The sequence below is a fragment of the Magnolia sinica genome, chromosome 8 (assembly GCF_029962835.1).
Source record: "Magnolia sinica isolate HGM2019 chromosome 8, MsV1, whole genome shotgun sequence".
Taxonomy (NCBI): Eukaryota; Viridiplantae; Streptophyta; class Magnoliopsida; order Magnoliales; family Magnoliaceae; genus Magnolia; species Magnolia sinica.
Window position 1 is genome coordinate 46744629 of NC_080580.1, and position 72089 is coordinate 46816717.

At 40.5% G+C, this 72089-nt stretch overlaps 2 protein-coding genes across 2 annotated transcripts; one reads left to right on the top strand and one right to left on the bottom strand.

The window, feature by feature from the left end:
- The first annotated feature begins 4397 nt into the window (after positions 1–4397).
- LOC131253287 (protein SMAX1-LIKE 7-like) lies at positions 4398–19059 on the top strand. The gene is made up of 3 exons (XM_058254236.1): positions 4398–5973; positions 15925–16174; positions 16812–19059. Exons 1-3 carry the CDS (start codon positions 4751–4753, stop codon positions 18867–18869), a joined length of 3531 nt encoding a protein of 1176 aa, XP_058110219.1. The 5' UTR covers positions 4398–4750; the 3' UTR covers positions 18870–19059.
- A 2617-nt stretch (positions 19060–21676) lies between these two features.
- LOC131253288 (uncharacterized) lies at positions 21677–47903 on the bottom strand. The gene is made up of 3 exons (XM_058254237.1): positions 47549–47903; positions 46999–47426; positions 21677–22374 (listed from the first exon to the last, which is right to left on the bottom strand). Exons 1-3 carry the CDS (start codon positions 47711–47713, stop codon positions 21936–21938), a joined length of 1032 nt encoding a protein of 343 aa, XP_058110220.1. The 5' UTR covers positions 47714–47903; the 3' UTR covers positions 21677–21935.
- Between the last annotated feature and the right edge of the window lie 24186 nt (positions 47904–72089).

The following is a 72089-nucleotide window of genomic DNA, read 5'->3' on the forward strand; positions in this document are numbered from 1 at the left end:
AAACAAAGTATCAATTATTTTAATTAAATAAAATTGTACTTTATTTTATAGATGAAGGGGAGGATGTTCCCGTTAAAAGTCACCATTTTGTCGTCTATACAACGTTAAAAAGTGATGAAAATCCTCTAAATATTTTCTAAATTATCATTGAATAATAACAAATCCCAAGTAGAGTTGTCATTTGTTTCGACAAAAAACGAAATGTATTTCGATAGGGGAATTATCATTCAATAATAATAAAGAAAGAATGAGAGAACAATCATCACAAAGTATTTCATTTATATCCTCGTGTTTCCCTTGATTCTAAAACAAAGTACAATGAACCAACACAACGACATGAAAGAGAAGTAATCCAATGGCAATTTCGGTAGCATTTTGGTGTGTTTTGCATCCATCCAAGTGACAGAGGGGTTGTGCGGGTCCAAAATCCTTGCCTCAAGCCGACATTCGATGAATATATATATATATTGGAGGTCGGACCATGAAAGAATCCACAAAACTGCAAAGAATAGAGTTATGGGGACACTTGTTGTGCCCATATACAGTGTACCTTGTTGTGCAGGTCCACACAACTCATCTTCAATTGCACGGGTCTACACAACTCATATTGACTAATCATCTTGAGTTCACGGGTCCACACAACTCATCTTTCCAATACCTGTTCCTTCTCTCGCTCTCTTTTTGCTCCTGACACCTCTTTGAAACTTTCGATCCTCCAAATGAGAGGGGGATGGGGTATTATAGGCTTTCCCACATGTAAAGCCTCAAATTATGTGTCATGGGCCCCTTTCCGGGCAACAGACCTAATAAACCCGCGCAATAGGTCTATTTGCGTATTAAACCCATGTAACAGGGTCGTTATTACGCGGGTTCGTGCAACAAGGTCGTTCTACATGCAACTGCACTTTGGAGGCCATTCTTCGCCCAACTTCACTCGGGGATGTCTATTCTGCATAACTGCACTCTAAGAGGTCTATTCTGCACAACAAAGACTAGGAAGCCTATTTTTGCATCATTTTTTGTGCACCAACAGTGCTAGATTCCCAATAGAACTAATGTCGACTTATTATTGAGGCGCAACAAGTGCCCTTTTGGTAAACATATTTATCAGATGGTTAATGCTATCATATTCATTAAATAGTTCATGCTATTAGCATGGCTAACCATCCACCTATGAAGGCTTTCGTCTAAACCCGTGAATGTTCAGTTTGAAGACATGATAATTCTATGATATGCTGAATTCCTCTTTGAACTTCCATTATCCTTGCTGACATAATCTCGAGAGGTTCAATCTAATTACAGTCCCAATGTTGTTGTGCAACTATCAGATGTGATTCCACATCAACCTGATATTTCTCCTCATTATAAGGTTGATTCATGGGCAAAGGTTACCCCCTTAGTATCTCTTGATTCTTGATCTCACGAATTAAGTTCTTATTTACACGCTCAAAACAACTGAAAATCAAAGGTAGTGGTGAATTTCATACATTTTGCATTGAAACAAGGATAGGAACAGGTGGTGTATTTCACCGTGGAGGAAGAGCCTATGGCACTGACTATGCCAGGTATTGGTGCTACATTTCCAACAAAACTAGTGTTGACTTGTTGTTGAGGCACAACAGGTGCCCTTTTGGCAAACATATTCATCAGACGGATAATGTTATCATATTCATTAAACAGTTCATGTTATCAGCATGGCTAACTATCCACCTATTAAAGGCTTCCGTCTAAACTTGTGAATTTTCAGTTTTAACACATGATAATTTTGCGATGTGTTGAATTCCTTTTTGAACTTCCACTATCCTTTCTGACATAATCTCGAGAGGTTCAACTCAATATATCGATGCCCTATCTAGGTTTGGCGGTGGTGGAGTAGGCACCGAATTGGGTGTTAGATTCATTTACTCAAGTACCTAATATACCTATAACTCTTCCTTTTAAGCAGCAATAGTTGGTTCGTTAGCTACAATAGTATTAGTAGATATAGAAGTATTACGACCACTCCTTCGGTTCGTGATTTCACATGATAAATGCATGAATAAGTATATCAAAGTCCCATTGAGCGTACCAAAAATCGTTGGCACTCAATTTGTTTTCTGTCACATGTAGTGTGTGAGAGCATACCAAAATCAATATATCAACTCGATTAAAACTGATCAACTTTGACCCCAAGTATCGAAATAAGCAGATACGTTCAATATGAACGTATATGACTAGATTCTAAGAAGATCGGTCGCTTACTCAGCCACTTACAACATTTTTATAATGATCAGGCGATGATTGGAGGGTGGGGTTCTTCCTCTGAAGATGGGTTGTGCTTTGCCTTCTACAAGAAAGGACTTTTCAGAATATCAATGCAATCAAACAAAAGGAAAAAACTCATAATCGGTTACTAAGAGCCATTGTTCGAATTATCTCCAATATTATCATTATCTCTAGCTTGGCGATACCGATAACACTAGTAGCGATACCGATAACACCGGAAGTATTAGAAATTTCAAGTATAAACAATGTATTGCTAAGTATAGCCAACGTACCAATATTGCCAATATTTTCAATTGTGTAAATTTCAAGTGTTGCTTGTATTGCCAATGTATCGATATTACCAATATTTTCGACCATGTAAATTCTAAGTAACACTTGTATGACAAGTGAATCAACGATATTTTAATAATATCGCCAACCTAGAGAGATATCACAAATATATATATATATATATATATATATCAAAATTTTTTCCTTTCCAATTTTTGATGATCTCTTGGTAAAATATTGTGAGTTGTTGATATTTTGCAATATCGATGGGTGTTTAGATGGATTGTTGGATGGTTAGTTGGGATGAATGAGATGGTTAAATTGTTTCTTATAACAACACATACTTTTAAGCCCCCATTAAACGACAAGTAATTGTGTATACATTCTTTTATAAAATATGCAAATATATGTATTTTAACATTTCATGAAGTTTCAATGAAAATTCTATTGTTTTTCCATTTTTCGCTGCATTTTCAATTATCATCAATATTATTGACGATATCAATATTGTTTCCGTATCCCTCTCTAGCGAAACTTGTAGTGATATCAATACTTTGAACACTGCCCACAGCCTTCATTCAAGCATTTCTTCTCTTCAATTCAGCAGTTATGACAACTAAAGAATCACCATTTAGATCATTCTTCTATGCATGTTCCTCTTTTAACCATTCTTCTTCTTTCGACTGAGCTTCATTCTACCTTTTCGATCACATTTTGCCTCTCGGTTGCACTTCAAGCTTTTACTTAGTTCAATTGCAATAACTTATTAATTAGGCCTCATCCTCAAATGATGTGTAACATCAAATCAATGCCAGTTATAATTCCGTAAAAGTTGTATTATATCTTTTTTTTAAAAAAAATAATTCATGAAGATATACATGTATCCTTTGTATAATGTCAAATGTCATTATCTTATTGACTCTATTTGGATCGGTCAAAAATAATGTATAATATATATTGTCAAATTTAATATATCTACTTATTTTGACGCTGGGGAGCAAAGTTCGGGTACGCCTGCACACACCGAAAGTAAATAGGAAACCAACCGAGTGCAAACAAATGAAGACAGGGTTGAGTTCAATTTTCATACTGTGGTAGTCCCCTTGCCTTTTTACACATTAAATGATGGAAGATGACAATCTTTCCATGCAGGATACGTTGCAGCGTGTGATGTGCGAGCAAAGTGTGTCACTAAGTAGAGACCAAGCATGGTTAGTTCATATCCTAGAATTCACTCCACTGGGAAACAAAAACAGTAATGGGGAAACCGGGGAGAAAGCAATGGATAGAATTTTCTAATACTTTTTTGTTTTTTTAAGACAAAAGATGCGGTATTTTTAAAACAGAAGCTATACGACCAACTGCCGTTTATAGGTGCATCCAGGCGATCCATCACAATGCATTGCGTACTGATGATATAAGGCACTATCAGTATTAGGGTTCTCCGTTATCTGCAGTATCAGCTCCGTGATAAAAGAGCAGCACCATGTTGACAAGTGTTCTCTTGCACATCACGGATTATTCACGGCTCTTCAGAAATGGTGGCGACCTGTCTTCCTCGCCTATGGTGGCAATGGTGTGCTGCTGTTCTGCAGATGGATTGCATATGGACACGTAATTGGGATTATCAGGATTGATTACATGCCGGCGTTATTTTCGATCTGTACCGCCGCAATTTATGAAGGTTTTGGTAGCTGTGCATTACCAGCCAACGCTTGATATCCATCCACGTGGGCCCACGAGTACACTCTGAATTGTCACTCACCTTGCTACATGAAAGTCGTCTTTGATCAATGTACACTCGTGTAATCCCACGCCACGAGTAGGATTGCTCCACTAACCAAACCATTCAACCCACCAGCCCAAGTGGCAGTAGTAAAAAGAAGAAGGAAAAAAAAAAAAGACCACCACAGCACAAGAATATATCCCCTCCACAACCCAAATATATTCAGTGGTGATGATGTGTGTGGACCCCACACACAGCTTCTCCACCCATCTGCACTCCACCCTCTCCAGAGTTCAGAGAAACTCTCTCTCCAATCCTTGTTAAATAATTATTAGTAGAGAAGGAAAAAAAAAAAGAAAAAAAAGAAAAAAAAAACAACCCAATCTCAAAAGTCCAAATCCCCTATCCTTCTCTTCTCAATTTTTTAATTCCGAAAAGAAAAGCGGCAAAGGAAGAAAAGATAATAATAATAAAAAAGGGAAAGGCAGTATGCCAACGCCGGTCAGCGCAGCGCGGCAATGCCTGACCGGCGATGCAGCTCGCGCCCTTGACGACGCCGTCTCCGTAGCTCGACGCCGCTGCCACGCCCAGACAACCTCTCTACACGCAATCTCAGCACTCCTTGCTCTCCCTTCTTCCTCCCTCCGAGACGCCTGCGCCCGCTCTCGCACCTCCTCCTTTTCACCTCGCCTCCAATTCCGCGCCCTTGATCTCTCCTTCTCCGTCGCCCTCGATCGCCTTCCTTCTTCTCCTTCCATTTCAGATGGTGGCTCTTCTGTCGATCCTCCCATCTCCAATTCCCTCATGGCCGCCATCAAACGCTCCCAGGCCAACCAGCGCCGTAACCCCGAGACCTTCTTCCTTCACCACCAGCATCAGCAGCTTCTTCCTCCATCCCCTTCTTCCTCAACTTCTTCCAATTCCTCCTCCTCTTCTTCCGTCCTCTCCGTCAAAGTCGACCTCCAGCCTCTCATTCTATCCATCCTCGATGACCCCATCGTTAGCCGTGTCTTCGCCGATGCTGGTTTCCGCAGCTGCGATATCAAGCTCGCCATTGTCCGCCCCCTCCCTCCCCTCCGTGCCCCTCGCCCCCGTTGCCCTCCTCTCTTCCTCTGTAATTTCACTGACATGGACCCCACCCGACGCTTCCCCACCTTCAATTTTCCCTTTTCCAGTCTCTCCACCTTTGGCTTCTCCGACTTTGACGACAATTGTCGCCGGGTTGGTGAAGTTCTCGCTCGTAGCAAGGGCAGAAACCCATTGCTTGTTGGAGTCTGCGCACGGGACGCGGTCCACAACTTTGCTGATTGCATCCAGAGGGGAGGAGAGGCTGCAGTTATCCCCAAAGAAATAGCTGGTTTGAAGTTTGTTTGCATTGAGAAGGAGGTGGCGGCTGAGGGGGCGCTGCCAGGGTCAAAGCTTGATGAGTTGGGTCAATTGGTGGAGCGGTCCGTGGGGCCTGGTGTTATTATTAGTGTTGGAGATTTGAACAGCTTGCTCACAGATGCAGCAGGCCGGGTGGTCTCTGGGTTGACGAAGTTGTTGGAGCTTCATCGGGAGCGGTTATGGTTGATGGGTGCTGCTGCGAATTACGAGACATATATGAAGTTCTTGACGCGGTATCCTTCTGTAGAGAAGGATTGGGATCTGCAGCTTCTTCCCATCACTTCTCTCACACCTACAGTGGGAGGACTCTACCCCAGACCCCACAGGTGGGAGGTCTCCATCTTGGTTTTGAATATCTCATTAGAAATTTTAGAGTAATCGATGCTCTTTTATCACATGAATAGATATGTTCTATCTATGCTCTGGATTTGGGTAATTGTTTTCCCTCCTCTTTGTGGTACCTCAGGTTCAATGGCAAAAGAAATTTGGTGTTAGTCGTTTTGAGGAAATCGTTATAGACGTGTTTTCATTTGGTGTTTGATCATCACTTTGATTCAAGGCCAATAAATGTCCATGTTTTAACATAATGGTGTTCAGGTTCGTTCATTCAAAGTGATGTGTTAAAATCCTAGTTTAGATAAGCTTACGGAAAGCTGGGGTTTAAGAAAATCTCTTTATTAACATAGTTGTGTTTTCTTAGAGCTCTTATTTATTACAACGTACTTTTTTGGAATATAGACTTCTTCTCCTAAGAGTGCTCTATTTTAGAGTAGCTTTATTATTATTATTATTATTTATTTATTTATTTATTCATTCTTTCAAGAAAGCAGTGTTTTGGGCTTTTTTCTCAAACAGTGAGCAGATTAGCGTTGCTTTCATAGAGGATTTTATGCAAATTTCCATTGCTGATGGATCTGGTCATTTTTAACTTGAAATGCCATGACACTGCACTGGAAATCCTACAGTTTGCGAACCAAGGATTCATGAAACACTAAGGATGGACCCCCCAAAAAAAAAACAAAAAACAAAAAACATTACATCCCATTTTGGATGAAGTTTTGGTTAGGCCGAATACTCTGCTTGCCATACTTACTATGGGCTACTTCTAGCTTCTATAGTGGCCCTTCCGCTTTGATGCAGTTGTAGTTTGTACTGGTACTGAATGAACATATCAAACAAAGGTGAACAAAATAAGCCCTTCTCCGGCCTGGGAAAAGCAGCAAACTCTATCAGGTAGGTCTTTTGCTCACCTTTAGATACAAACACTATCCCGTTCTCTGTAAGTACCAATACGCAATGGGGTTCCCTTTTTTTGTGAGTGAATGCATAGATAATTGTTCGTCAGAATTTGCCGTTATTCATTCTGTCTTCCTCCATGAACCTTCCAATCTGGTAATATCATCTATCTTATTAAAATCTGAAATGAAGGTTGTATTAATGAAAAATGTCGATTTAGAGAGTTCCTTTCTGAATCAAAATGCTCATTTCAGGTCTTAGCTTGTCTTAGTTTCTCAATCATCGAAGCCTTTAGCAGGGGAGAAATTTTCAGGCATAATTGTCAAGAGGAACCTTGAAGCTAGACCATTGAAGACACTGGATACCCTTTTCGAACACTAAGTTCTTCAAAATTTTGACTGGGTTGAGTACCTTCCAACTTCAGCAATGATCCCAGAGAGGGTCATGGTCTAAAGATAAGTAAAGAAGGCATGCATTCAAAAGGTCAGAGTACAGTAAGTTGTGGCAAAAGCATGTTGTGGTTTTTGGATTGATGAATCACCTTCCTTATCTTCTCCAACTAGGAGGAAGTTGATTTAGAGCAGGGGCTGATCATGGGGCATGCAGCTGGCCAAAAGTTCACCAACAAATCTGCATGTTTAAGTAGAAAGGGGAGAGCAGTGATATTGTTCCCTTCATTTTTGGCCCATTCTAAGGTACTAACCATCAAGCAGCATCTTAACAAACTGAAATGGTCCCCTTTCGTAGTCAATCAACTTCCTTTTTAGATGGGTCCAAATCAGATGTCCAAGATCATATGATTTGGACAAGTATCGAGCAAGTTATGTGGGCTTTGATGTCATCATAAAGATCCCAATAAAAGCCCTATTGTGCTGAACATGTGGGCCTGTGTGTCTGTGGGCTTTAAGTTGCTTTTGTGTAGAAGAAGTTGGAAGTTAGCATGGATTAGGATTTGTTAATCAAAGTCTAGCCAAAGTTATTAAGTGTGGTTGGTGTAAGGATTTTTATTTTTTTTCAGGTGAATTTTAGTTGGCTTCTAGTTATTTTTGAAGTATCTTGGAAGACCTCCCAAGGAGCATAGGGAGCAAATCATTTAGGTGTGGGGTTGTTGAATTAGTAGTTGAGTTTGATTTTAGGATTTGAGAAGAGTGTTGACATCCGGTCCTTCTATGTCTACTTTTTTGCTTCTCTACATGTGTAAACACAGGAATAATGGATTTATTATTATTATTTTATTTTTTTTGTTGAAGAAACCAAAGAAAAAAATAATTATACACAGAGCCTCATGGCTGGCTGATGCATCTCAGCCATGCTACTTGTGTGGAGGTCTGGCTGTATGATAGATCTTGTCGGGAGCGTAGCTCCCAATGGACGCACCAGACCTAATCTGATTTGAGTTCTCAGCCCAAAACATCAACTGGTTGCTGATTTTATGTATATGTACAAACATACATCAATATACAACTGTATGGTTGAATTAAATCACATCATCTTAGGCTATATAGTGTATACTCGCTGAATCGTTTTCTTAATCCAGTCATCTCAACTATATGTTATTTATGGTTGGAATGGATTTGAAGTTTTTAACAATAATTTCCAGATTTTCAGGTGTACAAAAACCATACAGCTTAGAAACAAGGTTTGTATAAATTGTAGAACCGATAATACCTTACAGTTGTGTTATAAACAACCATAGGCCTGGTATTTATAGAGATACGATACACATGGACTCTTCATTAGCTGGCTTTTAGTGATATTTTAGGAAACATATTATTTATGTAGCCAATAGAAATTTAGTTTTGGTTTCTTTCTAATGTAAGTAGGAAACTGAGAGACTTTTTCTAAGGTTTAAATGAAGGCCAAGAACCATACATGTTAATTAAATGATAATGATTTTTATATATATATATATATTTTTTTTAAAGTAAATCAAAATTTCTTTTTATTTCTGCAACAGTGATTGTTATCTTTTGGCACAAGGATATTAGGGTCTTTGGTCTGATACCATTGATGTGTGTAGTGATTCTACCAAGTTATCCTTGTTTTGATGATTCTTTTTTGCTCTTTTCCTACATTTGTGTGTGATCTTTGGAGGTATTTTTTGTCCATATCTGAATGCTAAAACTCCTGATTCATCTTCCACACTTCAATTAGATCACCAAGACCCTCTTTTTTAAGGACAGAAGCAATAAGATTTGCCACTTTCCACAAGGGCGTACAAAATGTCTAGCCCAGAGGTGAAGCTTTAATATAATTAACACAATTTGGCTTCTATGGTTTAGAAGATGTGAAAATATTCTTGAAGCTTCCTTAAACTCCTTGGCTTTGGCATCACCGCATCGCTAAGCTACCCCCATCTGACTGGACCAGATGGTGACTCTTTTAACATCTCTTGAGGCTTTTCCCATTCTGCAATTACCTTAGTTGCCAATTCAGGACCCATCAGAATTAAACTTTCATACACCAAAAGGTGGACATCTCTGCTGCAATGCAGAAAGAGCTATGATATCAGCTGCTTGCTAGAACTTTTTAAGTGTTCTCTATTTGCTCTGCATGCAATTATCAAAATGTAGAGGTAGTTTTCTCCTCTTAACTTGATGTTCCTTCTCCATTGCTTCTCTCCTAGCATGAAGTTAGGTTTTCTTGAGATTTAAGGCGAGGTAGATGCTGATTTCCAAATTCTATAATTCAGCTCAAGGGGACCATGATTGCACTCATGGATTGTTAAGTCTATCTCGTGGACCCTATGTGTCTGCAAAGATGTCTAGTAGTTTTCTTCATGGTTGTTAGGGTTCAATATTAATTGTTTTGGTGGGACTCACTAGGAGCAGTGTTTGTCATCTGCAAAGAAAACATATGGTTGGTTTTCCTCATACAAGTGTCCACCATAATGGGGATCTTTATATGTACAATGAAGACTTTACTAATGGAAGGCCTGCCTCTCTATAGCAGTTTTTGAAGTATTGGTATTGCACTATGTATTGCACCCTTGGTGTACAGAAATATTGTGGGAAGCACCACGAACTATCACTTGTATTGCTGTCTTGAGTGAAACATTAGAAAAATGGTGGATTTTTTAGTGAAATTTAAGGAGATGCTAAAACACACTTTGAACTCAAACATTACCAGAAAAAAATAAATAAATAAATAAAAATTGAGCTATGCATTATAAGTTTTCATTTTGTAGGGACTATATTGTTGGGCATAACTGGTGCAGTTATTTCCCAAATGAGTTTATATTATTCAAATGCCATACAATATAAGCAATAAAACCAAATAGTTGAAAGAACCAAAATGAGTTCTTGAGTTCCATGTCAATGCATGAAACTCATGCATTGATATGAATTTCTACTTGTCTTCTTGCTATTCTGCTAAGAAAATGAATTGAAACGAACTTTTCTCACCTTTGGTATTTTTGCCCGAATCTGCTCTCTTATCACGATTTCTCTACCAAATTCTTGCTAATCTGCTAAGAAAATGAATTTAAATGAACTTTTCTCACCTTTGGGATTTCTGCCCGAATCTATTCTCTAATCATGATTTCTCTACCAAATTTGTGTTTTGATCTGAAACAACTTGAGTGGGGTTGTTAAAGCACCAAAAGAAACACAGTCACCAAAAAATTTCAGCAAACAAGCTCTTTTTAAATTTTTCTGAAATTTTATTTTCAGTCAAACGTCTCAATTGTTGTTGGTGTTGATCTATACTTGCGAAATACCAAGAGTATTGTCAACACTATGTATTTATACAATTGAACCTAAGCCATATATCATGATAATATTTATAGTGTGATATATTGGCCGAAATCGATGATAAATATTGTTAGTACCAGGTAAATTTTGTACTCCCTCTGGGTTTCATGGCGCTGACCAGTGAACTGATAATATCAGCCAATAAGATTGATAATTGGGCTACAAAGATATTGCATGTTTTTGAGAAATTAGTGAATAAGAGTTGTGTGTAGAGAAATTTGTGTGTCTATGCACGTGAGCGTGCGTGGGTGGGACGCTAACTCTACCTTCTTTCTTCCTCTCTTTTATTATATAAACCCTCTACACATGCATTTGATGTCGAACTGGGTCTAATCCTTTAGGACTTTTGGAAGACATCAAGAAAAATGTCTAGAAAAGTAGTTGGTCCTTTCCAATGACTAGGAGGTTGGAGAACTTCTCAATTCTCCATTTGCTGCAAAGTGACATTGTTGACCTTCGTTGGACCTTTGGGATATGTTGGATGTGCAGCCTGCAACTGTCTCAGCTACAACTCTGTTGAAGCTCATTGTGCACAATGATGCAGGATAACTAACCATGTCTCATCTACAACTCTGTTGAAGCATCATTGTGCACAATGATGCAAGATAACTAACCACTTGCTCTAAAAGCTCGAATTGATAGAGCGTGGTGAATCAATTCCTTTATTTCATAACCCAGGCCCTACATCAACCAAACCCCCCTCCTGGGCCCCACATCACATGGGTTCCGCCTCACACAGGTGGGGCCCGCCTCACATGAGCCAACCCACCCCGAGTGTGCACCTGCATCTCGCAAGGCACCCCACTCGAACCTGATGTGAAAATGTCCCTGTATTAATCACCTCCGGTGAAGAGTCTTGAACACGAGACCTCCCATTGTGATACCACTCTGATGCAAGACAACTAATCACTTGTTCTAAAAGCTTGAACTGATAAAGCATGGCAAATCAATCCTTTTATCTCATAACCCAGGCTCCAAATCTCATGAGTTAGGGAAAAGAGAAAGGATATGGATTGGGTTGGGTTTTGATGAATTTAGAGGAGTTATAAGAAAATGAGAAGAAAAGTGAAGAAAAGGTGTGCCTTGTTGGAGAAGAGAAAGAGAAAGAAAGACACATTAGAGGAATCCACCACCAAACAAGCTTCTACCCTTCCACAATTCGATTGAAAAGGAGGGTTTTCTCACAAACCCTAAAGGAGAGGAAGAACAACTTTTCAAAAAAGGAAGGCTCATTTTTTCTATTTTTTTCTTTTTTTCTCAAGCTTTCCAATAAGGTTGGACTAAAACCACATAAATGTCTTTTAGTCAACCTGCTTGGGCTCAACATCGAGTTGAATTGAGTTTTTGAGATTTAGAACTATGCTTCCAATCACATATAAATCTAAAAAAGTAATTAGAATCTACATAACATCCACTTTCCTTATTTGAAGCCCTATGAGCCCAGATCTGGCGGCCTGATGGCCTGATCGACAAAATCCAACGGTCGGATCAACACAGAAAAAATATATATGACTAAAACTCTCATAAGAAGGCCACATGCATCATCCCTAAGTGGGGTCTTCAAAGTAACCCGGTGAGCCCCGTATGGAACTCGTCTCCCATCCACGAAGAGTTACCATCTCTGGTACACCCGAGTAGGTCCTCTGATGTCCCCATCACCCGGTGTGAAAATTCCCTGCATTAATAACCCCTAGTAAGGAGTCTCGAACACAAGACCTCCCGCTCTGATACTACTTTGATGCAGGACAACTAACCATTGGTTCTAAAATCTCAAATTAATAGAGCGTGGCAAATCAATCTCTTGGGTTGGATCCTTGATCGAACCCTCATTGTGGGCCCACATCACATGGGTTCTGTCTCATATGGACCACCTACCCTGAGTGTGCACTTGCATCCCACAAGCCACCCCACTCGAGCCCTGTGTGAAAATGCCCCTGCATTACACAAAAGGGTAGTTTTGAAGTTATCTATATAAGAGGATGCGAATTGCTTGCACCTGAGGGCTGTTAGGGGATTATTGTGGCCCTGATGTGGCATAATGAAAAAGTGTCATATGCGCTTGTTAGATATGAGCCATATAATGAAAAGGACAAAATGGTCATTCCCAAAGGAAAATCTTTGTTTTTCATTGTGGGGCCCACATTTGATAGGTGTACATGGTACTCCTTAATTGGGCCACATAAGGGTTACAAGAAGATTCCAGCAGCCCCCGCTTCTAGACAATCCTCGTCTCCTTCAAGAAACTCTTCTTATTGATAGCTCCAAGCGAATCATATGCTTGAATTGGACCAAGTGAAGATGATGCCTACAATGATGATGGTGGTATAAGAAGCCTTATAAGAAGGGTTACAATGGATAGCTCTAGTCTGGACTCGTTTTTTTTTTTTTTTGGGGGGGGGGGGGGGGCCATTTAGCCCCGATGAACAACCACTACCTTAGCCATTATCTGAGCAATTCACAAAGTCGGGGGACCATTTAGCCCCGATGAACAACCACTACCTTAGCCATTATCTGAGCAATTCACAAAATTCGACTTTGCTCAATTGTTCAACACCCATTGACTTATCCTACAGCATGCCTGCAACATTTCATCAACTACAACTCCTAACACTTGTGGAGCATCAATGGGATGAAACAATAGGAGATCTCCAAGGTTCTAACCTATATGATGCCAATAGCTTATGTCATGGTTCTAAGAGTCATCCAAGTTGGGTGTGACTTGGATGAGTTGACTCGGATTTAGATTGGAGTGATTCGGTTTGACACCACTTGGTGAAGGGGGTTGACACGGGCCAACTCACTGAAGTTGGGTGAGCCTTGGGCAATACACCGGAGTCTTGCCGAGTTGACCCAGCCAGACTCATTTCCATGTGGTCTTCTCGATTTCTCCCCTCATCTCTCTACTACGTTTGAAGAAGTGTCTTATCCACCTTGGGGGAGACAGTTTCTTTGCTTTTGTTTTTTTTTTTTTTTTTTTGTTTTTGAGAAAAGCTTGGGTGTTGTGTGATGAATGATACTCAGGAACTTCAAAATTACTTAGATATTGTTTACATGGCATGCAAGGAATTCAAATTAAAACTGTCCAAATTATGTATACCAGTTTATATGTACCATGAACTAAAAAATACTCTTAGTGGTCATTTATTGGACAGTTAAAAAATGAAAGATATTTCACGTATCTTAATTAGAGGTTAGGATTGTGCAAACAATCTTATTTTTGGACTATAACTTGGTGACAGTGGATTCCATAATTTAGATGTTTAAATTTGAGAAATGTATGCCATAATATCTGAGTGCCTGTGTATCAAGCATCATATGTGGCCAGAGTATCAAATGACACCCCCTTTTTTGGAGATTGGAAGCATCTGCAACCAACCAGATGTATATAACTCCTGTTTTATGCAGTGCATGTTTTACACCCAAGTTATGTAAGGCCCATCATGTTTTTCAACTCATGACCTAGCAAGTTGTTCCCAGTCCCTGGATCTTTTAACCATGGCCTATGCATAACGTCTCAGTAGGGATAGAACATACTGTGGTGGTCTGCCTACTAAGCCAGAGTTCTCTTGGAACCTTATGTGGTTGGTGGGAGCATCTATCAATTTGGACCAAGGCTCAGATTGAATCCTCAGTACAGATCATTGAAGACGGATCTCTACCTCTTGTCTCATTTGGAAAGCCTATTCTGAATCTGGTGAAAGCCTTCTTACCACAATTAGGCAACGCTTCCTATGAAAGATGTGGAAACACAACATTGATGTATTCTCTTGAATCTCAAAATTTTTTAAATTGAATGGGGCATTTGGATTGTGAGTTACTTAAGATAAGCTACTTATGCCTCAAATAGCTTATCTTGATTTCTACTTCTTAAACTGAAGTGATTAACTTTAAATAAAAAAATTACTTATAAGTGATTATAAACCAAACTTACTTATTTCAAATAAGTTACTTATCTACTGCTCTAAGTAGAAAACGTAACTTATTTGGTGGTATCCAAACGGGCCACAAAGGACTATGAAGACTAGTAGTTCCTCTAGTTTACAGCCATATGGAAGGTTGAATTTATGGCTGGCCTTCCAAAGGAGGTCTCAAACTTGCTGAGATCTAGACTCACATGTGAGTCCCTAGGAGTGATGAACTGTAGGGAGTTGTTGGCAGCATTAGACAAAATCCTGATCGAGCACTGCTCAAGAGTAAAAGATGAAAGCTATGGAGTGGAAGTAACATTCAGTTTGGTGAAACCAGCTCTTGCAAATAGTTTGGAATAATTGATTATGAGTCAACCAAGCATCAGCGATGGAAGAAATTCTTAGGTCCTCCATACAAGAGGGTGCCGATTTCTTTCTGGAGCACCCGTTCATCTAAGATGGATGCATTAGATCAATGATGATTGGATGGCATATACTTAGCATGGTGGGCACCACACAGTTAACGATGGCCATCCCTTGTCATTGTTCCCTGTGGTTTTGGCCCACGTGGGTAATGGATCAGGAAGTTTTTTGGGCCCTAGCCAAATACAAGGAAGCAAATCTTCTGGATGAATCAGTTGCCTAACCATCCATTATTTTGAATCACAACCATCTATTTCACAAAATATTAAGATGACCAGAATATCCTGTCACAACCATATATAGGCTTTCCATGATTTAGTTATAACTCACTAGAAGGCTATTGTAATTTATAATCCTGGGCTCGTTTGAAAGCTAACTCAATAGGCTTTCAAATTGTGGATCATTTTGGTGGCATTCAGACATCATTGGATACTTGAAAGTCGTCCACCATAAAAGTAATGAAAATATTAGTGTGAAACTGGTTCAACTAGCTTTAACTTTAACAACTAAATGCCCGTTGATCTAGTTGGACGTCAGGGCCACTGTTATTCCATCGTATAAATCTAGAACCTCAAAATGGTCCGTATCTTCAATTTGAACCCTTGTTTGGTCCAGATCCTTGATCAGGAACCTTGGATGGGCTTGAATGGCCTGTTTAAGTCAATCAAACATGGGCATTTCAAGACAACCCAGTGGGGAAGAAAGAATAAAACTTCAAAACGTGCAAGGTACTGTGCATGAACAAGTACACCGCAACTGGACTGAGTGACTGATACATTTACATGTGTGACTTACATATGTGCATGATGTTCCTGAAGTATGTGTACTTTTGAGTGTTCAGCATTTTTGTATTAATTGACCATTTATCCTTCCATCTGTAGTCGTGCGTGTTTGCATTGGCTTCTGACAGTTTGTGTCACTTCAATCTCACAGTTCCGTGCTCATGATATAATTACAGCTTGATGGAGTCGTTTGTTCCATTTGGTGGGTTTTTTTCAACAGCATCGGATTTGAAAAGCCCTTTAAGCAGCACGTATCCATCTATGTTTTGTTGTCACCTATGTAATGAGAAGTATGAGCAAGAAGTTGCTGCAGTTCTGAAGGGATGCACTGTTTCAGTTGAAGATCAGAGCCAAGGGAGCTTGCCCTCCTGGCTGCGAAGAGCTGATCTGCTCAGCCAAGAGAATGGAGTAGCAGAAGTGGTGAAGGTATGTATTGCTGTTGAAATTATCCATGTATCTGTTACCTTTTTAATAATGAAATTAAAGTAACATTTTGCTGATGTTGTGTGCTAGTAATATTTCAGTATGTAGTTTTTTTTTTTTTTCCTTTCTTCTTTTTCTTCTTCTCTTCTTTTTTTTATTTTTTATTTTTTTTATTATTTTTTTTTTTTATGAGTTTACAAGTGGCAATCCACCATGGGGTTCTTTAACTTGGAACCCTTAGATTGAAAGAAAGTTTTTTTCTTTTTCTTTTTAATTTTCCAACTTTTTAGGTTTTGCATGGCAATGGTACAGGTGAGCCCACCTTTTTGAGATATATGCATGCTTTGCTTGACTCCATGGATGGGCCATGCCCCAGATATCACCCTATTAGATGATGCTAGCCATGCAATGAAAATGGACAATTACAACCAATGGCTTACATTTAGTTGGAACCCATAGAGACTGTCAGGATCATCCAATGGGGGAGAATTTTGGGCATATCCCATCCACTATGTGAATTTTACAGGTTACCAATGGGTAGCCCCGTGTACAGTTTATTGGGCCAAGAAAATGCTTGATCAAGTGCATAAAAAATGTGACAATATCTATGTAAAAACCACATTCTATCTCTTCAGTGCAGGCCAAAGATGATGGAACAGCATTGAATGATAAAGTTATGGGGCTGCAGAAGAAATGGAGTGATAATTGCCAACGTCTACATCGTGGTATGCAAATGCTTGAAGCAGACAATCTTCAAGTGGGACACCAAGTGGGTCCCATTAATTTTGGCCTTCATTATATTGCAGATAGGAAAGAGAGAGCTGATAATTGCAACAGCAAGAGTACTTACACATCTCAAAACCCAAGTGGATGTGGAAATGCATTTCCCATGTCAGCAGATTTAGTAAAGATTTCCCCACCAGACTTGAACAAGCCAATTCCTGTTGTTCCTGTATCAAAGAACGAAAACTTATTGTCCAAACAACAGGTAAGCGTTTCAAAAAGCGAGCTCCTTCAGACACAGGGCTTGCAATCTAACTCATGCACTCTGTCAGAGGTGGGCATTCATGACGGTCATCCATCACCTCCCCTTGTAACTTCTGTGACAACGGATTTAGTGTTGGGAACACTTTATACACCTCTCAGTAACCATCTGAAGGAACCCACCATTCAAACCTACAAAGACCATTCACGGTTCTCGGTGTGCTCACCAGCTGGAGTTGATCTTGTCAACAGACGTATTCCGATTCCGATGGCTCTGGTCCAAGCTCCCTCTGCTTATTCAGATTCCATTGGGCCCAGTGCATATGTGGGTATGCGGACTGCTGCCCTGAACTGTCAGACTACTGCTGTCATGGTTGCATCTAACCCACGCTGCCTTGGTTCTTCTGATATTACCACTGGACAATGTGATCCTAGAGATTTCAAGACCCTGGGGAAGGCTCTCACAGACAAAGTAGGCCGGCAAGATGAAGCCATATATGCTATCAGCGGAACTATAGCACGCTGCAAAGTAGGAAATGAAAGGCGCCGAGGAGCTAGCCTTAAAGGAGATATATGGTTCAGTTTACTTGGTCCGGATAGAGTTGGAAAGAAGCGAGTAGCTGTGGCTCTTGCAGAGATGGTCTTTGGCAGCAAGCAAAATCTAATATGCGTGGATCTAAATTCCCAAGATGGCATCACCTGTTCCAATTCGATCTTCGATCTCAGCCAAGCAACAGATGGCTTTGATGCAGGATTCAGAGGGAAGACAGTGGTCGATCATATTGCTTGGGAAATAAGCAAGAAGCCGTGGTCGGTTGTGTTCCTTGAAAATGTGGACAAAGCTGACTTGATGCTTCAAAATAGCTTGTCCCAGGCTATTAGGACAGGCAAATTCCCAGACTCGCATGGAAGAGAAGTTGGCATCAATAATACAATATTCATAACAACAATGAGAACATGGAAGGGTAAGATGTTCTCTGATGGGAAAGAAAGTGTTGATTTCTCTGAGGATAGGATTCTGGCTGCCCAAGTCTGGGAAATGCACATCTCAGTTGGTTCTGTTCCTGAGGCTGTAAGCAATAAGAGTTCAAATGTGTTGGTTATGCCAAGGAATGGTTCTGGGAATGAAGAATACAGTTTGGGAAGAGTATTTGTCAAGAAAAGAAAGCTGGACAGCACAGGCGATCATAAAACGGAGTGTGAGTACATGGAGACAGCCAAACGCCTACATAGGACATCTAATACATACCTTGATTTGAATCTGTCTGCAGAAGAGATGGAAGCGAACAATACGGACAATGGAGATGACGAGAATGACCGAATGTCTGAAAGCTCGGAGGCATGGCTAGAAGAATTCATCGATAAGGTGGATGAAACTGTGACTTTCAAGGCTTATGATTTTGACACCGTGGCAGACAATGTACTGAAGAAAATCAGGGAGAGGTTTCAGAGTGCATTAGGGTCAGAGGGTATGCTGGAGGTTGATTGCAAAGTGATGGAGCAGATACTTGCAGCGGAGTGGGTATTGGAGGGAACGGGAGCAGTCAAGGGTTGGATAGAGAAGGTTCTTGGGCAGAGCTTCGTGGAGGCTCGTGAGAGGTATGCGAGCAGCCTTTGGGCACGTACTGTACTGAGACTAGAGACTTGCGAGGAAGGGTTGATGGAAGAGCAGGCACCAGGAGTTTGCCTTCCTGCAAGGATAATTCTGAATTGATTTTGTATGACAAAGGCGGAAGCTCGCTCGCTCCATGTAATTATTATTTAGATGTATAATGAATGTAGTATTTTTAGCTATCTTTTTTGGGTTTTATTGGTGATTAATTTTGGTCCTGTTTAATCAGGGTTTTGTTTTGTGAATTGAATTTGTTCTTAGTTGGTTAATGTATGATGATGATGATGATGATATGGCCTTTTTATAATTTTTTTTTTTTTCAATGTAATGTCAGTTGTTTTGTCTGCTTTTTGCTAGTGTTTAATGATGGTCCTGTGCTCATTAGCAATGTCTACCATTTGCTTATGGGACCATGACTAGGTGATCCAAACCGTTGATATGATTGGCCCAGTGTAAATGGGGTATTAGCCATCATTTTTAGGTGTCCAACTTGTCAGCAAACTGTCCTTTTATGATGATGAGCTGGACTATCTAATTCCTATTGGCTATTTTATTGTTAAAACAAACAATAGACATGCATGCTAACGGGATGGACTGGTAGTAATTCTTAAGGCAGCAGACTTAATATTCTAGACTGTTTATTAATTGGCGGCCCCACAGATGTTCCGGCCATAGATGAGCAATCATTTAGTAAACATATCAAAACAACCAGTCATTTTTAATGAACTCGACCTCCAAGACTTGAAGGTTTCCTCTGAGGCAACAGTTGATTTATAAAATGTCACAATATCATCATCCGTCCGTAAGAGAGCAGAAGATATTCACAACTTTTATAATGTCTAAATCTGGTTTACGGCCATATCTAAGGCTGTTTAAAGTATAAATCTAATTTTTTGTTATCTCTTTGAATGTAATTAATCCAGACAAATGACATTGTCCAGAATATTAGAGTATAGATATTTTTGCTTCTACTTCTAAAGATATTATCTTCTTCAATGGTAAGTGTATTATTAATTTACTTTGCATATTAATTCAATTACAATATTGCTTGCTTATTTTTAGTTTGTCTTTTAATAATTTTATTATGACATAGATAATTTGCATTTTCTTTTGTGCTTGCAACTAGAATATGTGTTTATATCAAAGACTCAGGACGGAGGAATATGTCCAAGTTCCCGCATAGGATAGATGATTGGATGTTGCACCATTTTACTTCTGTTTACCAATGAATGAGTGTTAAGTTAGTGGTTTAAATTATACTAATGACTGAACTTAATTAAAATTGTTGTAATTTGAATTATTGTAATGATTTAATTTTATATTAATTAAGAGCTCTCTCTCTCTCTCTCTCTCTCTCTCTCTCTCTCTCTCTCTCTCTATATATATATATATATATTCTATTTTTTAATTTGATTGGTCTAATAAGTTGGATTTGGGTTGACCCTTTTATAGATCAGTTAAGTTGGAATTAAGATTTTCAACTCTTTTAGTAAATGAGTTAGGCTTAGGTTGGATATGTCCAAATCATAATCCAATGAATCTTTTGCCCCCAAATATCTAATAGATTCACGTTATGGCCAATTTTACCCTACAATTAGTCCTAGTCTTTAAATTTTATTTTATTTTTATTTTTATTTTTATTTTTATTTTTAATTTCAATTTCAGTGCATGTAGCCTTGCAATGGGGCATTTTGTCTTTTCAAGTCTTTTACATAAGTAACTAGTTGCCATAGTTTCCTCTTTGCCTGTAGCCCTCACAACCCCACCAATGTGTATTATTAGGGAACCAGTGCAATCAGAGATACACATAAGATATGTGGGGAAATGTTCCAGTAAGGTTTTCCCTACTATATGGTTATGGTAAGTTTTGAGCCCTAGGAACCGCAATAATGCTAATTGGACATCCACCTTGTCTATCAGATGCACCTGTCCCTATCGGGCCTAGCTCTTAAAACCCAGCCTAATTCATAACTTAAGTGGGCCACACCATACTATGATGTTGAAAGTGTAACCCCACCCATTAAAACATTCTTGAATGTTTGTGGGGCCACCAATATGCGGTTCAAACATCTAACTTGCCAATTGTGCGAAGGTCCCACCAAATTTAAGGCCATTCGTAAACTCATGTGATTTTTTAGTTGTTGTAGGCATTTCACACTGTTCTAGATGGTGTGGACTAAGGTTAGATAGTGGATGAGTTTTGGGAGAAGATCAACTGAAGATGAGTCACCGGATAATGCATATTTCAAATCTACAGCAGATATCATGGTAAGGTCGAACCTTAATGGTGCATTTGAAAAATGATTTTTTTTTTTTTTTTTTTTTTTTTTTTTTTAAATGGTATAGATGCTGGTACCATGATTCCCAACGGTTTCGCTCTACTGCCTGATTGTCATGGGACTTGAAACTTAAAAAAGAGTCACCACTATCACCAATCCAGATAGGATTGTATTGTCAAACCACTGGATGATCTAGATCACCCAGTTGTTGGACCCACTATGGATGTGGATACAAAAAGACTGAACTGGAAGCAAAATGAAGTGATTAGCATGATTGTTGGACGACCTTTAATAGTGTTCTACTAGTGTACAGTTGATGATTGTATTGTAACTGTGTACCTTCCACCACTGCACAGGCTGCAGTACCAAAGTTGTCCACGTCATTGGATTTATTGGATTCAGTCACCACTAATTAGAACCTTGTTCAAAAGTATCCAGTGCAAACAAAGTTATCTTGGACTGTCAATGAGCCTTATGCCCCAGACTTTGAACTTTTGAGTGTTCAGAAATGAGATCCGGGGGCCCAAACATGTGGGGCTAGAGTGAGAGTGAGAGTGAGAGTGAGAGCCTTGATACCAACACAACACCCAAGGCACGTTTACCAGCTACAAATGAATTAACAAAAGATGGTGATGGTTAAAGAGTGTCTTTAACCCAAAATCATCATAATCTCTCTCCAACCAAATGAGATACAAAAGCATGGACTCTGGAAAAGAGACAACTTGAAGACACCCTAAACAATTGGGACTCCACTCCGACAAAATGAGATGCAAAAGCATTGCTCATAACTTTAAAAACTCCAAGTGTAGAATCATAATTATAAAAATTTAAAAATTTTTTAAAAAAAAAAAAAAAAAAAAAAAAATACATGGAGGAGAGAGCCCACAATTCAAGATGTCAACAAACGCTTGATGCCCGTCTTCTGCTCTGACGTAAGCTTGGAGGGGAATTTGATGTTGAATTTTATTCTCAAGTTGCCTTTCTTTGATGGTTCCTTTGGGATTGGCATCCCTTCACCCTTAACAACTTCTTCATAGATAGGGCTGATGATGTTGTTAATGGTGATGGTCAGGCTCCGACCATCCAAGGTAATCAATTGTGCTGTATAACCTGTGAGGGCTTCAACAAGAGATACCTTGTGAGTGATTACCAGATCATTCCCATCCCTCTTGAAAATGCTATGCGCCTTCTCGTCAATTATGAATACCAGATCTGAAGGTATCAAATTACGCTGCTCATTGCCCTTCTCCGGGAAGGTTATCTTGGTCCCCTTCTTCCAGCCTGGTTTTATCTCTATTGTCAGAATTTCTTCCACAGTCGTGGGTCTCCTACAAAACAAATGGCAAATAAAATGGCATGTATCCTCAGGTCAAGGATCATATAATTCCTATTTCAAAGAAAAGACTTCAATGCAGCAATAAACAAACAATCCATCAGATTGCTAAAAAGTAGCTGTGCAGCAAATAAACGAGCACTTGCTTCCAAGGAAATGCACCGAGTAAAATGCTTAGTCATTTAAGAACTTTATTGCTCAATGCTTGAGATAAACTAATTGGAACATGTTCGTCACTCTTTCCTTTGAAACAAGATAAATTACTTGGAACGTATTCATATCATGAGCCAATTGGCAGTGGGGCACTTGGCATGGGTGCCAAGCATCTAACTATCCAGCTAGGCTACCTCAAAAATCTAGACACAAGAACACTTTTGTCCACTAATAAATAGATTAGTAAAATGAAAATAAAACAAGTAGAAATGCTCCTGTGCTACCAGAGCACTAAGTTATAGTATTCTCAGTCAGTGTTCGTAATATCAATATCGTTACTTGTATCGCTGGCTAGGGATACGGAAACATATACCGATATCACCAATATTATCGTCGATACCTGAAAATGTATCACTGAGTGGGGAAAACATTGGGGAAACATGAGGAAAATGGTGGAATTTCTCAATGAAACTTCAGGAAATGCTAAAATATGCATATTGGCATATTTAGGAATCAAGACAATTGCAAAATAGATGCATACAAAATAAATTTTCCTTTAATGGAGGCCTAAAAGAATGTAACACTGACATACAAAATAGATGCATACATACATATAACGACACACAGATCTACAGATATGCATGATCCATCCATCCATGCATGCATGCATTCATACACAAACACATGCATACATCCACCCATCCATCCATGCATGCATGCATTCATACACAAACACATGCATACATGCACCCATCCATCCATGCATGCATACATCCATCCATGATCCATCCCTCCAGCCATATACACACACGCATTTCATCATACAAGCATGCACCCCAAAAAAAAATTGAAATGATTTTTTTTTTTTTAATAAATAGATTTTAAGTGATATTGATACATTGGCGATGCAAGCAACATCTAGAATTTATACAGTGAAAATATCGTGATTTATTGGTGATACTTTGCAATGTCTTTTTTTTTTTTTTTTTAATGGTGATGAGTTTTATTTTAAAGAGGACAAAGGCCTAAAGATTTACAAGAAGAAACACAAGATCAACCTAACTTTCACCAAGCTAATCTACCTAACTTTCACCAAGCTAATCTACCACAATTGCCTTAGATTCGATAGCCCATTCCCTGACCTACTCTTTTACCAAAATTCCAACGTGCAGTGAAGATCTATTCCAATTCCTAAAATAGCGATTGTTTCTTTCTATCCAAAAAGCTCAAATCCCAGCCAATAGTTCCTTTACCCCCACCATGCCAAGAATGAAATAGATATTCAATGATACCCGTCATGACCCACTAGATAGCAAATTTGGTGAGAATAACCTCCCAAAGATTTGTCGCAAAAGCATAGCGGATGAAAAGATGGTCCCCCAATTGCTCATCCTGATAGCACATAAGACACATACAAAAGGATCATTTCCCTCTTGTGCAAATTGTAAACCGTTAGAATTTTATTGTCTCACTAACCACGATAGCGCTGCCACCTTTGGGGGAGCTCCGTATCTCAAAAGATGAGCTGTATGACTGACCTCAGTACTAATTGAACCACCATTGATCCTCCAGTAAAAAGATTTAATTGTGAACCTACTGGATTTTTCTGATATCCACCTCAATGAGTCCCTTTGTAGAATTTGTGGCCAAACCTTCTCCAATAAGTTCAACAATCTCAACAATTCCTCAACCTTTTTGTTGTTTAAATTCCTCCTACAGGGGGGAGCCCAAATAATTTCCTCACCATGAATAAAAACACCTCTTCACCGGAACATTACGAGCAGTGGCAAGCTGGGCCAATCTCAGAAACATATCTTGTAATGATTCCTCCCCAATCCAAACATCCTCCCAAAATCTAATTGCCTAACCATTACCCAAGTGAAACCCCGCCCTTTATCAAACCTTTTTTTTTTTTTTTTTTTTTTTTTTTTTTTTTTTAACGAGGCCACCCCTTTCCATAGAGATTGGGCCCTATACAAAGATGATTCTTTGATCCACTAAGAACCCTCTTGAAGACCATACTTCCTACCCACTATTTCCCTCCATAAACTACCGTCTTCAACCTCGAACCTCCATACCCATTTACCCAAAAGTGCTAAATTCATCTCTCAAAACCCTTGGACCGGCTCTCCTTTCATCCCATAGGTTACAAATGTCCTCCCACTTCATTAAATGAAACTTATGTTTCTCATCCACCTCTATCCACAGAATCTATCCTAATTTTCTCGAGCCTAACTACCACTCCTTTAGGACTAAAATAAGGACATATGGTAAATAGGTAAATTTATCATCACCACCATTATAAGTGTTAACCTTTCACCCAAAGACAAGTGCCCTACTCCTCCAGCATAATAATTTACTTTCAAATCTCTTGATGACTTTGTCCTGTAGATGTGTGGTCAGCTTTCTTATACATAAAGGTAAACATAGATATGTTGTCAGAAATGAGCCTTCCAAATATGGATTAAATCCGGAATATTCTAAGAATTCCAAATATGCATTCATTTATAAATTGGAACATGTTTATGGTGGTGTAACGGTCCACTCTTTGGTGAGAAGTTGTATCGGACTGTCTGATGAATTTATGAACCAAATAACTTGAATTTGACTCCAAAATTTATATATTTAATTTTATAAATATCTAATTTATATACTTAACAATTTGATATCATTTCTCCCAATAGTTCTTTAAAAAAATTAAATTAAATTCAGGTGGATGGTGTTGCCAATTTGGGGCTGACTTGGAGGACCAATCCATACCCCAAATCAGTGTCAAATTCATGCAATTTATTGGCATTATCCCACTTATGAATTGGTGGACATTTATTGGATAGTGAATCATGAAAAAAATCAAAAGGCCCTATTTAAAAAAATAAGCGTCTACAAATTAACAATTAAAACTATTTAAAAATTTTGATTTTGGCATGGTGAATTAGCAATTACAGTCCATAATTTAATTGGTAAATTTTAAGTTAATACATGTCTCGTATACAATTTTTTAAGGGCCCGAATTGTGAAGTGTAGCACACGAGTTTCAAAATTTTTTGGGCCCCACCTGTGATGAATGTGTTATATCCACACCGTCCATCCATTTGCCAAATAATTTTAGGGCATGAGCCCAAAAATGAGGCAGATCCAAAGCTCAGGTGGACTGCACCATAAGAAACAACAATAATTAAACGTCCACCATTAAAAATTTATTGGGGGTACAAAAGTTTTAAATCAAGCTAACATGTGTGTTTTCCCTTCATCCACGTCAATGTGACCCAATTAACAGGTTAGATGAAAAGTAAACATTACAGTAGACCCTAAGAAATTTTTAATGGTGAGCATTCTATAACCACTGTTTCCTATGGTGTAGTCCACCTGAGATTTGGATCTTACTAATTTTTTGGATCATGACGTAGAATGATGTGGCAAAATGGATGGATGGCATGGATAAAATATATACATCATGGTGGGGCCACACAACACGTGTACAAAAGCCTACCATGCACATTTCTATGAAAGCGGATTACGTTGTGCACCTCAATGACATACTTGTATTAACATCAGTAAGTCATGTGGGTCTGATCGTGACGTATTTATTATATCTAAACCGTCCATTCATTTGACTAGCTCGTCTTAAGGCTTGACACTAAAAATAATACAGATCTAATTATCAAGTGGACCACACTGCAAAAAGCAGTGGGAGATTGAACGTCTACCATTGAAACCCTTTTTGGGATCACAGAAGTTTTAGATCAATATGAAATTTGTTTTTCCTCTTCATTCAGGTCTTTTTGACCTTATGAACAGATTGGATGGAAAATAAACGTTATGGTGGGCCTACAAATTGTTTAACGGTGAAAATCATTATCTCCGCTGCTATTTTTGGTGTGGTCCAGAAGATCTTTGGATATGATTCATTTTTTGGGTAATACTCTAAAATAATATCTAAAAATAGATGAACGGTGTAGATATAACAAATACATCACTATGGAGCCCACGTAACTTTGATCTCCTTTGAACCGTTTGTAGAACTCAGAGCTCGAGGAGTGTTAGTGCTCGTTTTAGCATGACACGTACCTACAGTAGCTATATAGCTATAGCTGGTGTATGGTACACGAGTCAATCGGCTTCCGATTTCAGACGAAAAAGACGGGAGAGAGAGGGCTTCCGATTTCAGACGAAAAAGATGGGAGAGAGGGAAACTGAAAATCAAAAGAGAGAGAGAGAGAGAGAGAGAGAGAGAGAGAGAGAGAAGAAGAAGAAGAAGGAAGAGGAGGGCCACAGCAGGGCGAGAAGAAGAAGAAGAGAAAGAAGAAGGAGAAGGAGGAGAAGAAAAGAAATTTAAAAAAAGGTATGTTTTTTTTTTCCCTATTTTTTTTTCTTTTTTTCTAATTTTCTTTTGGCCCATAACGGGCGTAACAGCCCCGTAATGGCCGTTACGGTCACAGAATCGGCGGGTGCCCGTTTCGACCTCGTATCGCGTAACGGTGTCAGCCGTTACCGTTACGCATCGGCTGATACGGCCGTATCGTAACGGATACGGGACACCGTGGAACTATGGCATGCTGAATGTCCTGCATGAGTGGAAGCTCTTCTGGTAGATCCTCAGGGAAAACATCGCTAAACTCCTCCAGCAGCGAAATCACTTCAGGTGGCAACTCCACGTTAACCTCAGGTGTGAGCTCTCTTGCCACGAGGGCAAACACCATTGAATCAACCTTAGTATCCCTTTCAAACTCTTAGACTTAGGTTGGGACTTCCTCACATCTTTTGGATCACCCTTCTTGACATCCTTCTCCGAGGTGCTTTTGGCCAGTAGTGCATTTAGCTTTATTCTCTTACCTTCATACATAAAATGAACACGTATTTAAACGGCTGAATAGTGTCACATCATGGTCATACAACTAAGGTCTGACCAAAATAATGCGGCCCACATCCATAAGAAAATCATCACACCACAACATGTCTTCGTAGGAAGCAAACTAAACGGGAATAAGACACCGCTGAGAAACCAGTATCAAGAACACATCTACCCATGCAACTCTATAGGGTTGAGGGTGAGGAACGGATTTCAAACCCAAACGAGATATAGTGCTAGTGGAGACTATGTTGGTGTAACTACCATTATCAATTTTCACCTTACAGCTTTCATCACCACACTAAAGTGTAGAAAATTGAATTCATGCATCAAAGAAATCACTCTCTTTGGCTTAGGCTAAAGCACATCTGACAACTGCAAGTGACACAATCTCAACTTCATCTTCTTCATCACTAGCACCAATTTCGGACTGATAATTTTCTTCTTCGCAATCACCCTAATCATTTGCATCCTCATCAAACTCACCAATTACGAGGGTCTTATTTTGTTTTTTCGTAGGGCACTGATATGTAAAATGATCATATCCTTGGCAATTGTAACACTGCGGTTGCTCACCTCCCCTCAAGCTAGTACTAGCTAGACCTTTATCCTTCACATACCTATTGTTGGATTGAGTACCATTAGGAGCTCCGGATTCTCCTAAAACTAGACTTGGCTCCTTGAGGGGAGTGGTCTTGACATTGGATTCATGAGAGTCGAATCGCCTCACGAATTGCAATTTTAGATACCGCTCAAGTTCTTGCACCACTTTATAGGCGTGCTCTAAAGTGTTGATGTCGTAAGGAATGAGATCACGTTGAAGCTCGAGTTGGAGGCCCATTTTGAAACGGAAAAGGGTCATTAAAGGGTCCTCATAAATGTTACGTCTCATCATATATGCATCAAACTTAGCGACTTAATCAGCCATGAGAATTGACCCTTGACGAAGGGATTACCACCGATCCAAAAGCGTATGGCAGTAAGAGAGAGGTTTGTACTTTTCCTTTAAGATCTCTTCATCTCGGCCAACAGTAAGACTGGGTCATCACCCGACGATAAACCTCACCCGATGACAAACCAACTTGGCTTGGCCCACCAACTTCTTCTTGGAGAACCTCACCCGACGATGATCAAAAATATCGTACGATTCAAAATAATGATCCATGCCAGCAAGCCAATTAAGGAAGGCCTTGGGATCTAAATGACCATCATAACTTGATGCCTATACTTTCACACTTTTAATTACTCACTTATCAGGATCATAGTGGTCTTCATACTCTCCAAGGGGTGGCTGGGTACACCCCACCATGACCATTACCTCAACCATGACCTCTCCTACGTCCTCCAACTTGGTTTCTGCCAACCTCATCTTTCGTTTTGTATTGGTCCAGAACATCTTGGCTTGACCCGTCAACTTCATCTTAGCGAACCTCACTCGACGGTGATTTGACATATCATGCCACTCAAAGAAGTGGTTCATGTCAATTAGCCAGTCAAGAATATGCTTCGGGTTTAAGCGACCATCAAAACTGGGAGCATCGACTTTAACGCTATTCGTAAACCTATCCTCAGAGTCGTAACGATCCCGCAACTCTCCACAGGGCGCATGAGAGCACGGTCCTACATGACCTACTCCCTTACCAAAGTTCCTATTACGACCCCTAATGGGTTCTACTGGAACTAGATCCTACTCAACTGGGTCCTCATTTGCTGGGTCTCCTGCCTGAGACTGGTGGTCTTCCCCCGTGACGAGGGTACCATGAGAGGTAGCCTCTAGCCGAGTGATACATTGGTTGTTGGTAGTCAATTACGCGGCAGTGGTCTTATTGTGCATCTCAATGGTAGTCAAACAGCGGTTAATCCCTTCAAGAGCCTCGGCAATCTGATTCAGATTCATGGTGAGGAATAGACCAAAACCACGACCTATTTGCGTTTACATACACTAAATAATCCTAATGAGAGAACCTAGATGTATGTGTACTATATGATGAATGCGATACGAAAATCAGATTTGATGACGTCCAATATGACACTATATGATGCACATTACTTTATGTATGATGCCCCTACGTGCCTTAAAGCCTATGGACAACTCTATAATGATTCTAATAAGGCTAAAATTGAAAATTCAGCAACTAGGTGTCTTAAAGTCACTAAATCTGAAAAGTCCAGCAATATAGGACTTTGAAAACACCCAGGCAAAAAATTCAGCAAGCTATATGTGACTTATATGCTCTACCATGGGTATGGGAATTTTGTCAAATACCTACCCTACACTAGACCTGGGCTCTGATACCAAATTTGATACAGGATGATGGAAACTATCCTAGGATGGAAGATGGGAGATCAATTACACATTAATTTCAGCAATCAACATGTAAAATCAATCATATCCTCATAATAAATTCAGAAATTTAGATTAATAACATGAAGATCCTAGGTTTTCAAATTCACGGTGCATGAAAATATAAAATAGTTCAAGAGTGGTCCACTTGAAATTAGGGACTTCCAATCTAGCGTGGGTAATGCAACAACTACGTGCATAGATAATGATGCAAGCAAAATTCTGGTTTAGGGAAAGTTTCCAAAAACAAAAAAAATCAGATTTTGATTAGGGTTTTGGATTCATGGATGGAAATTTAGGAATGATATTTTTTGGGATTCAAAGGATCTAGGATTTAGAAGGTTGTAATGGAAAGGAAAAGAGGAAGACAAGAGAAGAAGAAAAATACCTTTTGAAGAAGAGAAAGGAATAATGTAAGAAGAAGAATACCTTTTGAAGAAGAGAAATGAATAATGTAAGAAGAAGAATACCTTTCGAATAAGAGGAAGATGAAGGATGTACCTTGGAATCCACCACCAAACAAGCTTCTACCCTTCCACAATTTAATTGGAATGGAGGGTTTCTCACAAACCCTAAAACACAATGAGGAAAATTCCTTCACACGAGTCTCTTTTTTCATTCTTCTCAATAACACTACTAGGGTTGGAACTCCACCCCTCCTATGGTTTTATAATTAAAAATTTAGCATAATTACAACTATGCCACGCACTTAAGTGAAGTGGCCCTTCACCCAAAATAAGAAACTAAACCATTTATTATCAATCTCAACCATTAAATAAATCCTAAAAATAACAAAAAACATAAAGAAGGCAAGATCAAAGTCCAAGGGGCCCAGATCAGGAAGATCCGATGGTCCGATGGCCTGATCGACAAGATCCAACGGTCGAATAAACATAAAATAGAAATCCTATGACTAAAATGGTTTCCTAAGTAGCCCACATGCATCATCCCAAAGTGGGGTCTTCTTGATGCACGTCCAATGCATGTGGGGTCTTCAAAATGGCCTAGCGGGCCCCATCTGCAACTCATCTCCCATCTACAAAGAAAGTTGCGCTGATGTGGGTGGTCATCTCCATCTTTGGTACACCCGAGTAGCTCCTCTGATGTCCCCATCAAATAATCATCCCTAAGAACTCCATGGCTCATAACCATCAACTCAAACTTCAAATATACTTGGTGGTGATAGAAGAATTCCTCTCCACCATCAAGGGAAAAAAGAAGAAGAAGAAGAAGAAGAATTCTAGGCCTTTTTTTTTCTCATTCCGACATGAACAACTCCACATGTTCAAGAAAGTACAATGGAAATTAAAAGAGTGAACATTAAATAAAATAATTAAACATGTTGAAAAAACTGTTGTGCCCAAAGGCCTTGGTAGTGATTATGGGAAGTTTAGTTTCACCATCCATCTATTGAAAACTCAGAAGACCTCAATCAAGATATTCTCCCAAGCTTTTGGAGGATCCCTTGGAGGTCAATGCACCTACGTGTGGTAGTGAAGGAAAAATCTGGAAATGCATATCTAATTGTGAGTTCTTCGTCAGATCCTTATTTAAGGTCCTGACTTCAAATTCTTTGGTTTCCTCAAAATTTGAGGTTTGCATGGATGGCCACAACTAGTAAGAGTCTGATTTTGGACCATTTAAAGAACTAGAGTTTCCCTAGAATTTGCCTCATACAGGAAGATGTTGGCTCACCATCTTCCCATCCATTGTACCACTATGAAATCCATTCAGAAGATTTAACTGGATCTATTTCGTATTTCTTGGGATGTCAGAAATTCGGATGCAATGTCTTATGTATCATCATCGCACTCTTGGGATAGGGAAACATCGTTGAAAACATTGGGAAGTATTGCATGGGTGCATATCATGAAACGTATCGTGGTCTGAGGAAACATTGGTGAAACTTTAGGAAGATGGTGGAATTAATTGGTGAAACTTCTGGAGATGTTAAAAGGCACATGATAACACATTTAAGAACTTAAAACATTACAAAAAATAACCATGCACAATGGTTTTCCATTTATGAGACAAAACAATGCATCGGCCATAAGTAATGCAATTATATCCAAATAATTAACATTTTTAACAACATAAACATGAAATGGTCTCCCCATTAAATATTTATTACATAGTGATCAATTTTTCGAAACCCTTCAACAAAAAAAAAAAAAAAAAAAAGTAATCAATTTTTCAAAAAATTATCTTTAATTAATAAATATTGTTGTTTAGTCATTAAATTTTTGTTCAAGTATTCAACAGAAATAATGGCAATTTATTCACTACACATCTCAATTTAAATATATATTTTCTTCATAAAACTGTATTTCTTCTTAATTATTTTTAATCAGAAAATTTTCCAAAAAAATAAAGTGTGATCAATCAATATAGTGGCATATACTAATCAGCATTTATATTTTTGACACTTGCATTACAACTTCAGAGAATGAGAAAATGGAAGAAATTCGGATTTTCCCAGCCTTTTCTGCTTTCAAAATCAAATTTTCTTGCTTCAAATTCATGGCAATGCATGAAACTCAAGCATGAATATAGAGTTACACCTTTTCTTCTTTTTGAAAGACATATTTACACTTGTTTTCTTCCTAAATTGCTGGAAAAGAAAAAAAAATTAAACAACTGAAATCAGATTTTTCTCACTTATTTGTCCACCAAAACTGTGTTTTGATGTGAAATCACTCAAGTGGAGCCTATCAAAACACAGGAACAATTTCCCGCAAAAAATCTTGTGCAAATTTTTAAATTTTTGGAATTTTCTTCCATTTCCACCAATATATGTAGGTACGTATTGATATTTGATACTGCAATAGTTCGCAAGAATCAATTGATACATTGGACATCTATAAAGGGGAGATAAACAATATATTGAGATACATCCGATTTTTGCGGATATACCTGAGTTTCATATCACAAAGGTGCAGTATCAATAATATCATCTGAAATCGTCGATGCATTGATCACTGGTTGGATGAAGTGCTCAAGGCTTTTGGGAGTGGCCCTTTCAAAGAAATACAAAGTGATCTGTGGTGTACGGTCCCTTTTGCTGTTATCTATGCCGAAGATCATTCAGGGAATCAAATCATACATAACCAGGTGGGCTCTCAGAAAAAAGAATTCAGAAGGATTTCTACTTCTAATCATCCGAGAGATTGGATGACCATTATGGATAGCAAACCATCGCCAGACCAGAAGAAGAGAATAGAAAGCCTGCAAAAAAAAAAAAGAAAAAGCACAGCTCTAATATCCCCGATCTTTCTGGAAAGATGGCCAAATCAAAGGTAGCGACTGAAGATGCCAAGATTGACTCCTTTGCAGACGATGATGAGTTTAAAGAGTTTGAAATCAATGAAGAGTGGGATAACAAGGAGCAAAAGAAGCTGTGCAATGGTGGGAGGATGATTGTGACAATGATGATGTCTTCTCTCTGCAACTGAGGAAGCTAGAGAGCAATGCCAAGAAGCATATATGATCATCCCCGTCCTATATTTGAACATCGTGATAGTAGAGCATATATAGATATTATACGAATGAACTAGACTTGAGAAAATAAACTTGTATATCAGAATCATCCACTCTCAGTTCTCATGTCTGCCAAGTGCATAAACCAACTTCGAATAGCATCACAGTATCACACCTTATCAATATTGTTGTTTTAAGGAAAAGGTCTTTGCAACCTATTCTTTTCAGCAAAAGAACATGTTCATTTCTGTATGTGAAAAAAAAAAATGACATGACCAAATTATTGACCAGTGGAAGCATCCTTCCATAGGTTATTGAAAGCTAATTTCGATGGATCCTCACGTGGAAACCCAAGCAAATGTAGGATTGAGAAGTTCTGGGAGATGACAAGGGTGTTAGTCCCAAATGCTTCTCTAGTCCTTCAGGAGTGGGGGATGAAGTGAGGCAGAGGTAAAAGGCCCTTGGGGAGGCTTTGAGATTCTTCTCCACCAAGTCCTTTAGGGCAGTGAGTGTTGAAGGTTATTGGAAGCTAATTTCAATGGATCCTCACGTGGAAACCCAAGCAAGTGTAGGATTGTGAAGTTCTGGGAGATGATAAGCGTGTTAGTCCCAAATGCTTCTCTAGTCCTTCAGGAGTGGGGGATGAAGCGAGGCCGAGGCAAAAGGCCCTTGCGGAGGCGTTGAGATTCTTCTCCACCAAGTCCTCTAGGGCAGTTAGTGTTGAAGGTAATTACAAAAACATAATTTCTTGTGCCTCTTCATCTGATTTGACGTCATGGAAGTTGAATTATGCATTTGATGAGTTATGCCTCATTGTTCTGCTTAAAACATTTCTTTTGCACATCTTCAGAGAGAGGTTAATGAGATTGCGGATGCTCTTGCTAAAGGTGTTAGCCATGAGGGCTGAGGCTCTTTTTATGGGGAATTATTTCCCTCTTTGATTTTTCCCTACCAATTTTGGTGGAATCCTCTTTTCTACCAAGGAAATGAACTGTTTTACTCAGATGTGATGTTTTCCATCACTTACGAAAACAAAGTCAGCTGTGGACAATTTCCATTTCCACAGTTTTCCTCATATGAGGGAAATTTCCATTTCCCCAAAGAAAGATGGAATTATGTTCAAAGCATACAGGCTCAATAGTCTCTCCCTTGGAACTCTAGTTTAGACTTGGTTTGTCTCACGTGTTCAAACACTTAGGGCCTGTTTGGTTTTCCAATTTCCCATGAAATGCAATGTAAATGAGCCACCATTATCATTTTTTGGTGTTTATTTAAACAGAAATTATGGCCCATCAATCAAGAATCAAATACACTTGTAAGGCCAAGGGCTACAATCCCCTCCTTGGTACTCATAGCCTTCAGCCATTGAGAGCCGATATTGTTGGACCCCCTCCTTTCCTTTTGACAGTTGTCGCCTTTCTGCAGAGATTCATCCTCTCTCTTCCGACAGCTGTCCAACTTCAGAAACCATTAACTACAATGTCAATACCTCCTTATGTGAAGAGACCTTATGGCCTCAAGGTGGGCTCGAGGAATCCTTTTCCCAGCATTTTGATGTGGTGGTGTCAGCTCCGATCAAGGATGTCATTGGTCCATGAGCGTTCTAACTCAAGGGAGGGAACGGCAACATATAGCATTGCTTTCTTGTCACCCGACCCATTAGCCGCCCTTTCCTTTCTCGATTTGGGTTCAGGTTGTGATCATGTCATAAAAGAGGATTATGTCTCCTCCTTTTGAGCTTCTTCCTTGCCCTTGAGAGAGTTGGATGATGACTCACATAAATCTTCGCAGGGTTTCGACAGCTCCTCCTGCCAGAATCATTATCTCCAACCAACATATGGATCCCTCGAACCATCTGCCTCTGAAGATGACTCAAAGATCAATAACTTTTCCCTTCTCCCTTTCCTCAGCGTTCTAATAAGGCAAAGTCGTCTTCTCCCTCTTTCCTCTCTCCCTTTTGTCCCTCCGTCTCAAGGTCTCTCTCTTTACCATCCCCATTTACGACGCTTTCCAAAAATCCCTATCCAATTGCCAAGAATGACCCGACACTTCCCATCCATCAAGGTTTCGGGGAAGGACTCCTTTGCCACTTCATCCCATCACTTTGAATCCCTCAGTTGGGCCTTGGTTCCAGCCTCTCCCATCACATCTAACTCTTTAGCTCCTCAGCTTCTACAACAACAACCCTCTTTCCATTCGGATTCTTCTAACCCATTTATTATGGATGTCCCTCGCATCCAAGTCCTTTCGACAAACAACCCCAATCTCCCTGAGAGCTCCAATCTCGCTATCCATTGGAATTCTAACTCAAATCTTATCAAGATGTGAGGACCCTCGGCAAGTTCAAAAAGGTCTCATGGAATTTGGTGGGTCAGTGGGATTGTCTTTCGGGGACAAGGAGGAAGACCATATTGCTCTCTATCAGTTCGTGGAGGAGCGAGGAGCTCAAGCAGCATTGGCAGCTTCAAAATCTTCCAAATCCCCTAAGGTTGGAGGGAACCGGTTAGTCTCGCATCCTCTATCCAATGGAATTTCCCATGGTGCATTCGTGGCAATCTCAATGTTACTCATTTTTCTTTTGAAAAATCAAATAACGATCGCATCTCCAGCAGCATGAGAGCTTTCCCCCCGCCGCCACCGCCCCCCCCCAAAAAAAAATATATATTCACTCCAGACTAGATGGATTCGTTGTCTCCCCAGATTGGTAGGAATCATTCCCTTTGGTTTCTCAATGTGGCCTCTTGCGTCCTATCTCTAACCACTACCCCATCCTATTAGATGTGATGGAGGAGAGTTGGTGCCCTAAATAGTTTCATTTCAAACCCTCATGGCTAGAGGTAGAAGGTTTTCATGCTTTATAGTCTCCTCTTGGTGGTCTTCTTTTATAGTTTCCGGCAGCCTTAGCTTCACCTTAAGTCATAAGCTCAAATTGCTTAAGATCAATCTAATTAATTGGAGGAAAGAGTCTCAAGAGAATCTCGAGGCTACAGTGTCTAACTCCCTCTCAGCCATACAAACCCTAGACATGCAAGAGGAAGTTAACCCACTCTTGAGTGAGGACAAAGACAGAGATAGGGGGATTTTCCTAAAGAATCCTATGCAAGGTTAGTCCAACAACAAGAAATCAAATGGAGGCAGAGGTCTAGGGCTCCTTGGTTGAAAGCATGTGACAAAAATACTCGTTATTTTCACGTTATTGCTAGTGCGAGATCTCGTTCTAACAAAATCAACTCTGTTATTGTCAATGGTTCTAGAATTGAAGGTCAGCAGCTGGTTTCCAACATATTGTTTCTCACTACTACTCTCTGCTTTCTTCAAATAACTGGTTGAAACCCAGGTTGGATAATCTGGATTTTCCCTCTTGAGGAAAAGGAGGCACATAAAGCTTCCTATCTAAGGAAGAAATCAAGGTTGTCCTTGCCTTGGCAAAGACAAGTCCCCAGTCTCGATGGGTTTCCTCTAGCTTTTTTTCAAACTTTTTGGGAATCCTTAAAATCAGATGTCTTTTTGTATCTTTCTAATTTCTCCTCTTATTTCATCTCTAAAGCTATGTGAGCCTCCTTTATTACTCTCATTCCCAAGGTCGAAGGTGCTTCGGACCTTAAGGATTTCCACCCCATCATTCTTTTGGGGGGCCCCTACAAGATCCTACCTAAGATTCTTGTTGCCAATATGAGACCTATGTTGTCCAACATTATCTCTGATGCCCAAGGGGCTCTCTTGGCTAACAAGCAATTCTTCGACTGCACTCTACTAGCCCATGAATACATTGACTAGCTTCGAAGAGGGTATGGGGGGCCTTGTTTGCAAGAGAAAGCTTTTGACCATATTGTTCGCCTCGGTCTTGGCGATCCTCTCTCCAACACGGGTGGTGCGTGCGTGGGCGTGCCAGAATTGGGAATGCGGTTCCAATTCAAACCGAACAACAATGACCCCGAGCGCCGAAGTAGGCAGACACTGGGTATGACCGAGATCTAAGGAGATCGGTCGCCTATTCAGCCACTCGCTCTAAGTGTAAATGGATCAGGTGATAGTCAAAGGGTGGGATTCGTCCTCTGATGGTGGGTTTCTCCTTACCTTCCGTACAAAAGGACTAAGGAATGTAAACAGCAGATGCGGAAAGTAAATAATTGCGCTAAGGGAAAAGATTTACTTGATAAAGACAGCAATTACACTACCGAATGTAAATTTGACAGGATAATTGAAAGATAATTGATTTGCTGGTTTGTTTAGATTGGTGTGAGACGACTTTCTAACTTACTTAATCTTCTATTTATATTGCTGCTTTGTTACTCTAAATGCATCTCACGTTCTGACGGTTATTGTAACCGTTCTTCCCTCTCTCTGGCTTCCAGATCCTTCTCATGTTCTTGCTTCCTCTAGTCTATTGACATCTGTCAGCACTCATGCGAACTTAACCATTGGCTAGTTGTCTGCTTAGCTGTTCCAACTCGGTCGCACCATTGTCAATTGCTTCCAATGCGCTCGACGTCTTATGACCCTATCTCGAAATACGATCGTACATATTTATAGTAATCTTGCGGCCATTAAGCACGCACAAGAGTAGTTCACACGCATCTGATCCCGAATGACCGGAAATGGGGCCCAGTCGGATAGGGAACAAACCCCCCCCCGGGTCGCTGTACTTTCAGAAAAAAGAGACTGCGAAGTTTGAGATTTTGTCAATACTGCCATAAATACTTACACATGTCGCCCAACTCCTATTCAACCTTTCAAGCTAACTTTAGCTCCAGCAATTCTTTCACCATCTACACAGCCAGCGAATCTTTGACTCCGACCGAGTCTGCAACGGCCAATGTACAAACCAGGCCTGAAAAGTCGGTCGAGGCTGAGAAGTTTATTTCTAGGGAGGCGACGGTTGTAGACACTTCTGTAGAGATAGCTGAACAGGTCACAACAATCATTGAAGAACAACAATCAGTCGAGGTTGAACAATCGACCGCAATTGATCTGACCGAGACTGCAACAGCATCAGCCGCAACAGAGGCGATTGTCATGACTCCTTCGGTAACAGTTCCTGGAGGTGAAGCTTCTGTTTTTGTCAACCCTTCTCCAGTCAATGATGCCCTTTCTGTACTAGAGAAGGCTTTGGCAGGAGAGATGTGGAGCAAAATCTCCCCTCTACCACAACAACTTCCAAAACTTACTGGCCGAGCTATATGAGATCCTTAGGAAAGGATTGTCTGAATCATTTGATGTCGAATTGACAGATAAAATCGGCCAATTAATTGATTCAACATACATGTCATCTCAATCGGATCCGACTTTGGCAATCAAGGCATCATCCCTTCTGGATCTCCAAGGCATACTTGATGATGGGGACATCTCGCGCACACACATGCTCCCCCTACGCACGTAGACAAGGAGGGCCCCACCATCGATCTGGATTGATGAAGATGTCCAGGGAGGGCCTCCTAGTTAGAGGACTGTGTTCTGGTTCCTTTGAATGGACCCGCTTGTCATGTGGATCCCATCATTGGATCTCATGATCGTGGCCCACTACTCTAGATGATCTAGTACTTTTGAGTTTTGCTTATTATTGTTATTAGGAATATCATGGACGGTTTAGATTGCTTTGATTAGTTGTTATTTTTGTTACTTCGTCTCTAAATAATAGGGTACGCACATGGTGCGGCTTTTGGGGTGTAGGGTTTTCTTATAAATAAGCAACCCCTTATAAGTTTTTTTTCATTGAATATTATGAATAAAATTCTGCATTTTCCTGCTTCTCTAATTCTCTGAATTGTGGAAATCCAATTGAGTGCGAAACCCTCCCTTCTTTGAAGGGCTAACTACCATGGTGCGAAGCCACACCCATCTCAAATCGCCCCCATCTCCTATCATTCATATTCATCATCTCCCATAGCCATCCACGCTTCAAATCCACCCTCTTTTGCAATATATCCTTCCTCTACAGCAAATTTGCAGAATCAGGCCCTGCGGGAGGGCTGAAACTTCAGTGGAGCACCGCGCACAAACCAAATGTCGGATCATCTGGAAATTTGGTGTGTGTGTGGCCCACCCCTGGCCGACCAGACCCAAGCTTGTCATTTTTGGGTTCGTGAGCCTCACACATGTGCAAGTAAGATCCCACGCACGTGCGTCTGGACCCTGCTGCTGTCCACACATGTGATACATCTCGGGTTCGTCTTTCTCCTCTATTTCGTTCATCTCTCATCTGATTTTCCTAACCCTAACCCTAGATTACCCTAAATCCCAATTTCTATTCCCCCTTTACCTTGGATTGGGGAAATAATCATTTGCGTGTGTGGATGAATCTACTCTCCTTTGATCATTGTTTAGTCTATAATTTTAATTGATCCAGCCCTAGCATGTGTAGGCTTGGACCCTTGTAGATCCCCCTTGTTGAATGCTTGACTTTATGTGGGATGTGAAATTTTTGTGATTGTTTCTAAATTAGTATGATCTAAAGCCTGAAATCTTGCATATCATATTTTAATTTTGATGGGGACATCATGCGCACATGCACACCACGTCGCCCCACCTACGCACGTACGCGAGGAAGGCCCCACCGTCGATCTGGCTAGATGGCGACGTCCGGGGAAGGCCTCCTAGTTAGAAGATGAAGTTTTGATTCAAAAGAGTAGGCCCGATAGTCAAGAAAAGCCCATCATAGGATCTCATGATCGTGGCCCACCAGTCGGATTGATTTCATATTTTAGGTTTTGCTTATTTATATTATATAGAATATCATGAACGCTTTAGATTTTTTTGATTGGTTTTTATTTTAGTTTACTTCATCGCCAAGTAAAAGGTTGTGCACATGATGCGAGTTTTGGGGGTATAAGGTTTTCCGTATAAATAGGCACCCCTTATAGTTCTTTTAATTTATTGAAGCTTAATAAAAATTCCTGATTTATTTTTCTGCTCTCTTAGTGAGTTGTAGAAGAATTCAAAAGTGGGTGCCCTCCCTTTTCGAAGGGCTAACTACTGTGGTGCGAAGTCACATCTATCCTCATCCGCCCCTACCCTCTTCTATCCATATCTCTCATCTTCTATCATCATTATTGCTTTGAATTTCCCAGCTTTTGCAGCTATGCATCCCCCTACAGCCAGTTTCCAGAATCTGGACCTGTAGGAGGGCTGAAACTTCGGCGGAGCACTACGCCTAGACATTACGTCGGATCGTCGTCAAACTTAGAGAGATTGGAAGTCTCCTCTGGCTGACTAAGGCCTAGGTGTCACTTTGGGGAGGCGGGCTTCCATCACACGTGCAGCCAGCCCACTCGCGCATGTGCGTCAACCCCGGACCATCATCTGCACGCAGGAGCTTTCTCCGGGTCAGGCTTTCCTCTGGTTTTCCTCTTTTCATTCCTATTTCCTAAACCTAGCCTTAGTTTGCATTAGCCGTAATTTATTTGCCCCTTTTTTCATCCTAGGGTTCCTTGAATTGAGATTGGGGAATCCCTTGGATTAGAGACTGTTTGCTATGCATGTGTGGTTGATTTCTATTTCCCTTTGAGCATCTTTGGTTTATAATTTTTATTGGTCCAGTCTTAGCCTGTGTAGCCCTGGACCTGCATATATTCCCCTTTACTTGAATGTTTGGACTTTTTATGTGGGATATGGAATTTGTGTAATTGTTTCTGACCTAAGGTGATTTTAAGCCTGAAATCTCACACATCATGTTTAATTTCATGTCCTGCATCACTTGACATGTATTGTCATGCTCAAGCAGTCGTCGGTCGTCTAGAGGCTGAGAAACAAGCGACCGATCTTAAGAAGGCCAGTGTACAAGAAATTGCTCGTACGCTCTCAGCCAAAAATGTTGTAGCGAGAGCATCTGAAACGAAGATTGGGAACCTTGAAACGAGAATTACGGCCTTGTAGGCCGAACTGATAATACTGAAACAGCAATTAAAGGACGAGTGTGCAGAGCAGACCAGGACCGCGGATGAAATATCTCGTTTAGTTGATGCGGCCCATTTACAAGCAGAATAAATGAACCAAGCATCTCGATCCCTGGCCAAGGCAGAAGCATCACTGCTAGCAACCAGGAAACGAATGGTGAAGGCTAAAGCATTTCTTCAAGAATTTTTATCTTCTAGTTTGTAATCTTCTCGCATGAATGAATGGCTCTTGAGCCACTTTTGAGAATTTTACATTATGCACATATAATCATTTTGCAACGCAGTTAGACAGCCCAGAATGTTCCCTTCATTTTAGTTGAACGTGTCATGCTTCTGTGAAATCTGCCTTAACTGCTCACGTCGCAAACAAACTAGAACATGCGGCTTCCCATAACTGCGCCTATTACAAGTAGTAGGCTTTCCAATTAGACTATTTAAGTAATACCAAACCTCGATCTTCATCATTACTTTCAAACAATCTCATGGCTATTGAGTTACCTTCTCTAATCGTTGGGGCTGAGTCCTTTCTTCAAGAGATTTTGAAGTGTTGAAAGATTTCTCTTTTTCTTTCCTGCCATCTGACGTGAGGAGGTTCATCACTGATGCCTCATGCTCGCTCGACCTTCATCCCTCAGTCGAGTTGAACAATCAGCTGGAATGACTGCTCAAGAAGTTAAAACAGCTAACCACCATGGTAGACCGTTATGAGAGAGCCTTCTACCGACATGATGTAAATCGATGCTACATCAACAAACAAGAAATGGTCATAAAGTATTCGGCCAATATGAGTGGCAAATATGAAAGAGCTTGGTACAACAAGTTACGTTGTGTTCAAGCACACCAATTCAACTAGTCGATGTTCAAAATGTTGCAGTCGTACCGTTCTAGCATGATGGACAAACTACAAGAACGAGGTAGCGCCTTTTGTGTAAAATATATGATCGATCCAGCGGACTTAGAGTTTATAGATGAACAGATCCATCCATATCGGACTCAGTCGATGGTAAGCCATGCTGACAAAAAGGCGGTCGAGAGTGAAGTATACTCCATCTTTGTTCGTGTTGATCAGTTGCTGCCACATCATTGAGGACGGAGACCAATGGGGGCCCGCTAAGGAAAAAGATGAAGCAAAGATGCAAGCTCTCTTGGAGGAGTTCAAAAATCTGAAGGCCTGGTTTAATCAGCCTTTATCGCTTTTAAATTTCTGCTTTTCTGTGTAGTAGTGCAGTCACCAGCAAAATAATGAATAACTTTTTTAAACTCTCAGCCAATATTCAATCATCACGCGTTTCACACCCCGATTATACATGCATACATGAGATAGATGACTATTCACATGCTTCACTTGGCTTCCATGTAGCAGTATGGCTATCAGTACTTAGCCATCCCCAAGTGTACTTACCATATCTTCTCTTGCAGCGATACATCATGTCAAGAGGAATTAATTTCTACTATATTCCAACACCTCTATAATAACTGCATTTACATCTTGAAAAACTCATTCAATGTCGTTCCTTTATGCGCATTAACTCTCCTTTGCTTCATCTCGTCTAAAAAGGGAACTCTAGGCTTCAGGTCTTCACAACCCAGAGATCTTCACCACACTCATCTTTATCTAAGATGGATTTCCTCTCCTAGGTTCCGAAGCCATACAGGAAAAACCATCTTTAGTCCCAAATCTTTCCAGACTTTTCCATGCTTTTCCTTGCCCATTGTCTCCTCTTCCTTCAGAGTATCTTCGATCGTTCTGTAAACGATCGGCCAACACGGACGGTCATGGAGGTTTCCTGAATATCCCGACAATCCAGGAACGATGATGCAGCGGTCGAGTGTCAACCGCTTTGCCACTTCCTTTCTTCCTCCGAACTATGAATTCCACCATTCCATCAAAAAATGGCTTGGCAAAACATAATGAAGAGGACTCATGGACATGACTCTATTAATGAAAGGCCATGATCGATGGGGTTTTCCCTAAACATTGTGGCTGGAGACTCGGCTCAGATCCAACTGCTTTACCTAGGCCAAGCACAGCCGAACATCAAAGGGTTGGTCTCATTGACCAAGTCCCTAGTTACCTTTCGGCCAGAAATTTCAATCTCCAACGAGACTAATCATGTATCGGCCGAATAGGAGTCGAGGTCCAGGCCATCTGGGGCCCTATTAATCTTGTCGAGAGATGGCTCGGCAGAACATAATGTATAGGGTCCTGGATAAAACTACTTCAGGGGAAACATTCACACAATAGAGCTTCTCTCTTTGTTTCTTTCTTCTCAATAACACCACTAGGGTTGGAACTCCCCCCCCCACTGGCCCGATCGACAAGATCTAACGGTCAGATTGACACGAAATAGAAATTCTACGACTAAAATGGTCTCCTAAGCAACCCACATGCGTCATCCCAAAGTGGGGTCTTCCTGATGCACGTCCAATGCATGTGGGGTCTTCAAAATGGCCTAGCAGGTCCCATTTGGAACTCATCTCCCATCCAAAAAGAAAGTTGTGCTGATGTGGGTGGTCGTCTCCGTCTTTGGTACACCCGAGTAGGTCCTCTGATGTCCCTATCACCTTTCTTCTCTGTTTCTAAGATTAGCCAGAATTTCCTCTAACTCCTCCATCACCATCTCTGATTGCTTCTCTTTTTATGGTTCAGGGGCTTGGTGCCCTCCTTTTTTAAGACCCTATCGGAAGCTGAAACAGAGGATTTGTTGGAACTCCTTGAACTTCTCCACGGTGCGCAGCCTTTCTTCGGATAAGTAGACAGCCTAACCCTCTTTACTTATGGCAAATTCATTGTGAAATCTCTCTTCAACCACATCAGAGGATCAACCTCCAATCAGGTTTCTATTTTCCCTTCATTTGGCTGCTTAAGTCCCTCCTAAGATTTCAGCCTTCATCCGACTTCTAGCGAAAGGGAGGATTCCAACAATGGACAACCTTCAACGTTGAGGATTTGCCCTCCCTAACGTGTCTCCTGTGCCTTGGCAAAACAAAGTCCATCCTTCACCTTTTCCTCCATTATTCATATGCGGCTGAAGGGTCATCTATTTCCAACAGATTTTGAGTTTCTTGGGCTATGTCTGATTTGATTCAAAGTTTCTTGTTTGCTTGGAATAACTTAGATTTTAAGAAGAATTCCTTGCTCATTTGGAAAATGGCTGCCATGAATATTGCTATTTGGGCTCCCTTGGGGAGAAAGGAACAATCTTTGTTTTTGGGATCTATCCTCCTCTTCGTCCTCTGTTTCAAAGCATATTATCTGGGTTCTGAAAGATTGGTTGTTTAGTCTAAATCTCTTAGACAAAACAGTCATCCCGTCGATCATGGATTAGTGTGCTTGTCTTTGGGGTCTACTTTCGAGTTGTATAGTTGTTTTCAAGTTTCTTCTTTGTTTTTATTTTATTTCGTTGTTGTCTTGTTAATTTGCTTTGTTTTTTCCCTTCTTCTGGCATTTTTCCTTTTAATATATTTTCTTACAATCTTCAAAAAAAAAAAAAAAAAAAAGAAGGGAAAATCCTCAAACTTAAAATCATCATCATCATCATTTGAGCCTTATCCCAATTAACTGGGGTCAACTACATGAATTTGTTCCACCATTCCACTCATACCTTCAGCAGTTAGACCATTGGTCATAAAGTCTTTTCTTACTACCTCTATCCACGTCTTTTTGGGCCTTCTGCTTGCTCTTTTAGAGCCTTAACTTGTGCGAACTCACTCCCAACCGGCACAGTTCTTGGTCTCCGTTGCACATGACCAAACCACCTAAGTCTACTTTCCCTCATCTTATTACCTATTGGTGCTACTCCTAAGTTCCCTCAAATGCTTTAATTTCCTGGATTAGGAATCTGCCAACAAAAGAATTAAGTGCCAGAAGGATGAGAAATCTACCAAACACTTGTTTCTTCATTGAAAGACTACTTGCACTTTGTGGGCCCTTTTTTAAGCATTCTAAGATTTGCTTTTGCTAATGGATCTGTTTCTCATGTCATTTGGGGATGGATGCTTGGACCTTTTTTCACTCACGTAGCATTATTATATGAAAGATGGTTCTATTTGTGAAGTTGTGGGGGATTTGAACGGAAAGAAACTCAAGGTTTTTGACAACAAGTTGGCTCGTTCAAATCCCTTGACGTGGTCTATTTCCTCTATGGTGTTTAGGTGGGCCCTTTAAAAATCAAAATTGAGGGTGATCATTATGGTATCCTTGTTCAACACTAGAGATCTATCAAGGTTGGGATACAGGAAAGTTGCTTGCCTCTTGGGTCCTATCTATGGGCGGGACCTTAGTTGCGAGCTCTGCATATATACGATGGCTGTTTTAATCTTTGTTTTTTGTTAGTTTTGCCTTGCCATTGCAGGTCCTGAGGTGGAGGCACAAATAAGATGGCCACTCCCATATGAGGACCAACTATAGCCATGTTTGTCCAGCTTTGCTGGCCTTTTCTATACAATTTTAGTCATCTTTCAAAAGACTGACTTTACTGGTATAGTGCCTGTTACGAAACCTAGTTTGAGCATTAGTTCTTCAGGTCTTGACACTGGTGTGTAGGGGTGCACATTGAACCGGTAGAACCATGGAACCGGACCGGAACCAATCAAATGGTCCTGTTTGGTCCAGTTCTAGAGTGCACCAATTCCAGTTCCAATTGCAAAAAACAAAGAACCGTTTAGTACGGTTCGGTTCCAGTTTAGGGGTATGTAGAACCGAACCGAACCATGGATCCGAACCTAGAACCGAAACTGGTTTTATTATTGTTTTAGTATTACTATTTTTGATGTGTTGCTGCACTTTTCTATTCTAATATGTGAGATTGCATTCAGAGCTCGTTGCATGTAGTGTTGAGTGGTATTGTATGGGTTCAATGTATTAAGCATGATTAAGATCATCCCATTTTGTGATTTTAGGGTTATGCTCCATCCATAGTGAATTTGGACGGTTTGGATTCCCATACGTATAAGTCCCTGTGGTGAACTATTATATGAAATTTCCAAAAGTGTGACTTTCACAATCGCAGTTTGATTTCATGATCGCTTCATTTTATTTTTTCACTAATCCAAAACATTGCCTTTAGAGACATCATGCACCATTAAATCTCTTTGAACATCTACTCTTCCGTACAATAAAACCTTTTTGAACATGTGTGGGTCCTACCCAAAAATGGGTTCAATTATTATTTTTTTCTGGCAGCTGCAATGGGTGGTGTTAGCGGCTGTCGGAATTCATACCAATTGGGCTGGATTTTATAAAGCCCAGAACCGTGGAACCGATCCGAAACCGAACCGGTTTTCATGGTCCGGTTCCGGTTTGGTTCTAGGGTGCTAATGGTCCGGTTCCGGTTCCAAAATTCCTAGAACCGTATGGAACGGTTCGGTTCCGGTTTCACCCCAAAACCGGACCGAACCAACCCGTGTGCACCCCTACTGCTGTGTGTTTCACACCACCTATAGAAACCATATACCTAGTTAGCACAAGAATGATTGTCGTATGCTTATAGGAGCAATACCAGCAATTGAGACAACCTCAGATTGAGCTACATCAGCATATGGAAATATGAGTAGGTAAGGGTCATATCAGATGATCCGCTCAATTGTTAGAGATTACCAAGCATTGGTAAGATGTGTACTGGCCAGATTAACTTTTGGGAAATTACTATAAGGGTAATCCCCAACCTACATTGCCATGTTTGATTCACACCATCAGCTAGCTCGGTTCTTCTTCCTTCTTTTTTTTTTACAAAAGGTACCATCAGCTAGAAGCTGTTAGCCTACTTACACAGGAAGGATCCTGATTTTTTTTTTTTTCGATGCTAAAAGGTTAACAGTTTGAGGAAGACAGAAAGCACATATGAAAATAAATTTTTTAAGAGGTGGAAAGAGAAGTAAGGGGGGGGAAAAAAAACCACTCACCCATTGGCATCAATGACATCCCTAGAGATCTTCATCTTCTTGGTGGTACCCTTATACAGATCCTCCAGGCTGCAAGGGAGGGTCCGTTCGATGGGGGCTCCCTTACGGAGGACATTGGTGGATGCCTCACCACCCCCTCCACCACCGCTGGTGAAAGAGGCGAAGATGTCCTCTCCAAAGATGCTCCTAGGGAAGCGCACTGATCCGCCAGCACCACGGGATCCACCTATGTCGCCGAACGGGCTGGAGAAGCCGAAGAACTCAGAGAAAATATCATCGGGGCTCCTTGGGTTGAACTTGAACATTGTGGGGCCCCCACCACCAGAAGTGGAGAAGCCAGAGGCAGCACCGGGCGGGGGAACCTGGCCTTTGAGTCCTTCCTCACCGTACTGGTCGTAGATGGCCCGCTTCTGTGGGTCACTCAAAACCTAAAAATATTTTTAAATAAAAAAAATAAAAATAAAAAAACTGTTGAGAGAGATATGTACATATACATATGAGAAAAGGGGATTCAAAGCCAAGAAAAAGAATAGCGATCGGAAAGGGTTACGTCGTAAGCTTCAGAGATTTGCTTGAATTTGGCTTCTGCTTCCTTCTTGTTGTTGGGGTTCTTGTCAGGATGCCATTTCATCGCCAGCTTCCTATACGCCTTCTTCAGGTCGTCTTCCTTGGCGTTCCTGTCCACCCCGAGCGTCTTGTAGTAATCAACTCCCATCTCTCTCTCCCTCCCTCTCTCTCTCTCTCTCCCGGCTGCCGAGTGATGGGAGAGATTACTTAAGAGACAAGGATCTTCAGTCCCGGACAATGGGGCTATTTTAGTAAAATCCAAACCCTTCCTGTGTTGTAGATTGATTCGGCGTAGATTGATGTTTGTGAACCATCTATCAGTCGGCCACAAATTCAAAAGGTAAAAATTGTCCCCGGAACAACATTTACTGGTAACAGACCATCGCCAATGGTCGGATTATGAAAAACGTCCCACCTCCGGAATTTAAAAACACGGGTGTTACATAAAGGACGGGATTCCCCATGCACTGTGCCAGCACCACACGGACTTCGCAGGTAAGGAGATGACGGGAAACCGCTACCGAACGGCTACCCAAGCACCCGCCCCAAATGACGTGCTCGTGGGTGCGGGTCTAGCCATTAACTTTTAATGCTAATTATTTATTAATAATGGCTGAGGGTGGTCATACCCCTGCCATACCTGTTGGTGTCGAATCTGGATGGGCAGGGGATACACTTATATGCCAGTATCTGCTGCACCAAAAAGTATGTAAAGTACAGCGGGATGCCACTTATGGCCGGGAACCCTTCAATGCCTAAGCTAACTGAGTCGAATTAAAGTAAAAAATAGAACTTGAGTTAGGGTTTCAATGTTTACCCTCCTCCATCGTCAGTGGGTGCATTCATAAGGTGCTTAGGCAGCTCCTAAACATGCATATTTTGGTGGGATATGCTAGACTTGCATATCAAGGTAGGATATGCTAGATATGTTGAAGGGTCCTTATTTAAATGAAGATTTGTTTTCGAAAATATGATCAAGTCTGCCTTGGTCAGCGTGATTTTCGGTTAGAATCTTGTCAAATCTTTCCTTTCTTGGTATGAGGTAGAATTCTCTCTACATATCCTACTTCTCAGGTCGGGGTTGATCTGATCAACTCAGAAGGTGAGTCCTGTTATCGAGCCCTACAATTTAGCAGTTCTGCTCAGTGTCGGTCCTTCGAGGTCGGCTCGTCTCACAATTGATGCCTCGATAGCTTAAGGAGTTCGTTCGGGTATTCTTAGTCAACACAGCTCTAAGATACCACTTCCATGACCCGTTACATATCTCATCAAGCAGGCCATTTCGACTTTCCCCATAACAGTTGCCCTTCCACTTCCGAGCTCGACGTGTGCAAGCTTAGGAAGTAAGAGTCTGACATGGTTTGAAAATGCGGGAACTGAACTTCAAATAGTGAGTAGCGCAGTCTTTTGCCTCAAATTTAATGGCTAAAAATGAGGGTGGGAGTCGAAAAGGCGACGCCTGTCGCCAGAATCGAAGAAGATATGGTAGTGATTGCATTGTACGAGGGGGCGCCTATTAATTGGCGAGCACCATTCGACCTCTGTAGACTCACCAATGAACACTTGTCGCCCGAGTCATCATGGCGTTGCTCGTGGTAACCTCGTGTCACCATGTGGAGGGGCACATCAATCGAAGCGTCACCTCGGGCTTACGTGGCTCTAGTCAGCATTAAATGCATAACCAAAGAACTTGTATAAATAAAGGATTTCCCCATTGTTTGTCTATTAGATTCTGTGAAGCCCGAGCTCTACCGACTTGACTCTCAGCTAGCCTCCATCTTGTGTGTTCCTTCTCCGTGAGTCCACAGTAGCCGAAGATCTATGCTTTCGATACACTTGGCTTTTGCCTGAACGCTTCTTCTTCTTCATTTCCCTTCGCATCCTCTCCCCCTCTTCTGTATGTCTTCTAAAGAAAACTATGGGGCCTCTATCTCCGGGACCCTCCTTGGGGAGTATGTGAATGACAACATAGACTACCGGTCTACTCCATCTTCAGGGGAACCATCACCAACAGTGGCACCTCGAACCGAGGTGGCCCCTTTGCCTCAAGCGGAGCCTACTTCCTCATCTTCCTGGGATGTGGCCCTTTCTGCTAACATCTTCATTTTCTAGGTTGAGGACGAAGGACTTGTAGTCCCTCCAATCGGACTTTACGATCATGAGCTCGGTGGGGCTTCGACTTCCACGAGCGAGAGAGCTCCCAGGCCACCTCCTGCAGGGAAGTGGCCTTATACCTCATTTTATTTTCATGCAGCTTGCTGCTGCCTTTTCATCTAGTTGTGAGAGAGATGCTCCACCGCTTGAGGGCCACCCCAGGACAACTCAATCCTAACGTATGGAGGGTTGTCTTTAACTACCAGTTCTTATGGCAGCAGGTTGGCAACTCTAAGCTCTCCATCGACAAGCTCCTCTATCTATAACAGGCCAAGAGCAGCCCAGGCTCTCGAGGCTGGTATTACTTTTTTTTCTTAGCCAGGCAAGGGCCAGGCTATCATTATAAACAATACGTCTTTTAATAAGGGTTGGAAGGATGGGTGGTTCTTCACTACAGGATAGTGGGAGGCCCCTACGTCGGACCTAAGAAAATTGCGAGCTAGAGTCGCTACCTCCTTTGCCCTCTCAGGTTAGAACCTGAGTTGTGTTATCATACTTAGTTTTTGTTTGATCATATATTGTAACATCTCGGAAAAATTTGTAACAAAGGCCTGCGTACCACCTCAGGCAGAAATCCCTAAGGACCGTATTCTGTAGAAATTAAATGAAAATTAATTAAGTACTAAATTGAATTAATCGGTGGATTAGCTTGAACCACTATCTATACAAATGGCAAGACCCAAACCCATCAAAATCACTAACTCAACGTTACTTAAAAACCTATGAGAAATCTCAAAAGCCAGTTGCTCTTGGGAGCGCGTTGAAACTCTGTATCGGACCTGGACCACACATCAAAAGTCCAATGACCGCGAAACTATAAGGTTATGACCGTCTTATTAGGCTTGACAATCATCACAGGAATCAAGCCCAGATAGTATCCAGAAACGCACAACTTGAGCCCTGAGCAAAATGTGTGAGAAACGTGAATACCTTTGGAAAATGCATTGATACTTAAGTAAATTGGGCCATTGGCTTGCAGATGAAATTGAAGATTTCAAACCGTCAATTTCTGACCAAACTTCACCCATGGATCAGGAAAATTTCCCTGCACATATCTGTATACTTGTGGCCCTGATCGAGCGATAACGACCGTTGATCTGACACGGGTCCTCCACGATCGATCCGCTAATCCGATCGTACCAAAATCATAACCTGGCTTAGATCCATGGTCAGAGAACTTGCTCCATGCCGTAGGTGAGTAATGGACCTCCGGATGAGTCTCGTTTGCCCGAAACAGGCACCCTTTGGCTGTAACCTAAGTATACCATGGCCCTGGGGCTATTTACACCAGTTCTAGGCCTATATAATGCCCTTAAACAACCTCATTCCCATTTCATACGAATTTCTCTAACCCTAGGAGAGAGAAGAGATAAAAGAGAAGAAAAGAGTGAGGAGAAGAGAGAGAGATAGGGAGATCGTTGCTAGGATTCACTCCCATTACTCCATGGGCTGAATCACCTCTCCCATTTCGCTACACCATCATTTTCAACTACGATTTGGGTAAGAAATCCTAACCCTAATCTCGATTTAGGAATCCAAATAGAGTACTCAACGAAATAGCTAACCTATTTCAATGTTTAAGTAACCGTTGTTCTGTATTCCAAAACGTAGGATTCGAAGTGAGTACTCTGACGAAAGGTGCGAACTATAAACGTTTAGGTTATGGTTTTCAAGGCTTTCAATGTCCGCAATGATTTATGTCTGACTTGATTGCTGCCATATGATCTTAGTTACAACGTTTTCAATAAATTATACATGTGTGAACTATGTTGAATATAAGATGCATTCCATGTGTTTGTTGAAATGTTTGAATGAGTGTGAAATCCTGATTTATGCTTGATCATGATTTCTAATCTAAGATCCATGCATTTTATATGCTTTGTAACCGATGTTGTATAATGAATTTCTATAGTGCATGTCATAACTAATTTAGTCTGTGTATTTAGTAAGGTGTAGTTTAAGTGTTTGATAAAATGTCTGAATGAGAAGTTATTGATGAATTGTATTTAATAAGGGTATTGAGATATGATTCTCAATTTACCTTATCCATATGTGTAGTTTCCTTCATGTACTCTTAATCTTGCTACGCAATTTATGAATAAAATGCAAGTACCTGGTGATATGTTCAATGTGTTGATAAAATGCTCAAATGAGTATTGTATTTGGATTGTTCGTTAAATGCTTATATGATTATCACATCTATTCACGTGCTACATCTGAGTAAGATTGGGACTACAACGTGGTCCAGGCAATCAGTAATGATTCTTATTTGAGTGGCCGAATTAGCTTCGCCACAGTAGATATGTTCGATGAATTCGGGTCGTACGACAATTATCGATAGTGGTTAAGCCACGTGGAGTGCTTGTGCGCTCCATGTTGATTAAGTTGGCGTGCGCCCATACCAGTTGAACTTGTCAAATAACCTGATTGGCCTATTGTGTGTTCACCATGTATGGACATCACTGCTTGAATCTATGGTACCACTTATCAATGTAAAGACCCGTTTCAACCATGGTACCACGATCTGCTAAGACTCATGAGCCAGACATGGTGGTATGGGACACTGTGGTCGAGCTGTCGGCCTACGCTAGGGTGATGAGCCTCCCCGTAGTGACCAGTAAGCAACCCAGACTCATGAGCCGAATATGGTGGTACGGGACACTATATTCGAGCTGTCGGCCTATGCTGAGGTGACGAGCCTCCCCGTAGTGACCTCAAGTATAAACTCTCGAATTTGCCTATCCACTGCTTTCATTAGAGGTGATGCCGTACAACTTGTCTATTGTATGTGATTAACTAGGATTGACGACCTTAGATGGATCCCCGTTTGGGTCAATGATGTAAAGGGAGATACCTTAGCTTCCCGAATCTGCTATATGAATAAGCCTAATTAAGTACTTGGCTAACACGACCATGCACCGTATTGCATGTGCTTTGGTGTGGAAGGGCACATTTAGGGAGTTTGTCATGCACGAATGATTGACGAAGTCGCTTGTGAGGAAGCTTCGTGTGAGGGCATGCATCATTACAGCATATCATCCCTGCATTAATAAGAGTACTTAGGATATGATTGTTGTATTCTTTATCATTACTATTTGACTGAATTGATAACATGTTAACCTTTGTCTTATAGTACCACTGAGTTGATCACTCACTCCCACTCTAGGACGATGTTTTAAAACACCAACTAGACTCTGTTGTAGATGCAGGTGACGACGGAGTCTATGCCGCTAATTTAGATTGCATAGACGAGGAGGAGGAATTTTCTTACGTTCAGCTGTCAGGCGGGTCCATGTAGACCTCGTGTTGATTTGACGGGATCACAGGGTTATATGGATTAGTCAGACACTTATATTTTGACATTTTGTATATTTTGGAACAAAACATGTATATATATTCAGCCCGGTAATATACTCATACTCTGGAGGTTGTGAAACACGTATATACTTTATATATTTATCTCAGTCTTCTGCTTGCTTAACTACATTAACTCTGGAGTATGATATGTTAATTTAGCATAATCCCTCTTATGTTTAATGCATTAATATGGACAACATTTAAACATAATGTTGCATAAGTGATGCGTTGGATCTCGGGAGTTGAGCTTTGCTCGACCCTCGAAATTTGGAGCGTTACAAGTTGGTATCAGAGCATGATTTGGATTAAACTGGACCTGGGTTATAGGTAACATGACGCACTTTGATGCACTTTGACTTAGGTGGGGGCAATAAAATGTAGAAATGATCATAGGAACCCAAGGTTTTGCCAACGGGCGAAATTGACTGTTGTAATGTAGCCAGTACGCGTCTGAGATCATATGAAATGATCTCAGTCCCTTTTAGGCCGTCAATCGACAGGTTTAAGCTATAAGTCGGCGAATCTCAAACTTGAAACGAGCCGAAAGGTGTGAATATGTGTGTGTTGAACTGAGAAAATACATCTCACAGGCATAGGAGCCCAAACCATAAACGGCACCCCGGGAGGGAGTGGCCACCGCCCTAAGGCGGAGCCACGGTCGGCAACCCCTGGGGAGTGCGGCGGCACCGCTTGAACGGCCGCGCGCCGCCGGCCTCCCCAGCAGACCGCAGTGGCCCCACGGCAGTGGCGGTGCGCCGCCCATCGCCCTGCCATGTGGGCCCTGGTTCACATGTGGGACCACCTCACCACCCCTCTAAAGCCCCTTTTGGGTTGTTTAAACCCATTTCACACTCCTCTAATTCTATTTTCACTCCCAAACCCTCCAAAACTTCCTTTCCCTCTCAAATCCCTTCTTCCATACATTCAAAACCTTCAAATCTTCTATCTTATTCATCCTTACCTCACTATTCATCATTTTCATCTCTCCACCTTCCCTATTTTCATCTATTTGAGCACAAAAGCCCTCTTTTGTGTCTCATAACCTTTTAAACCCACAAGCCCATCTCACCCTTCAAGCTTTTTCAACCCAATGGCTCTTTTTGAGCTAGTCACCGCTATCTTCTCCCTCTCCACACTCCTTTCCCTTATGGGAAAGAAGAGGGCAACCTCGGATGAAGCCGGGCCTAGCCGCCCAACTCGTTCAAGGAAGAAGACGAGCGTCGAGGCTAGCGCAAGTATCGAGTGAGAGAGAAGAACAAAAAGGGATCTCGACCCTCGGATCCCTATCGAAAGATCCCTATCGCCGGGCGCCGAACTTGGTAAGTTCCGTGACTACAAAGTTGTATTTGAAGCTCATGTTAATGAGAAGCTCTTCGGGTTGTATCCAGTAATTGACATGATCCTAGAAAATGGGTGGGGTCCCATGTTTAAGAGAAATACTCATGCTAGTGAAGGCACCGTACGAGCCTTCTATGCCCATATACGGAACCCACTATTGGAGCCTCTTCAGTTTACTATCTCTTTGGGGAGGCAAGAAGTCATAGTCAATGTGGATGTTATAGCTGGTATCATGGGAGTTGAACGTGGACTTGTACATGCCAGTAGCCCAAGACTTCACGGACATGTTCAGAAAGATCCCTGGGCTACCTCCTTAGCGCGAGATTGATTTTACCATTGACCTAGTGCTGGGTGCGACACCTATCTCTTTACCGACGTATCGCATGCCTCCATGTGAAATGGAGGAGTTGAGGACACAGATTGATGATCCGTTGAATTTAGGTTTCATACGACCGACCGTATCTCCTTGCGGAGCCCCTATGTTGTTTGTAAAGAAAAAGGATGAATCGTTGCGGTTGTGTATTGATTATCGCAGATTGAATCACGTCACGGTCAAGAACAAGTATCCTCTGCCCAGGATAGATGACTTGTTTGACCAGTTGAAGGGAGCACATTATTTCTTTAAAATTGACCTACAGTCCGGGTACCATCAGTTGCACGTCAGAAATGAAGACGTGCAGAAAACAGCATTCAGAACCAGTTTTGGGCACTACGAGTTCCTCGTGATGTCGTTCAGACTTACAAATGCACTAGCCGTGTTCATGGACCTCATGAACCAGGTGTTTCGGCCATATTTGTACCGATTCGTCATCGTGTTTATAAATGACATCTTGATATACTCCGTGAGTCGAAAGGATCACGAAGAACACCTGCAAGCAGTCTTCGATACTCTCAGGAAGAATCAATTGTTCGCACAATACCAGAAATGCGACTTCTGGAAAGAAGAAGTCAAGTTTCTGGGGCACGTGGTTTCCAAGGAAGGAATAGCCATGGACCTTGCCAAGGTGGCCGTGGTTCAAGACTGGGAGCAGCCCGGTTCGGTTACAGAAGTGAGGAGTTTTCTTGGACTTGCCGGCTATTATTGCCGATTCATTAAGGATTTTTCTAAGATAGCCAGGCCATTGTCTCAACTCACTCGGAAGGATCTTAAGTTTACTTGGAACGAGAAAGCAGAAGCAGCCTTTGAGGAATTATGTGTTGACCCTCTCACCTTTACTTTTTATAGGGAGCACTTGGGGCTATTGTCATCCGTCATTTTTCACTCGATTTGAAGGTGTTGAGACTCAAATATTGCATATTTAACCCTTCAATTATATTAGTTATCTTGTCATTTAAGTGCTAATTCGACTTAATTATATACATTTTCACCATACGAGGTGATTCAAAAGCCTGTGATGAACATGCGCTTAAAATGATGGATTTAGAACTCAAAAGAAGATAATAAAGAATTGGATATATGGAGGATAATATTGAAGAATTTAAGTACCAAAAGATCCAAGGAAACCAAGTGATGAATGTAGGGAATAGAAAATTTAAAATGAAGAAATTAAGGAAAAAGGAATCTTGAAAATTCAGGGTTAGAAAAATCATATTATGAAATTCCAGGGCCAGAAAAACTGTCTTGAAAAATTACAGAAACAGACTTTGATGTCATTGAGGACAGTTTCGATGCCATCGAAGCTAATTTTGATCCCATCACAAAATTAAGGAAAATTTGCTATTCCTGCCAGACATATTCATATATCCTTCAATGCCATCGAAGGATTTTTCGATGCTATCAAAGGAGCTTTGATGCCAACGTAGCCGCGGTACTACGTAAATTCAAAGTCAGTTTGTAAACTTTTCTAAGGCGGTGCCAAAGATTGAGTTCCAAAACTATTTAAAGGAGTCCCTAGGCTATTCCAAATTATCCTTTAGGGTTTGGAAAGGGAGAGAAAGCCTAGGTGGAGCACTGATAATGTTCTTTAACTTCAATTTCTTCATGGGTTCTAGTGGATCTTTTAGTTTTTCTTTTGTTTTTGAGTTAGCTATGACTAGCTAATCTCTTAGCTAAGGCTAGGGAATGAAGCTTGAGGTTCTTCTTAATGTTTAGTTTACTTTGATTCAAGTTATTTGGTTTATATGTGGAACAATTTATTAAGATGTGGTTTGAATGAAGAAGTATTTCTAGTTTACTTTGATCTTGCTTAGGAAAGTTAAGAATAATTTCTTATCCATTTTGCAAGGGATTGATCTGTAAAATCCATTGATCTATCATAGACTAAGGGCACGATAGATGCTTTGGATTCTCTACGATCAATACTTTGGTGTATGATGTGTGAACCAATTCAATTGAAGTTCAAATCTGTTTTGATACATGAATGACGGTTTAATGGAATTATCTATCGATTGGATATGATAGGACTTCGATTGCAATTGAGATATACATTGAATTATTAAATTGAATGTTGAGATTGTTATGAGTGGATTCCTAGATCTTTAGTCATTTATTTATTTGTTTTAAAACTCTTTTCTAAAATTGCTGGATTAAAAACCTAGACCAACATATTAGGGTTAGATTAATTTTAGATCATGTTCCCCATTCCCTATGCATTTAACCTCAGTCTCATCGAGTTATTACTATATCTCAACCCTGCACTTGGGGTTCATGAACAGAAGGCCTAATTAGATTATGCAAACTGGAAGCTTGGGTCTATTGGAGTTGAGTTGTGGACGAAAACTTCAGAGCTAGAACCGACCATGGAGGCCCAGGTAGCAACTCGTGCTGGGGTCAAGGTTCTTCAGGAGACCTTAAGTGTCTCCCTAGAGGATCGCAAAGCGAGTGTTTCTCTTTTGGCAACCAAGCAGCATGTGAAAGTCGACCTGGTAGCCAGTGTCACTGAGCTGGAGGCTAGGGCCTTTAAAGTAAAGATCCATATGGCCGAGGCAGGGGTTCGAGAAACTAAGGCAGAGGCACGTTCAACGGAATGTGAGGCCAGCCTGGTAGGAGTTGAGGCCATGATTCCTGCGAGTTAAACGGCCGCTGTGGAAGCCTTTAAGGAATTTGAGGGGCATTTGGCTTAATTGGAGGAGACGTTCAACGGTGGCTTTTAGAACTATCAAGAAGACGTTCAACGCCAATATCCCGAACTCGACTTGGGGTATTTAGATGAGGATGTCATCGAGGTCCTTGATGTAACATCTCGAGTTTTCATGGCCAGACTTTATACTCGTACCCGAGAAAACTGGGTGTTAATAATATATAAATTAAATACTTTAAAAATCGCACCTTATATATATATTTTAATTTAGATCACATCCAGATACATTCATGAAGGTAACATTCATGAGAATAACATCGACTATATTGATTATTTCATCAGAGTAAAAGAATTCAATAAATAATCAAATGCCCTCTCAGTAGGAGTTTATTACATTTATCGAGTTTACAACGAAAGTATAAAATTAAATTATAAAACTATCTGCTTATTCTTTCGGCATAATCTTCTATAGGGAGATGGTCCTCTAGGTCTTCAATCTGTACATCACTTGCATCGTCTGTATAGTTAGAGAGGGTCAACACCCTACTCATAGTAATGGTCATCCTTTAAAATTAACAATAATTTAAGAGATTCATAAAACAATGTAAAGGTTCTGATACGTCTCGTATTCCACTATTACAAGGAGTATCAGTATGTGCAAATAACCTACATGAGATGCATACCTAGTAAAGTGTGTGTGGCTCATCATACGTAGTGATCATCATAATGTGGAATATGATTCATAAAAAACCCGACTCGACCAGCATCTCATAACTACGGATATTCGTCGGCATGATCAACGCTACCGTGGATTTACGTGAACACCTCGAGGCGGCACAACATATGAGTCGGATGAATTACGTGACATGATTTGTTCATAGAGCGACTATTTGCGACATCCAATCCCAGAAGTGATGTAACATGCATTGCGAATTACTACATCGATTTGTGCACTACTACCTGAAAACCCATCGAATTACATGTTAACTAAGAGGGCCTCTACCCAGAGCACATTACGTCCATGATATAATAATTAAATCACTAGTTGTGATACCTCTTAACACATCACTTGCACTTATAAAGAGATAAATTAAATTATGAGAGTTCTGGAATGTCAAAACACATGCCCAAGCTGTAAAGGTAAATAGCATAAGACTAGTAAAGTAAGGAAGAGAGTAGCAATGTCTAACTCATAAAGAGGACAGTGACAATGGTTAACTCAATAAAAGGGGAGTAGCAATGGCTAACTCAACAAATAAAAGAGCGGCAATGGCCAACTCAGTAATAAGGAGAGTGGCAATGACTAACTCAATAAAGAGAAGAGTAGTAAGGGGTAACTCAACAAATTGATAAAGGGAAGGGCAAGGCCTGTATCCATTGCTCCATATAAATTCATAAAGATCACTTGTAATTAACATCATATCATAATTTCCAAAAGGGTAGATAACTGTTGATGATAAACTAAAAATTGCAAGAAGGAAATAATGAGAGCATGTAAAAGGCAAGGTACTTCACATCAACTTAATTTTATGTCAACTTAAAGGATAAACCTTCATATCAATTCTGAAAGGCCATAAACGAGTATCATTACAACTTAACCATTATTCCTCAATGATAAATAGTTGGTGTTGATAAATTAAACAAATACGAGGAAGTTCACAGTGTCATGAAAGCATGTAAATTTCAAGATGATATTATCTCTAAATCAAGTAATCTTAAAGGAGAAAACCATCACCTCTTAAATTGAATCATCCTCACTCAAGGCTAGATGTCCATGTATACACCTTAATATCAAACTATATCCTAAATCACATGGTTTGAATAATTAGGATTTATCTAGGGTTCGGTTTATGTTAATGTTAGAATTAGATTTAATAGTTTTAAAATGTAACCCTTCTAATTAAAAGATGGGAATCTTACCTTTATCCGAACTTGACTATGACTCCATGAGTCACAACACAATGCCTCCTCTCTCTCTTTTCTTCTTCTCTTCTTTTATTTATTTCTTTCTTTTCTTTTCTTTCTCTTTCTTTTTCTTTTCTTTTCTTTTCTTTCCTCTTCGCTTTCTTTCTCTTTCTTTCTTTCTTTCTCTTTCTCCTCTCTTTTCTTGCTGCTGTTGTGGGCGTCTTCTCCTTTCTTAGTTCTCCTTTCTTGCTTCTTTTTTCTTTCTTTCTTACTCCCTTACTTTCCCTTGTTTTCTGCCTTGCGGACAGTAGGGCCTTCTTTTTATAGCTAGTCTGAACCCAAGTATACTTCTGTGTAAACGATTTTATGCAGCATGAAGTCGGTCACAATCCACAAAAGACGGATGCAGGCCGATGGTATTCCTTCCTTCTTTCATGGATCCAGTTAGATCTGGGTGGCCTTGTGTTGCCTCTGGAGGGCTTACAAATGGAGGGTTGTGATCGCGTCCTAGATCACGGGATTGATCAGGCCATAGTTTAGCAGATGGCCTCCTTTAACACAGCTGATGGCGTGAAAAGATCGGAGGGTGATTTCTTTCAATGGCCTACCACTCATTTTCTCGACATGGCGTGGTCGGAGGAGTCTCTTCTCCATCTCGGATGGTCCTAATCGACTCAAATGTTCCGCATTGGATTCTCTTACGCAGAGAAGTCAAAACCGTGTCGGCTTCCTTTTCTTGCGGATGAATTTTGGACGAGGATTCGTTCGGTTTCTTGGTCGGGTTGAGAGAGGGGGGAGACCAGGGTTTGGTCATTTTGACCCTCTAATCATGATGAACGGTCCAGATCACCCATGTGGATGATGGTGGGGGCCCGAGATCCATCATAGAGAACGATGCTCGCCCATCTAGGTGCGAGCGGGAAAGCTCCCGGTTTGAAAGGAGTCGGGTCAATCCTGCTTTGACCGACCTCCCGTTTTGGTGCGGTGCGGGCATGCTTTTCCCGTGCACACCCATGGTTCCTAACGTGGGCTCCACATGCGGTTTGAGGTAAATCCACTCCATCCATACGAAGGGAAATGTCCAACTACGACTACCTACGAGGTTTCTTCACTCGATAGACACCAAAGTCATGGTTACCGGTTGATTTGTCAATTTGGGCCACTTTTATAATGACTTAAGGGCTGAAATTCGACATGTACGGCTAATTTATGATACATAGGCATTGTATAAAATTCACAATAAACAGATTGTGGGAATCATGTGATCTAGAATTCAAGGGTCTAGGTTAATGACATTTTCGTAATTATTGTTGATCCAAGAGTTTTGTGAAATCTAATGGTTCTACATGGTTGTAAGCACGTTTCTAAGTAATTCTTATAAGGGAACTTATGTCTAAATCATTATGGATGAAGGGTTATTCATTGATTTAATTAGGGGAATGTACATGTATCAAACCACGCGATTAACGGTCGGATAACTTAATTTATGGATGGAGACTGTTCTCAAGGGTTAGATTCATGTTAGAGAATAGATGTAAGGTTAGGATAGTTAGATTTGTATTGTACACATGTACATATTATGTTACTTTCCATAGTAACACTCGAGAACCTTTAATACTCGAGTATTGAAATGTTCGGGGTGTCACACTTGAAGCCGCTACTCTTGAGGTCAAAGAACTTCCATAGGCTTATGCTTTATTTATCACTGTATTCATGTATTTTATTTAGTTGCTTTGTAATAGTTTCTTTATTAATGAAAAGGAATTTTTGCTTAGCTTGTTGTCTTGTGTTCCGATGTGTAGTGTAGATTGCATAGTTTCATCTGTTGTTGGTTGAATACGTAAACTTAGTAGATTAATGGTCGAGCACATATGTTTTGATGACATCAATTGATATCTTGCAATGTCCAACAAAGTTTTGAAATTTTTTCCTTGACTCTTTCGATGGCATCAAAGCCACTTTGATGGCATCGAATAACGATTTTCGATGCAATCGAAGATCGTATCGATGTAATCGAAATAGGTCCAAAATTGTCCAGCAAGCAAATATGATTTTTGGTTGGAAATCTCGATGGCATCGGGTAGCCCTTTGATGGCATTGAAGGAATCCTCGATGGCATTGAAGACCCTTCAATAGCATCGACAGGACCAAAATCTGCTTGTTAATTAACCGTTGGAGCTCAAACTGTTTATAAAGGGGATTCAGTCATTGGTCTTTTTGATGGGTTTTTGGAGCAACCAGATGTAAGGTGATCCCAAAGAGAAATCCCTCACCCTATGCCTCCATTCCTATGAGTTTCAAGAAATCTCCCTTGAGATTTCAACTCTAATGAGGATTCCAACCTCACCATTGGAGATGTGCTTGAACTCCTCAATTTCCTACAGATTGGACTAAAGCATCTTGGTAAATCATTGTCCATATCTTCTTAGAGACTCATCTAGTTGAATCCCCTAGGAAACCAACTACCTATTAGTTGTAAGAGATTCAACGCACCCCTGTCACATTGGGCATCTTAGAGGAGCATCTTCAACAACGTGATTGATCGTGGAGCTGAAGCCATGTTGAAGCTGTAGCAACATGATCGAGGGAGCACCAGGGAGATGATTAAAGCATGGGAGAGTAGAGATCAAGCAACCCACAAGGCGCGACAAGCGGGGCTCAATCGAACAAGTGAGTTGTCATTTTTAGAGTCCATTGTTGTACTCCTTTCTTGTGTAGGTTGGAGTGCAAGAGTTTGTGTTCAAACTCACTTAGGTTCTTTCATAGGACCTTGGCTCTTCCATAGGGCCTAAATCCTGTGGTTCTTGTATAAGGCATAGGTTGTTGGTTAGCCAAAATCACCTAAAATGCATGTCTTGATTTGTGCCATATCACTTCAAATAATCAATTGTAACACTTTACTTCATCATCCACCATGCATCACCTACAAACCACAATACGTACCCATCCACTAGCCAATGCATGCCTAGATTTCTTTCACCTTGGCTATTGCATGTTTAGCACCATCCACCTCATCCATTCACTATCCATAGCGTACTCCACCTTCCACCTCACTTTTAGCACCAGTAAGACCCCATAAACTTGCCACATCGTCTTGCCACCTCAACTCTCAATTCCCTATATAAGATTATGAGCTCTCTTACACTCATACTTTTATTATATTTAGAAAATTATGATATTTTAAGAGAGAGTGAGAGAAAGTAGGGCCAAGATGTGGCTCATCATCAAACCTAGAGAGAGTGGACCACACATCATCATTAAGCCATCCATCCATTTGAGGTGGGTCTACACCCCCACCTTCCATCCTCCTTGTCTTCCTCTTTCTTCCTTTTATATTTTCTTAATGTGTGTGGGGCCCACTGGTGTGGATCCCTTGTGTGCATGTATTACTGGCAATGGTGGTTAGTAAAGTGGCCCACGTCAGTATGGCCCACCATGATGAATATTATATCCACACCCTTCACATGTAATCACATTTTTGTATCTGGACAGAAACTTGTAAAAATCGTATAAAATCAATAATGCTAAGATCTGAGTTGAAACTTAGTAATAATATGAAACACAATATGAGCTAAGTCTGGGCAAAATTTCTTAGCCATCTGACGGTCCAAGCATCCTTGGCATTAACTTTACTTGGTTGTTGTCCAGTAGCACACAGCGGGTTCCGATTTGCCAAAACGTGACCCATTTTTTGTCCCTTTATTAAGCCCAATAGAAAGATATATTTTATTAGATTCATATAAAATTGAAGTACCTTTACAACGGTATATAATATGCCTCGATCAGAGTTTGGATGGCTAAGATCTTGGCCTTATACAAAAATGTATTTTACAGCTTGTTGTGACTGCATATTGTGTGGGCCAAATCCTTGATTCCAACGGTCAGATGTATTTGATATTTTTTCATTAACATAATTAAGATAGTTAATAATTATATATATGATCCCTATGGTCAGATTCTTTTATGAAAGAATTTATAAAATTCTAGATCGACAGATACTTCCATAAGGATAAACCTTGAATTGTTATGTGTGGTCCAAATCGATCCAAGGCTCTCTATGGTTAGAAACCTGTACACAGTTTAAATGATGTATTCCCAAACCATCCATTTGCTTAGATTTCCAAACAAAGAATCTGATCATAGAGATTTGATCAAGATATTTCATGTGCTACTTGTATGTTGTATGTATGTTGTCCACAACATTCATCCTCTTATTGTAGACCCACTTGATAGTGGGACCAGTTTTAATTTCTGTACTTTATTACTTTATTCAATTTAGACAGCTATGTGTATTGATGTATGTCTCTTATCTATGCCTTGTTAGCGTGTGGGCCCCACTTTCCATTCTATCTATTTCCTTTCCTTTGCACTTTTTTTGTTTACTGAAATTTTTTAAAATACTTAACTGTTTTGCATGTAGGCCTATTTGACACCTTATGGTGGGCCCTACGCTTTGTAGTTAAGGGTCCCACTTTGGGGGATGTTTAATCCTTATATAAGTGAGATGGGATGTCTCACCTTTTTGTCAGGAATGATCCCCAAGTGTTTGGAAAGTGGGCCCTAAGTTGTGACAGACCCCATTGCTGAAAACTGTCTAATTATTTTTGCATTTTGTACCAACTTTGGGCCTCTATAGTGGACCCCATGAAAAAGATATGAGTAAACTACCACTTGGAACCTTTAACCTATACCAATGAACAGATAAATAATATTTTACTTGGGCTAAATCAGAACCCACATGATCAGGGAGGGTCCAAAAATGGGGCTAGGCACGGTTGTGCAGAAAATTAAAATACTTATGTTTCGCTCTACACCAAATATTACGTGTACATAATTAGTTGGTCCCATCTTATATTTTTTGAAGTCTATATATAGGAATATCAAGGGAACCTAACGACCCACTGAAAGGTGATCCCTCGTGATTATGGGACGTACTTAAACTTAGGCTAAAACTAATTTTACACTGTGTTTCCTGCACAGTTTTTCCAAGTACCCATGTTTGGGCCATTACCGCAAATTGTACACACCTAACTAATGAGGCCTGCCTTATAATTTGTAAAGCCTTTACATAGAGCTACCAAGTGACTATTTTCTTTCACCATATGTGGGCACCACGTGATCATGAATTTGACTTAAAAATGGCCCATAACTAACCTTGCACCAAAAGTCTGTTGGATATAAAATTCATGTGGGCCACATTAATGGGGTCCACCACCTTCCCAGGGCATTTAATGCAGCATCTAAACCATGAAAAAGAATTCGTTGGTGTTTGTGAGCCCAAAACCTTAAGTGGGCCATCTAGTGTGAGTTGTCTTGTATGTGCCCTTCCCTCCATCTGATGAGGCACACCTAACATGTTTTGTAAATGAGTGTTATATAACTTGTAAAATATTTAGTGGACTGATCTTGCTGCCCAGTTATTGTCTTAAGATATGGATGGCCTTGGGCCCATCTAAATGAGAAAACTCTAAGGCCCAAGTGGGCCCAACACAAAGAGAAATCGTTGGAGAGTGAGAAGCCCACCATGGTAACCTTCTTTGAGCCCGTTGGGCAGGTCTATTGCCTAGTGGTCAATGTATCTTATACACTACCTCTAGTCAAGTGGACCACACTTAGCGATGCCTATTTTAGAATTCATAAGCTAGATAATTGGTCCTTTTCTTGATTTTCTTGTATATGTGTCTAGTGGGCCCAATATGATGTATGATATGAAAGATGTTAGCATGTTGTCCTTATGTTTAAGATTGTGCATTGTTTCTAGTTGATGGTGGAATATATGGGGTTTCACTTAGTTGTAGAGTTGGATCCATACCATTGAAGGCCTTGTGGTTAGAAGTTTATCCCTTGGAGTTGTCCTAGTGGTCCACCAAGTGAGACTCACGCTTGACCTATGGGACCACGTGCCTTGTACGTAGTCCAAGGTTGATGAGGGTGTCACACTTAAGTGGGATGCACCTATTATTAGTTGAAATAACAGGTATGATCTAATTGATGGTGATTATGGTAGAGTTAATATCAATTATGGTGATGATTTAATAGATGTCGAATTGATGGCATATAATTTAATGATGAATGAATAGTTGTTTGTGGTAGTTGTGACTTTGCTTATGTTAATCATGAAGTGGAAGTGATCTTCATGCTAATGATGATGATATTATGTACATGTATATGATGACAAAATATGTTAGTTGATCACCATGCTGTTAGTGCACTTATTTGCACTTATTTTTGTCAATTACGTGACTAGTTGTGTCTTGTAGTCGGATGAGTTCTTGACAAGTGAAGACCGGCGACACAATTGGATCAGAAGTATCAAAGCCACATTGAGGACAAAGAACCGCTTCTACGATCTTGACCTTATGTAACGCCCTGAAATTCGGGGGTCGAGCATAACTCAGCTCCCGAGTTCCAAAACATCACTTATGCAACATAATTAATGAATGATATATGTTGACTGTATTAGCACATAAACATGGGATAGATTAAGCCAAAACGCAGATATGATTCAGGGATAAGTGAATAAAGCAAGCGGAAGACTTATAGTAAAATATGTGTACAAGTGTAAGTCCCTGAATTACATATATGACCAGATCGTGTAAAAGTGTTATTTATCAAAATTATAAGTACAAGTTACATCATTTCAGTTCCCAAAATAGTAATCCCATAGATCCCGCGCAACAGACCGAGGCTCGCTAGAACCCGTCTGAAAACTGCATATAGGAGAAGGCAGCCTCGTCGTCATTCAGCTCCCGCTCTGCCTCAGACGTCGCATCCACATCTGCAACATCAGGGCCTAAGACAGAGTCTGGTGGGTGTGAAACACCGCCCCAGAAACGTGGGAGTGAGTGATCAACTCAGTGGAACATTAAGGCACTGGTTAACATGTTATCAGTTCAATCAAACAGTAATGATAAAGCAGGATAAGTAATTAAATCCTAAGTACTCTTGTTAATGCAAATATGAATGCAATATGATGCGTGCCCTCACGCGTACACCCTCAGCGTCTTCATCTTACGTTACGCATGACATCGCCTCAAAGTGCGCCACATCTACAAAGCACATGCAAATGCGGTGCATGGACATGATTACCAAGTTGTTATTAGTCCGTTTCACACAACAGGATTGGGAAGCTAAGATACCTTCCTCATATCACCATCCAAACAGTAATCCATACTAGGGTCGTCAATCCTAGACATCTCATACGACAATATAGTTGAGGTCGTAGCAAAGGGCTCGTCACCAATCAATGCACGCCTTTCATGCCCTTACTACCACAGATCAGCTCGTCACCTCCTTGCGGTATCCAGGTATGCTCGAGGTCACTACAAAGGGCTCGTCACCAATCAATGTAGGCCGACAGCACGAATATGGTGTCCCATACCACCATAATCGGCTCACGAGATTAAGTTGCTCACTGGTCACTACGGGGAGGCTCGTCACCCCAGCGTAGGCCGACAGCTCGACCACGGTGTCCCATACCACCATGTCCGGCTCATGAGTCTTAGCGGATCAGGTACCATGGTTATTAGGATTTCACTGGTAAGTTCGGTACCCTAAATTCAAGCAGTAGCGTCCATACATGGTTAACATACACTGGACAATCGGGTTACTTGACGAACTCGACTAGTATGAGCGCACGTCGAATTGAGCGACATAGAGTGCGCAAACACTCCGCGTGGCCAAACCACTGCCGCCAACTCTAATACGGCTCGGGTTCGTCTAATACGTCCTACGTGGCGAAAGCAATCTCAACCACGAATATAGGGTCAATTACCGATCTCCTGGACTAAGGCATAGTCCCAAATATCCTACACTACTACAGATATTCATATGGAATGTAAAACAGTAATGGAACAATAACTCAAATCATGTTACATACACATCTGAATAATATCAACTTAACATAAATGTAAGCATAGGAGATGCTTGAATTTAAATAACTTGAAAGGTAACTGCATAAAGGAAAACATGCGCATCAATGGGAGTATTGAGAATCACTTCTCAACGCCCACACTTAGTGTAATCAGTTACACTTAGGTCATTCATGCATTTCTACAAACACTTAGCATACAAGGAATAACATACATGACGTATGTTGGAATACATGCACTTAGACAATTCCCTTTACCAAGGAGTTGTCATACATGCATCTAGCATACATACATGACCAATAATCATGGCAAGCACAAGTGCGTATTTTATACGTATACGGTACTTTATAAATACACTTAGAATACACAAATCTCAATATAGCACATGCATATCAGGAAAGCGATGTAAACATAACATTTGACATGTGAAATCTCATCCATAACAAGAATAAATCACTAACTGGGATTGAAAGCCTTGAAAACCATAACCTATACACTTAAAGTCCGCACCTTAAGCGAAGAAAGAACCGCCGAACTGATTTAGACGAGTTGTCTTCGTCAACGGCGCAAGAATACCCTAAAATAAGGATAGAAATGAGATACAACAACACCAAGTCTAATCTAAGCTCTAACACAGATTAGGGTTAGTTTAACTTACCCCAAAAGAACTCAGAATCGCCAAAGGAACGATTCAAAGTGAAGATTCAAAGGTGAAGAAGAACAAGGAAGAATCAAGATGATTCACCAACTAATCTCTCTCACTAACTCTCTCTTTTCCACTCTCTCTCCAAGCTAGGGTTAGAGAAAATTCGTATGGAAATGAGAGCTAGGGTTTAAGGACTATATATAGACCTTAAAATGATGGAAATAACCCCAGGGTCAAGGTATACTTAGGTTATAACCAAAGTACGCCTTTCTCGATCCAACGAAGCACTTCTGGTGGGCCTATAACCACGAAAGGTCGGACTTAAGCTCATTGACCATGGATCTAGGTCAGGCTGAGTTTTCGTACCGACCGGCTCTTCAGATCAGCCGTGGCAGACCACACTCAATTCAACGGTCACGGAATCTCGATCAGGTCCACAAGCACTAGGATATGCCTGGGCCAACCATCCTGATCAGAGGGTGAAATTGGGTCAGAATCCAACGGTCAGAATGCTTAAAATCATCGCGCAAGCGACATGACTCAGATTTCAATAAAAGCTTATTAAATTCCAACCGTTCTCACACTCTTCACTCCGAGCTCAACCAAATCGACCCAGAACATCAGATCGACTTGATTTTCGAGGTGAAGATCAAGCCCAACTCGGTGACCGCAACAGCCTAAGATCATCGCCATCGGACTTTCGACGCGCGGTCTAGGTCCGATCCAGATCTTCCAAAAATTCCCCAGAACAACTGGATTTAGCGATGGATCCCAGATTTCAGAGTAACGTAGCGCTCACTAATCTGCACGTTTAGAGCTATGCAGATACAATTTAAAGTGATTGATGCGAATTTCACAAGCAATCAAGTAAAGCGCTAATTACCCCAAAAACAACTACTTAAGGAAAGATTAGCACAAAAATTCCAAGGTCGTTACACCTTATAAAAAGATGATCCAAACCCAAATAGGAATACCTACTTAGGTCATCTATTCTAAGCCAATCTCAAGTTCATATTTTATATCCTATAGTCTTGGCTTTTGCATATCCCAAGTTGTTGAATGATTAAAAGGACAAAAACAGAAAAATCTATCCACCTTCGGTAGGAAGAAGGTGTCATCGAATGTCACCTTCGGTATCACCGAAGATACCTTTAGTGTTACTAAAGTGCTCAAAACTGTCCAGCAACCTCACAATTATAATTCGGTATCACTGACTAGATAATTCGATCCTACTGCCACCAACGAACAATGTTCGGTGCCACCGAAATGGACATATTTTGAACAACAACTTGAGGAATTTAATTCAGTACTATCGATAGACAATTCAGTACAACCGAAGCAAGTTCGGTGATACCGAAGGTCACTTAGGTAACACCGTAAACTAGCTGTTTTATAGTCATTTTCTATCCATTGGAAGCTTTTGTCTATAAAATCGGCTTGTAGAAACTTGCAAAATCAGTGGAAATAAGCACCATAGAGTCTCTAGTGTATCCCAAGCTTATCCTATCCCATTTAGACTCTATCCATACGAGTTCACGTTCTCTTCATTGTGATCCTTCACTCTTATGAGCAGTCAAAGCTCCTATTTAATGAAGAACATGAACTCGTGCCTTCTCTAAAGTACAAAGGCCAAACCAATAAGAAAATTCTTTGTCTTTTTGGTATTCTAGAGCATCTATAGGTTGAATCCCTTAAGAAATCCACTCACTATCCAATATAAGATATTCAACCAACTCCCATAACCTTGGTCACCTTTATAGGTATATCATATGCGAGGTTTTTCTAGATCGTGAAGTTGAGCCAACAGGTAAATCCAAGCGACGCGATCGAGGGAGCACCGGGAAGCTGGTTCAAGCACAAGATGTGAAGATCAAGCATCCCCAGATGAGCTATAAAAGTGAACTCAATCCGACAAGTAAGTCTCATAGTTAAGAGTTCAAAAGTTTAGTCTCTATCCTCGTGTAGGATTGATGCTTTGAATTTTCTATCAACAAACTCGATTGGGTGCCTTGTGTGGGACCTTGGTCAGTGGGCCTAAACTTAGGTGCCTTGTGTGGGACCTTGGCCAGTGGACCTAAATGATAGGTGCCTAGTGGGGACCTTAGCCGGTGGGCCTAAACGTATATCCTTAGTGTAAGACTATAAAGGTTGTTGGGTGAACCTGATTTAAAACCATCAATAGTGAAATCCGATGCACTCTGGGATTGAGCGTGGATGCCGGGAGTGGAGTAAGCATGTAGCCGAACCACTATATATGTTTGTGTTTGGGATTGTCATTTGCGCATCTATTTTATCATGCTTATATGTGCTTGAATGTTTAAATTCTTATATATGATTGAATAAATGTTATTTGATTGATAGGAAACACTTCCCACACACAAGCTCACTATAATATAGGCTAGTTGCTTGATTGGTATATCTTAAGCTGCCTATGTGATTGGAGCCTCTAACTGGCTTGGAAGCCATTAAAATTACATTCCCTCGCCAATTTATTTGTACACCATTTAAGTCAGACAATAGAAGTTTTTTATTTGGTATAATCATTTGACAAGTCCTATTCACCCCCCTCTAGGACTATAAGAATAGTTTCATACTTCTACTAGTGTGGTGAACTACAATTTCACATGCTTTACTTGATGATCGTTACATTGGGTGATGAGGTTGATAACTTAGTTGATAATCATGCACGTGTTGATACTCATGACGATGATATGTGTATATCGCTATGCTTTTCTTAATATTGGTTACATTGGAGATGATATTGATATCCAAGTGATAATAATGTACACGTTGATGGTCACAATGATCTCATACATAAGATAATCATGTTTTACTTTATGCCTAAATGATGATAAATAAATGATTTTGGTGAATAACTTGTGAGAACGAGGTCGAATTTACAGGGACTAAACTTGTACGTATTTTGAAAAGAACTAGAATTAGAACTAGAAGAAGATCTAAATATGAATTCTGGAATAAAAGAGAGTAATTGTTAATAATGTTTAAACTATCAATTAAAGGTGGGAACTAGGGTGCCAAGGATCCACTTGTAGCTATTAAGATGCTACCTTGTTTGATTCAATAAATACAATTGGAATTGGAGTCCTATCTTATCCAATTGGAAGATAAAGCAAGTTAAATCAAATCTGAACTTTTCATTGACCTAATTCTCAATGGAGGAGAATTGTGAAGATTGGAAGGGATTCCATCAACCTACCATGCCCAGGAGACGATGGTGAACAATGAGATTTACTAATCTCACTATCTCAAAACAGGAAAAGAAGATATTCAAAGCTATCACAACATCTATTGTAATTTAAGTCACAATAAATCATAGAAAACTAAAAATATTCCTTTAATATCAAACTAGAAATCAATGAAATTCAATAAGAACAAGAATCAAAGCAAAATAAACATCCTAACACGCTACAAGCTTCACCTCTTAGCCCTAGCTAATAGGTTTAGCCAACCATAGACATGATTGAAACTAAATCTTTTAAACAAAGCATGAAAAATAAACAAGGGAAGAAAAAAACTCTTTGACAGCTGCTCCACTCTTGTGCTATGCTCCTTAAGACCTTTCCAATCCCCTAGAAAATGCTTTGGAGCATCCTAGGGATCTTATTTATAGTTGTGGAACTTCAACTTTCGCACCAAGTTGGAAAAATTTAGAAACCGCCTAAAATTTACGTACTTTGCACATTTCCTAAAATAGACTCAGGTTTAAACCGCCTCAAATTAAACACTCTATGCAGTTTTCTAAAATATACTCAGAGTTTCAGAATATGCTTTTCAAGACAATTTCAGCAATACGTTTGTTTTTGGGACAAGTTTAGGATTCCTTTTCTTTACTTCAAATCTTTGATTCTCTTATTCCTCACTTGGTTTTCTTGGATCTTTGGCATGTGAATTCTTCATTAATGACTTTCATATCTGCAAATCATCATTTAGTAATCTTTTGAAGATAAATCTTCCTTTTGGCATCAATTCACCTTAAGCTCTTGAAATCACCTCGCACATGAAAACATGCATAATTAAATCGATTGAGCACCATCATATTTATAAAACTAAGGTATAAATAAGGAGAAATATGCAATATTTCATACTCAACACTACACATGTGTGGTATGTTGTGATTTTTAGTGGAGACGTATCATATGGTTTGGAGATGTACAAGTAAAGATGACAGATGTTCAACATTTGACTCATGCATTCATTCATCCACTATCCATT

Bases quoted from the DNA above. Each gene is read 5' to 3' on its own strand.
- LOC131253287 (XM_058254236.1), top strand. From the start codon at position 4,751: ATGCCAACGCCGGTCAGCGCAGCGCGGCAATGCCTGACCGGCGATGCA. The intron at 5,974-15,924 runs GTGGGAGGTCTC...ATATAATTACAG, and splicing joins CTCTACCCCAGACCCCACAG to CTTGATGGAGTCGTTTGTTC. The intron at 16,175-16,811 runs GTATGTATTGCT...TCTTCAGTGCAG, and splicing joins GAGTAGCAGAAGTGGTGAAG to GCCAAAGATGATGGAACAGC.
- LOC131253288 (XM_058254237.1), bottom strand. From the start codon at position 47,713: ATGGGAGTTGATTACTACAAGACGCTCGGGGTGGACAGGAACGCCAAG. The intron at 47,427-47,548 runs GTAACCCTTTCC...AAATATTTTTAG, and splicing joins AAATCTCTGAAGCTTACGAC to GTTTTGAGTGACCCACAGAA. The intron at 22,375-46,998 runs GTGAGTGGTTTT...TTTGTTTTGTAG, and splicing joins GATGTCATTGATGCCAATGG to GAGACCCACGACTGTGGAAG.